At 42.4% G+C, this 60,948-nt stretch overlaps 6 protein-coding genes across 11 annotated transcripts in view; 1 reads left to right on the forward strand and 5 right to left on the reverse strand.

Moving 5' to 3' along the window:
• Positions 1 to 1,507, reverse strand: part of LOC134070121 (butyrophilin subfamily 2 member A2-like) — a 6,646-nt gene extending 5,139 nt beyond the window's left edge. Inside the window, exons 1-4 of one of the 2 annotated variants that reach the window (XR_009936885.1) lie at positions 1,376 to 1,507; positions 1,134 to 1,169; positions 850 to 885; positions 123 to 494 (exon numbers count right to left, since the gene is read on the reverse strand). Coding sequence is in view for 1 of the 2 variants with exons in the window: in XM_062526360.1 (XP_062382344.1) it covers positions 123 to 342 (220 nt within the window). In the remaining variant the exon portion in view is untranslated. The remainder of the gene's footprint in view (positions 1 to 122; positions 495 to 849; positions 886 to 1,133; positions 1,170 to 1,375) is intronic. The other variant, XM_062526360.1, reaches the window with a different exon arrangement.
• Positions 1,508 to 9,161: 7,654 nt separating this feature from the next.
• LOC134070679 (GTPase IMAP family member 4-like) lies at positions 9,162 to 13,847 on the reverse strand. 4 transcript variants are annotated; one of them, XM_062527093.1, is made up of 5 exons: positions 13,451 to 13,847; positions 13,074 to 13,091; positions 12,856 to 12,912; positions 12,445 to 12,501; positions 9,162 to 11,628 (listed from the first exon to the last, which is right to left on the reverse strand). In XM_062527093.1, the coding sequence occupies exons 1-5, from the start codon at positions 13,647 to 13,649 to the stop codon at positions 10,355 to 10,357; spliced, it is 1,605 nt and encodes a 534-aa protein (XP_062383077.1). In that variant the 5' UTR covers positions 13,650 to 13,847; the 3' UTR covers positions 9,162 to 10,354. The 4 variants fall into 4 exon arrangements, with proteins under 4 accessions (XP_062383077.1, XP_062383078.1, XP_062383079.1 ...); XM_062527094.1 differs by lacking the exon at positions 13,074 to 13,091; XM_062527095.1 differs by lacking the exons at positions 12,856 to 12,912; positions 13,074 to 13,091.
• A 5,312-nt stretch (positions 13,848 to 19,159) lies between these two features.
• Positions 19,160 to 22,461, reverse strand: LOC134070073 (GTPase IMAP family member 5-like). Of its 2 annotated transcripts, XM_062526281.1 has the most exons (4): positions 22,042 to 22,461; positions 21,871 to 21,936; positions 21,462 to 21,518; positions 19,160 to 21,085 (listed from the first exon to the last, which is right to left on the reverse strand). In XM_062526281.1, the coding sequence occupies exons 1-4, from the start codon at positions 22,160 to 22,162 to the stop codon at positions 20,436 to 20,438; spliced, it is 894 nt and encodes a 297-aa protein (XP_062382265.1). In that variant the 5' UTR covers positions 22,163 to 22,461; the 3' UTR covers positions 19,160 to 20,435. The 2 variants fall into 2 exon arrangements, with proteins under 2 accessions (XP_062382265.1, XP_062382266.1); XM_062526282.1 differs by lacking the exon at positions 21,871 to 21,936.
• A 6,705-nt stretch (positions 22,462 to 29,166) lies between these two features.
• Positions 29,167 to 33,068, reverse strand: uts2r2 (urotensin-2 receptor 2). Its single transcript, XM_062526083.1, has 9 exons — positions 32,886 to 33,068; positions 32,233 to 32,453; positions 31,867 to 31,942; positions 31,715 to 31,757; positions 31,534 to 31,598; positions 31,334 to 31,393; positions 30,688 to 30,841; positions 30,375 to 30,498; positions 29,167 to 30,141 (listed from the first exon to the last, which is right to left on the reverse strand). The coding sequence occupies exons 1-9, from the start codon at positions 32,951 to 32,953 to the stop codon at positions 30,005 to 30,007; spliced, it is 948 nt and encodes a 315-aa protein (XP_062382067.1). The 5' UTR covers positions 32,954 to 33,068; the 3' UTR covers positions 29,167 to 30,004.
• Positions 33,069 to 34,100: 1,032 nt separating this feature from the next.
• Positions 34,101 to 41,172, forward strand: LOC134070619 (cerebellar degeneration-related protein 2-like). The gene is made up of 5 exons (XM_062527011.1): positions 34,101 to 34,474; positions 35,575 to 35,687; positions 37,143 to 37,291; positions 37,688 to 37,840; positions 39,093 to 41,172. Exons 1-5 carry the CDS (start codon positions 34,393 to 34,395, stop codon positions 39,991 to 39,993), a joined length of 1,398 nt encoding a protein of 465 aa, XP_062382995.1. The 5' UTR covers positions 34,101 to 34,392; the 3' UTR covers positions 39,994 to 41,172.
• Positions 41,173 to 41,749: 577 nt separating this feature from the next.
• polr3e (polymerase (RNA) III (DNA directed) polypeptide E) lies at positions 41,750 to 60,179 on the reverse strand. The gene is made up of 21 exons (XM_062526012.1): positions 59,979 to 60,179; positions 58,831 to 58,918; positions 58,602 to 58,652; positions 58,419 to 58,496; positions 58,188 to 58,303; positions 57,945 to 58,027; positions 57,579 to 57,686; positions 53,727 to 53,779; positions 53,514 to 53,633; positions 52,149 to 52,234; positions 51,890 to 51,934; positions 51,265 to 51,356; positions 50,605 to 50,725; positions 50,187 to 50,268; positions 50,008 to 50,067; positions 49,450 to 49,607; positions 49,266 to 49,327; positions 47,988 to 48,478; positions 44,795 to 44,872; positions 44,175 to 44,300; positions 41,750 to 43,849 (listed from the first exon to the last, which is right to left on the reverse strand). The coding sequence occupies exons 2-21, from the start codon at positions 58,867 to 58,869 to the stop codon at positions 43,793 to 43,795; spliced, it is 2,106 nt and encodes a 701-aa protein (XP_062381996.1). The 5' UTR covers positions 58,870 to 58,918; positions 59,979 to 60,179; the 3' UTR covers positions 41,750 to 43,792.
• Positions 60,180 to 60,948: the final 769 nt, after the last annotated feature.

Consider the following 60,948-nt stretch of genomic DNA (forward strand, 5'->3'; position numbering starts at 1 on the left):
TGACCGCCTCGGTCCCTCACAGTCACATGACCTAGACAAGCACGCACACACACTATGCACATATACATGCACATGGGTCTTAATTCACAAGAAAGTTAACAAAAATTAAAAATTCAGCTCACCTTGGGTCGTTTTGACGTATAGCCACAGTGTCTCCTCCAGTTCCAAGTCTCCATGACTGACTTGGCACCTGTGCAGCCCACTCTCTGAGTGTGTGACATCTCTGAGTCTCAGAGAGACGTCTCCTCTCTGCAGGTCCTCAGTAAGGATGCTCACTCTGCCCTCGTATCCTCTCCCCTCTGTCCCCTGTCCATTCTTATACAGGTAAATACAGTCAGCCATCCTCAGCTACTTCACTTCCATGGCAACCGCGCTGGTCTCCATGGAGAGGTGACATGACAGAGTAACATCATCACCAGGGGCAGCGTGGGTGTCAGCGGGAGAGGGGATCACCAGTTTTAAGACATCTGTGGGGATGTGCAGGGGACTTAGGCCTATGGATAGACAAGAAGATGTTGATGTGCAGATACACAGCCATTTTTCTCTTTTGATATGGCTAAATAATTATGCATGAATAAGGGTCGACCAAAACTTAGTCAAGGAGAAAAACATCACTGATTATTACCAAAAAATCGTATTATTGTCACAATACCAATGTCCAATGCATCTTTTTTTACATAAAATGTGCTAATGAAATCAGAGCCATCAACCACATATCAGAGGATGAGTAAACAATTTGATATGAAAAGTTTCAATGTGATGTCCACAGATTAACACTTACAAATCCTGACTTAAAGTATCTAATATAACAGTTATAATGTAATAATTTAATAATTGCAATACACTCACTGTTATGTCTGGAATCTTCCATCTCTTCCTCATCAACTGTTGAGCAGAACATCTCAATCAGAACATTTCTTTTAGATTTAGTGTGTGGCATAATGTGAATAGGATGTTGAGAATGGCTAAATCTTGACTTAGGTGTAAAACTGTTGTACATTTGTTGTACGTTTGCTAGCAAGTTTTACTATAGTCATTGTTAATCATGAAAAAATCACTGTACACATTGTTGAACGCATGAGTTTGCAACACACTGCATGACCATGATATCACTAAAATACTGAAATACTTACATGTGTGAAGTTCATTCAGCTGAAGGCCATTCAACCCTGAGAAAACATGCATGGCCCAATTATAGGCAATATCCTCTTTTCTTACACTAAAAAGGCTGCACATAGAAAGCATTTATGCCAATCAAACTCAAACAACTAACTGTATTAGAAATCAATGTTCAGAATACAACATATCGAAGACTCCTATTAAATTAAATTCCTATGCATCCAGAAACAGATACAGAGGAAAATGCAATATTTACCTGTTCGAAAAGTCTGTTCTTTAGCCACCTGTCTGAGTTATGACAAGCTACTGTACGTATGTGTCAAGTGAATAGTTTCCATTGCGTCTCCTGCTGAGTAATAACCCATGTCCTGTTCTGTTGGAGTGCAGATGAGGTCTAAGCTTTTCCATCAGATACACACACTCTTATAAACCCTTCCTGGTTACTGGTGAAGGAATGTAGTAGAACCTGTTGCATGACGGAACACACAGTTCACATTCGGTTCACACTCACAGTCACACGCAAAGACCTTTAGAACCTTTTACGTATAATGAAATCTTGGCTACCAGCATCCTCCTTTTATTCCAGGCACATTCTCTGTTTTAACTAAAGAGAAAGTTGTAATTGTCCAGAACATGGATCAATAACTGTCAATGTCAAATTATATATATTGCACTTCTATAAACAATGGTGGAAATTGGGCAAAGTGCTGTACATTGATACAAACAAAAACAAATAACAAGACTATATCATGCTAAAGTAAAAATTAAGCAACTGACAAAAAGACAGTAAATGAAAATAGTTTTATTATTATTATTATTATTGATAATAATAATAATAATAATAATAATAATCAATATTAAAGATAGTTCTGTAGCTAGGCCCAGTTTCCTGATACCTTGACCGCGGCACACACAAGTAGGCCTACTTTGCTCAGTGTAGCCACGGGACAGTTTTTGCACACGCAACAAGTCATTGACGATAATGGGCATCATAGCGTAGCGCTGTCACTTGCACGTAATGTGAACCCCCTGAAGGCAGGGATCACACTGGGGTGATCGTTAAGTGTGTCATTATTTGCATCAATTTAGGTACGTTTCCTAATGGATGCCCCTGCGGTGGGATTATGTGGTAAGTTTCCTTACAATGGGATGAACTTGAGGTTCCAACAGGTGCCCTTATAATGGAAGAAAAAAAAAACAATCATTAAGTGCCCTTTTAGATAGCACTGCAGCACTATGAAGTGCCCTTACAATGGAAAGAAAGAAATCCCAGTATAATTAGATGTAGTGTCCTACAGGCACGCCTGCAGGTGTGCATACTTGCAGGCTACTCAATGAGAGAGAATTTCCCCTGTGTCTGTATTCACACCAAAATCGCCAAATGCTGGCATGACAGTTCTGATAGTTCAATTTAATGCATAACTATACACATGCACACAGCAATTACAGAAGTTGTAGCTAGGCTTGTTGCTTTCTTTTACTGTATATGGCTGCTGGTTATCAGCACACAAAACTAATTCACTAACTCAAGATTTCAAGGCCATCGTACATTTAAAACGTTTTTGTAAACAACAAAAAAAAGAAAGGATGGAGGAAGCAAAGCTAGACGATATCAGATGGATAAGAACAAGGTAGGATTGGTGTGCTTGCCAAAACTTGGGTGGATGGGTTTGCGTACCAAAGTATTCATTCCTGGCTGCAGGCATCCCTGATGACCTACAGCATGCTTTACTGTGTGCCCTCTAGGGGAAGGTTTTCTCAAAGTCAGTGCCGTGACGTGAGTCTAGGGTGCTACAAATACCTTTCCTGTATTTCTGCAAGGGGAAGATCAGTTAGGGAAATATCTAGCTAACATTTTGATGTTATCTCATCTCCACCGTCATTGTTTTCATTTTCAATTGGACCTTCAGGCCAGGGCACTCAATGTTACAATAATAACATCAGCAGTTATGTCACTGCATACCATAACCTCTATCTCACAGCAGAAAAGAAAGTAAGTCCAAATTCCAAAATATGGATCCTGGTCTGTGTGAATAAACATGTAGGACTGGGATGCAGGGTATTTCATACGGGTAATGCGATATGTTTATTTTGGCCTCTCAATCATATACCATGGGCTATGTTATTCATCCCTGATATCTGAATGAGATAACACAGTTCATGTTGTGACTTGATCATCATGTGTGATACTCATGCTTTGTAATTGATTTTTTTTTAAAAAAGCCCTAAATATATTGATGGTTATGTCATATTTGTATACCTCAATCTATCAATTTCTTTCCACAGAACCTAAAAAAGTAAAATATCACCGCTCATCCGTGTGAGGTGCAGTGATCCATGATTCACTCTGCCTGATGAAGGTCTAACGACCAAAAGCTTGCACTCAGTAAAGTTTTTTAAAAATTGAAAAGACTTGAAGTGTGCGAAGTCTGTGCATGCCACTGGACTACTGGATTACTTTTGTGATTGTTGGCTCATGGCCATGTCGGCAACTATCGGCAAGAGTCAAGAGTTACTCGTACGCCTTTCATCAGAGCCACTTGTGCTGTTGCTGCCGTCATGAGGGTTTTGCACACTTTCGGGGACATTAAAAGATGCTCTCCAGCCAGTGCTTAACCCCTAAAACTCATCTTTGTTCCTGAAAGATACATATTTATATGTTTTGGGTTTTTTTTTTAATGAAAATCATCCCCTCAGCTCTGACATTGGAAGATAACTGTATAATAGGTCATCCAGTTTGACACTGCTTGCTTTTGTTGTGAAGCTAAATGTGCAGATTCATCCACTTTTTCCATAAATGATCTGGAAACTTCCAATCCTGCAGGTCAGTCAGGATTAAATCACCATGACCAACCTATTGCAACAGAACTGAGCGCATGAAAGCATAAATGACTCAACAATGGAACCTGTGTGACGGCCTATGTCAGAAGACATGTGGATTGAGAGAGTTCCGCGTGCCACTAACAAACACAAGATCTTCCAAGATGAATGAGATTGACACTGCTGACAAGAGCTGCTGCCAAGAATGCAGTTCTGCAAACTTCAATGGAAACTGTACCCAAGATGAGGCAGTACGGATATCACTGTCTCGCATGCACACACCCTTTGCACCCACAGACAAAACAATTAGGGGAAAGTCTCACTGAGGAATGTCTATGCGCTCTTAACCTTTCTAAAATTGTGCATGTTATCAAAATGTGAGAATAGTCTTCCTGACAAACCGTCACTGACTCCTACTCTCATATGGTGCCCAACTCTCCAGTCCACTCTGATTTGACCAAATCTTCAATCAAACATAAACGCTGAGCTCTTCATCACAGTCACACATTTTTCGTTTTTCCAGGGAAATCTAAACCTCTTTGTTGTTGCCCAGCAGACTAGAATGACGTTGCCACTAATTGTTTATAGTAGTCAAGTCAAGTCAAGTTTATTTATATAGCACATTTCATACACAGAGGTCACTCAATGTGCTTTACATAAACAAAAACCAAACAGTAATTATAGCAGATAAAAGCATAGATGGGCAAAGAGTAATAGTAATAATAATAATAATAATAATAATAATAATAAACAGATCATAATAGAAAATAAAAACAAAGCATAAATCAAGATCAAATCAATAAGGAATAATTAACATAAAAGACTCCAGATGGAATAATTAAGAGACAGTTAGCAGAAAGCATCTGAGAACAATTTGGTCTTAAGTCTAGATTTGAAACAGGCTGCAGTTGGGGCCTTTTTAATGTCATCAGAAAGTTGGTTCCAAAGCTGAGCCGCATAGCAGCTAAAAGCTGCTTCGCCATGTTTAGTTCTAACAGCATGTCTTACTAAGAGGTTTTTCTCCTGAGACCTCAGAGGACGAGAAGGTGTGTACTGCTGAAACATGTCTGATAGGTATTTAGGTCCTGCTCCATTTACTGATTTATAAACAATAGTGCTTTAAAGTCAACTCTGTGACATACTGGAAGCCAGTGCAGAGATTTAAGAATTGGAGTAATGTGCTCAGTTCTTTTTGTTTTTGTTTATTAGTAGGCTAATAGAAATGAGCAATATTTAAAAGCCTAATCAGATGTGAGTGTGAAAACTGTAAAACGTGTGAATAGAGGCTGTTGCACCTTCATAATATTATTTGCATGCATCCACAGACAAAACAATCATATTAGTTGAAAGGCTCACTGATGGACTTTCTAAAATCGTGCAGATGAGGTAAGGTTGCATGTTATAAAAATGTGAGAAGGACCTTCCTGGCAAACCATCTAACCATCTGGCATGTCTCTTTATACAAATATTTACCATTTTTATATTTCACACTGCACAACAAGGACGTTGTTTCTGGTAATGTCTGAATACATTTCATGTGTAATTTGAGCTGTTAATCATGAAAAAAATAGCTGCAAAAGACGTACAATGACTATTAAGTAACTGCTCTTCCGAACAAAACTTTTCAGCTTCACTTTGGGATGTAAAATTTGACATCAGTTTTTTAATCAAAGGCAACACTGAGTTCCTCACATTGTATGTGTAGCTCACACAGTCAGCCATAGAGTAATGAATGCAAATGTGCTGCGAGACACTGCAAATGCAGTTGAACTCACACAGTGTGTTGGCATTACGGGTTTAAACAAACAAAAAGCTATTTGTGTTTCTCCATAGTGGTCCAGTAAATCTAAAATTAGTTCAGTGCTAAACTTTTTTCAGGGAAATGTAAACTTTGTTATTGTTGCCCAGCAGACAAATGTTGGCACCAATTGTTTCTGGTAATCCTTTGTCAAGCCTAATCAGATGTGCATTTAAAAACTCAGTATGAATAGAGGGTGTTGCACCTTCATAAATAATCAGGGAAGATGTTGTGGGCAGTTGAAATTGGCAGCCACAGCCAAGAATGCAGCTCCACAACCCTCAATGGAAGAACTATGAAAGGATGCGTCATGGTCACCTTTTGTGATCTTTCCTTATAGTGTACCTTGCTGGCACCGTTGTGCCCTTGAGCAAACCACTTAACCCCGAGTTGCTGATGTATGTAAGTCGTTTTGGATAAAACGTAAAGTCTCAAATCCTAAAGATTCATGTCAATTCTGCGTTATGGTTATGGTTATGGTTATGGTTATGGTTATGGCTACTTAGCAGACGCCTTTGTCCAAAGCGATTTAATGTGAACTTTAATGTAACCATTCCAGGAATTTAGTATTCCATATGTTTTCCAAATTAGAGCAGTACAAAATATGACCACTGCCCAGTGTGTGTGTGTGTGTGTGTGTGTGTGTGTGTGTGTGTGTGTGTGTGTGTGTGTGTGTGTGTGCCTGTGTGTGTGCATGTGCTTGAGTGTAAATGTGTCTGTGCCTGTGATGGTGTATGTGCATGTGCCTGAGTGTGTGCCTGCCTGCCTGCCTGTGTGTGTGTGTGTGTGTGTGTGTGTGTGTGTGTGTGTGGCCTTCTTCAGATCACAAACAAAGACAAATTCAACTCTTAGTCTTATAGAGAACAGACAGGCCTAATTCATACACCTGACATCAACCTGTCTGTTCTCTATAAGACTAAGAGTTGAATCTGTCTTTGTATGCGATCTGAAGAAGGCCACAACCGACTGCAATTTCTGTTGCTTTATTGCTGAGATGTCGGAAAAGAAAGCAAATAATCAGGCATGGAGCGAGCAAGGCGCATCACAGCTCCTCTGCCTCAGGACAGTTGCAATAGAGGCGCATGACAAACAATTACGGTCGCACAGTTTACAGTGTACAGTTTACATAACAAAATGTTTTCAACAATAATACAATACATGGCATACCTGAGATGTCGGAAAAGAAAGCAAATAATCAGGCATGGAGCGAGCAAGGCGCATCACAGCTCCTGCCAAACAATATAATAAATAATCTACTAGTAACTCGGAGTGTGCGGCATCTCTCTCTCTCCATAAGTTTATAACAGTTGCCTGCACCTCGTTTTTGGTGTGCATTTGCACCTCTCCTTCAAAGGAATTGAGGAGGGTCCCTGCAGTCACTGTTCAGGCAAGAGCCAGATCCCTGTATTACAGTACTGTTCATTCACGCCTTTAATGGAACGTTCCTTAAAATAACAGGAGCTATTCTTTGAAATATTAGAATATTTATCTGAATAAAGCATATTGTTACTGTATAGTATACTCCAAACTGAGAGGGAGAACTTGATGGGAGGAGGAAGGAAGATAACTCTGCACGCACTGACCTGAGAAAGCGGAAAAGATAGACAAGAGACAAGAGATATTGCAAACTCGTCACTCTTCTGACTTCCAAAGGATTTTTAAACTCGTCATTCCTTTCATTTTATGTCGCAAAATAAACCTCTTTGCGATCAACATTACAAATCGCATGATAGGCAAGCCACCAGGTCCAGCAGCAACAGATCAAACATGATACGATAATCTGGAACATGATATGAACATGGTATGACAAATATAGAAACAATAACATGATATTACACATGATATTAAGGTAAAACAGCACATGAAGATGTCAACATTCATATAAAGATGTTGAGTGCTAGAGCAAGAGAGGACAATATAGAAAAAACATGCAGTAGGCTATATTTTACTTGATGTGAGGGCATCACCAACTGGCTACTGGCAAAACAGCATTTACACTGTAGTTTGGGACATTTTTGCCCTTTCTCCTGTACAAATCCTTTGTCTTTCTCCTCACCTCTCATAGCCATACTCCCAAGTAATGTCCTGAGCCAGTGGTTTCATGGTCTACCTGCTCAATAGCCTATGCTCACAGTATGGCTACTAGGCCTTTACAATGTTGAAGTTGGCCACATGTCTCAGCAATAAGGTCTACACACCAGATATTCATCAGGCGTTCAACAGTCCTTCCTCAGACGTGACGAAGAAAGTCCTTCCTCAGACGTGATACATATGACGAAGGGCTGCCCCAGAATGTCACGGAGGGTTCACCCTGAACTGTCACATTATCATTTCCATTTGCATTTCCTCTCTCAGGCACTCTCTTCCTCTTTCTCTTTTCTAACATATTCCTGCAACTCCTCTCTCTCTCTCTCTCTCTCTCTCTCTTTCATCTCTTCCATGTCCTCCATGTGGCATTTCTCCTCTAGAGGTGAAAAGAATAAAGATGTTGTTCCAACAGTTCTCAAACTGCTTCTCTGCATCCTCGGCCATTTCTCTATTCAACTAAGTAACAATTAGACCTTTAATTTGTTTTTACACATTAAACCAGATTTGAATAGACGAGAGTCAACATCTTTTATCAAAAATCATTCTCCAGGGTAACATCATGTGGGTAGAACTATGAGTAAGGGAGAGAGTGCAATATCCATAATGAACAGAGGGAGGAAGCACTGAGGTACAAACATACACAAATATAATGTTCCGTGAAAAAACACAGATGATGATACTTTATCCCCTGTCCATTTTTATAAAAGTAAATAGAGTCTGTTCTCTTCAGCCATTTTACCGCCTTGGTAACCGTGCTGGTCTCCATAGAGGTGACACGGCAGAGTAACATCAACACCAGAATCAGCTGGGATGTCAGCAGAGGAGGGGATCACCAGTTTAACATTATCTGAGTCAACAGACACATGAGGATGCAAGTATACTGTATTCAATCATAGCTCTTGTAATTGCAGGATATGTTCCAGCTTTGAAGGATCTACAGCAAAACCAGTGCACTGTTTGTTCAACACACTGTATACTTAGCAGAGCTTATCATCGGTACAAAACTCTTGATATTGGATAATTATCTCTGTGATTCATTGATCTTAGTATATCTGGGCGAGATTGTGAGAGAAACCTGTTTGTGTTCATCACCAAAAAGATTGTCTGATATGAAAGGCATGAGCTAGACTGGGTAAACCCATGCAGCCTGATCTGCCAGGCTGGAAAACTAGAAGAGTTAACAAATGTGGGCAAGATGGAGAGATTAAAATGGAAAATGCCCTTTCCTGGGGAATATTAAACATTTGGTAGCAAACTATGGTCACATGTTGTTAACACCAGATAGTCTATCAGGAGCAGGAGTCTGAGATGCAGAAATAAGAATTATCATCAGGCATGTTTTAAAACAGATCACTTTTTATTTTATTCAAATTCTCACAGAATATTCAGGGTGGTCCCCTTGCCACTCGAGAGTGAAGACATTCAGACGATTTTTGAGATGCCAGGGATCGATGCATGCAAAGCAGGCGCTCTACTACTGACATCCCTATATCTTTCAATGATACCTTCTCCCACTTCTGACAACCTCACACACCTGATACGCACATAACCTGTCCTCTACCTCCTTCCTCTCATCTTTAAAGAACCATTTAATGAGTGGCATGATACATTGCCACAACAGGCCAATAGCCCTTTATGATCTGAGGCTCTGAAGAATCATTTCCAAAGTGAAGAACCTTTCGCCTGATGTAATGGTTCAACACAGACCTTCAACTCTCCATGGAACCATCCAGAGATTAAAAAAAAAAACATTTAACACCTTTATAGTCTCCTCTGCACTGTAGCTTAATATAATTGCCGTAGCAGTAGCTACATTAAAATGCTAAATGTGAATAGATTGAATGTTATTCTATTGCGGCAAGTCGCTTTGGATCAACACGTCTGCCAAAAGAATAAATGTAAATGTAATAATAATCGTATACAGAATCAACAAACCGTTAGACTAATGCCATTAATGCCACATAGTGGGTCTGTAAATCACCCAAAATATATTCCACCATATTATTTTAAAGCAGTCTCGTTTCTCTCAATTGAGAGTGAGTCTGGAAAAGGTTGCTTTAATAATTGGTGCATTAAACTCTTACCAAATCATTTCAGAAGTGCAGCAATCTTGTAGACAAAGGTTTTTTTGTTGTTTACTCAGTTCCAAAGAAATACATGTCTATGCCGGATTAGCGATTGTATTTGCATGCCCCTTTTAGGGACATTGCAAATGGGCTTCAATAGCCTCTTGGCCAGATAGACCTGAAAAAGCAAATCCCAAATTTGCCGAAAAGTTCATATGGGTATTCCCAGGCTTGTTTTAAAGTCTATCGAATACTAGCATGGTGAAACATAAATGATTAAAATGTTCTAATAATGAGAAAATCCCGTGCGCACGCACACACACACACACACACACACACACACACACCAAAATGCGTACGCATACGCCTGCCTTTCATTATGTGATTAACCTACAGTAGTATTTCTGCAACTATAAACTAAAAAGAGCAGAAAAAGCTGTTATGATAAAACACTTTACTGCTTCTATTCCTCTGTATTGAAATGTATCTTTGCTGAACTGCGAACCTTCTGTAGAAGAGACTGACTTAGATTGGCCATATCCACACACATCTTTTCAATCTCTTTTTCGTGCCCGTCACTCCTTCCCTCTAAAACATCTTTCATTATCGGTATCAATTGCTGTGTGTCAGGAATCAAGTGTTTTTCCATTATGGGTTTTGTTGAGCTAGTCCTCTTGCGAAATCCAGCAAGGACTATCTTCATTAGATTTCTCTCTTTTTCAGCCCTGACCTCCCTTTTATGTGCCTCTCTGAGCTCCTCCATCTCCATTTTGAATTTTGCTTCCATTTCCCTTCTTTCTTTGTCACTGTTCTCTTTCAGCTCACTCATTTGTTTCTCCACTTGTTCCCTCTGATCAGCCTCCCTCCTCAGTTCTCTTTCTAGCGCTCTAATCTTCCTCTCATCTTGCTCTTCTTCTATCTTTCTCTCCAGCACTGACATTCTTTCGCCGAGAGCTTGAATTTCACCCTCACGTTCCTTGATTTCTTTCTCTACCTTCTTTAAGGAGTCCTGCAGAGTTTTATCAAGCTGTTGCGCCTTTTCTTTCTCTACCCTTTTTCTCCTCTCTACCCTCTCCTCTTTCTTCCGTTGTATCTCTCTGAGCACGTTCTCGGCCTCAAGGTACAGTTGACTGTTATAAAACTCCCCACTGTTCCCAGTCACCACTGCTTCAATTGTCTTCAGAAGATATTCATTTGCCCCACATGCATTGGGGTCAAGGAGGTGATACTTTTTCTCACATCTCTCAACCAGGAGCTCCAGGTTCTGTCTCTGGATCAGCTCCTCCACGCTTGTTTCACTCATTCCATCTGTACTAGTAAAGAGGATCACTGTATGTTCCCAGCAAGACTCGCCAAAAATGTCTTCCATTTTATCCGGAATATTTCCTTCCTCTCCTCCAAGCGTGTCCACCGGAATGACGAGGAGGAAAACATGGGGCCCAGGGCTGGACAGCTTCATGCACAGTCGCACATCTTTCCTCAGCCTCTCAGAGAATGCAGGGCTGAACCAGTCAGGAGTGTCCACCATCGTCACCTTCCTCCCCGCGACCTCTCCCTGTCTGCGATCGCTGCACTGGGCCTGGATGGAGGTGCTGACCGCTGTGACAACCCTCTCTCTGCCCAGTATGGCCTCTGCTACGGCCCGTTTGGCCTCTGCTCTGTTCCCCAGCAGCACCAGCCTCAGCTCAGGCAAAACCGGAGACTCAGAACTGACCTCACTGGGGCTGTCTTCCCCCACTGTAATAAAACAGAACAAACACAATAGCACCACGTAAACCTAGGCTAAATATACAGCTCTGGAAAAAAAAAAAAAACACTTCACATTTTTCTGATGTGATGTGATGTGAGTAACAATCCGATGAGTTTATGGTCATTTTCAAATTTGCAGTTGTCTCTTAGGTTGCTTTCATACTAGGTCCGTTTAACTGGACCGGACCCGAGTGCGGTTACTTCTACCGTAGTTGGTCTGTGTTCACATTACATGTTTGTCTGCGCACCCGGGTCCGTTTGCGTCATAAGCACCATGCTTCTAGGCACGAACTTCGAGAATTCTGTTTACAAATATCACTTGGCAACACAGCAGAAGGCAGTGCAATGAAGAAGACAAAGGTAAAGATTCTTTAGATTCTTCAGAACGTTTGCTTAGCAACCTGCTCCAGCGTTCTAGCGAACCGGACCCGAGACCACCTTTTCAGGCGGACCCGGGTCCGGTCCCGGGTCCGCACCCGAGTTCGGTACAGTTGCGTTCACACTATCAAAAACAACCGAACCATCGGACCAAATGACCCGGGTCCGGTCCAGCGGACCTAGTGTGAATGTGCCCTTAAATTTGAATATGGCCGTCAAATTGTTTTAAGTGTCACTCATTAACCATAGGATGACCTCAGAAAATGTGCAGTTGTCTCTTAATTTAAATTTGAAATACTGCTTGCCTTTTATGAGTGTAAAGGCAAGTAAAAAGGACCAAAAAACCAAGAAAAAAGGACCAATTATTTTGCAATATGAGAACACTCACCAACTTTCACACTCCTTTATTAAGTATGAGTGACTTACTTATAGGTGGGATCCCCATACTGCGTATTTTTCTGGCAGGACGGTCAGAATCCCGGTCTGCACAGACAAAGAATTGCTCAGTTGAACTTGAAGTTATTTTGTCAATTAGGGTACTACCACTAGGCTATTTACCTTATTTTACTAAATTGTGCGCACCTTTTACTAAATAGTGCGCTCATTTTATTAAATTGTGTTTTTAATTCAGTAAGTCACTAAATTGCAAACACAATTTACTGAATTGATCTAGTCAAATGAGACCACAATTTAGAAAAACGAGTGCACAATTGACTAATCAGTGTACATTATTTTTGGTAGGCCTAGATCATTATTTTGATAGATCATGATTTTGAAAATATCTTCCAATAAGACCTCCTGGGCTCTGTAGCATTCCTTCATAGTAGGCTGACTTACTCAAAGGTGGGTTCCCCAGACTGTGTGTTTTTCTGATAGTTAGGTCAGGATCCGGGTCTACGCATACAAATAATGCTTAATTGTTATTTTGTCAATAGCTAGGCTACTGATGACACTCAGACTACTGTGCACAAAGTAATATTTTCTTGTCAAAGTTGTTGTGACTGTTATAATAATATATTTCTCAGGCTATGCAGGAGACACAGAAATAATCTCACCAGGGCTGTCTTCGTCCACTGTAATGAAACACAATTGCATCAACTGCACGACTGCTAACACAATTAGGCATCACAAAAAAACTAAAAGTAGCCTAGGATAGCCTACTGATAAAACACATAACTTTGCTTTTAGGCCTATATGGTTATATGAAATATAGCCTTGCTCTAACATATTTGCCTTATCTGCTACCTTTATGACAAGCAAAATGGACCTGCACTTTTTTCCAAGCTTAGAATACGGGTCTACACAGACAGATAATGCTCAATTGAAGTTATTTTGTCAATTCTTAGGATACCATTGTTTCATTACGACAATCAGACTATAGTGTGCACAAAGTAGCTTAGTATTTTCTTGTCGAGGCTCTATTTATTCTCACCAGCAGATGACTGTAGTGCGGCGTCTTCCTTTTTGCTGTTACTTATGATCTTTTGTAGTTCCAGCACCTCATGCGTTTTTGCTTGTAGTGCCTTCTCAGTTTCGGAAAGTGTATGTGCCATGACTTGCAACGCCTTGTCTTTGTCTTGAATGATTTTCTCGTTTTCTTGTAACTCTCTTTTAAAATTCTCCAACTCCATAGCTATATGAACTTTTATCACACGACGCAAAGCAACAATATATCAGATTGGTTTCCTGTTTGTAGACTAAATGAACAGTGGGCTACGCTACTGCCAAAAGGTGAATTATTCGCATACGATTTGTCGACAACGCCTGAAGTCGCTGCTGTGTGTAATTAATAATCAGAAATACATAAATTATCAAACGAGGCTATGAGATCTACACTTTCAATTTCTTTGATCTTCGCTTCGTCCCTCCAGGGCGTGTCTGGCAGTCTTGTGGTGTCTGTTAAATCAGCAGGTAGGGAAGACCTGCTGGACCTGTGCATTCCATTCGGAAATCAACTAGACATACTGTAGCGTATGGTAGGCCTATGCATATGACCGGCGCTGGGTAATGCCACCTGCTTCGCGAAGAGAATAAAACATGGTTCCCAACACTTATGTCCTTTGCCTTCTCCTGCAACTCTCACTCGCCCCCGCTCGTCTAAGATACTCAGGGTTCTGTTTTACTGCACCGGTAATGACCTAGGCAGGCTAAAGCCTTGAACTAACTAAAGGCCTGTTCACACCAAGAACGATAACGATAACTATATAAACTACGTAATTAATTGTAAATCAATGTACCAAACTGAATAGTTGTTTACCACCGTGCCAGCGTGGGTGCCTGTGTGTAGGCTATAACATTCTAGCTACTTGCTGGAATCTAAAATTAAGTGGGCTACCTTCAGGTCTGATCATGTAGCCTACTAACAGAGGGTATACATGCTGTTACACATACAGTAGCCTACACTACAGTATTGGCCAAAGTATTGGGTCACTTGCCTTGAACTCAAGTGACATCCCATTCTTAGTCCACTCCATAGGGTTTAATATGACGTTGGTCCACCCTTTGCAGCTACAACAGCTTCAGCTCCTCTGGGAAAACTTTCCACTAGGTTTAGGAGTGTGTTTATGGGATCTTCGACCATTAAAAGTATTTTTGTCAGGTCACACACTGATGTTGGACGAGCCTTTCAGTCTCCACTTCCATTCATCCCAGAGGTGTTCTAATGGGTATGTGAGGTCAGGACTCTGTGTAGGCCAGTCAAGTTCATCCACACCAAACTCTGTCATCCATGTCTTGCTTTGTGCAATGGTGCATAGTCATGCTGGAACAGGAACACTTCAAGCGCACAGCACAAATATGAAGGATGTGTAGTTTAGATTTACTTTTACATTACATTTTTACTTTTACATGTATTAGACGAGGGTGGGCGAACATTTTGGCTCAAGGGTCACATTGGGTTTTGAAAATGGGCTGTGCCCTCGCACCGTTTATATATGGGATCTATTGTGAACTATTGAGACTTCATGGTTTCCTTTTAAATGTTTCTGATATTAAAAAGGAGATATCAATAAAAAATGACAAGCCAGATGGAACCTGCCGCTCTCTTTCTCCCTCTTGTCCATACTGAGACACATTACAAATTAAATGCAGTAGCTAACGTTCAGGTTATAGATCTGCAATGGAGAAAGAGAAAGGACACAAAAAGTATAATCCTCCTTATATAACATGCTGTTTTGACATTGACATTATGTTCTCTACGAATAGAGAAACACAGTTCGCAGTAAAGCTAATGACAATGGATCAGCCAGCGGGCTGTAGTTTGCCCACCTCTGTATTACACTGATTTTCAGATACTTTATCCAAAATACACTGCTCAAAATAATTAAGGGAATAATGGTTCATAGGAGTCACACTTGTGCGATATTGATCTGGCCCGTTATCTAACAGAGGTGGTTGTGAATCAGGTTCACCTCCTTTGATGTCAACGAAATTTACAACAGGTGTACTAGAGGGCCAACTATGAGCGGTGGCAACTGGTCATTTTTCCATCTTTAGCGTTCTTGACTGATTTTTCACAAGCTTTGCATTTGGTTTGGGTCAGCGTCACTACTGGTAGCATAAGCCAGTATCTGGAGCCTGCAGAGGTTGCACAGGTAGTCCAACTCCCCCAGAATGGCACACCAATATTTTCCATGGGCAGAAAGATTGCTGTGTCTCCCACTGCAGTCTGAAGAGCAAGGAAGAGATTCCAGGAGAAGGGGCAGTTGCTCTAGGAGAACAGGGCAGGGTGGTAGAAGGTCCTTCATCCAGTAGCAGGATTGCTCCTTTGTGCAAGGAGGAACAGGAGCCCTCCTAGAACCGTACAGAATGACCTCCAGCAGGCCGCTGGTGTGAATGTTTCAGACCACACTGTCATAAACAGACTTCATGAGGGTGGCATGAGGGCCCGATGGCCTCTAGAGGGACCTGTGCTCACTGCCTAGCACTGTGGAGCTCAATTGGATTTTGCCAAATAGCATACAAAATTGCCAGGTCCGCCACTAGCGCCCTGTGCTTTTCACAGAGAGCAGGTTCACCCTGAGGCTGAGCACATGTGACAGACATGAAAGGGTCTGGAGATAACATTATGCTGCCTGCAACATCATTCAGCATGACCGGTTTGGTGGTGCGTCAGTAATGGTCTGGGGAGGCATACCCTTGGAGGGATGCACAGAACAGGGCAGTGAGCTTAGGTCCCTCTAGAGGCCATCGGGCCCTCAGTTCACCCTCATGAAGTTTCTGACGGTACAGAGTCAGAGACATTCACACCAGCGGCCTGCTGGATGTCATTCTAGGGCTCTAGCAGGGCTCCTACTATTCCTCCACTGTTTCACATCAGCCTTCAATATGTACAGTAGGCCGTTTTATCTGGAAGAGCTACATCTGAATACACCCATTTTGGGAAAATAATGAAACTCTAACACAGTGTTTCCCAACCTTTTTTCCTTGAAGGCCCCTTTGCCTGTGTCTAAGACAAGGCAGGGCCCCCTATCCAAACTCCTACCCAGGACCTCCTACACAAGACATTGTTTTATTCAACAATCGGGGTCAGGGATGAATTATCAAGGTTGCTTACACAAGTGGTCAGAGGTAATGAATAGCTACATGAATTTAAATGTGGAACAAAAATATGTTTTAATTTGGATTATACAGAGTTGTTATTAGGATTTTATACACTTAATGTGCGCAATTGTAATTTTGGTAATCTCACAACCTCAGCCTAGGCAACATTGTGCGGACTCCCTGCAATCTCTGGCGGCCCATACTGTTACTGCTCTAGCACTTACTTGTAGAGATCAAAATCCTCTTTTGAAAAAATATATTTTATCTCCAGGATACCTAATCACAGGGTACAGGATTCAGGAGACAATCGATGAATGCAATAATTCATGTTTTAATTGTTATGCATGTGATAAAAATGACTTTCACCATGAATACAAAAATGATATGCTTCAGTTTTAGTACAGCTGTCCCTTGCTGTTGATTGGTTACAAGGGCATTTCTCAATCTGAACCGAACTGCTTCCCATTTAGAAACAGGATTGAAGTCAATGGAAATAAGCAAGAATGCATCTATTCTGACTTATTGTACTTACAGTAAATGTTAACAAATTGTTTCCCCATGGAAAAAGCCCCTGAGTGCAAGTCAAGGATAGAGAATAGGAAAGTCTAAAAGGCAATTATGTCATCATGTGAGATCTCGACTTTCCTTCAGGAGGAGCTGGTAGGGGGACAGTTGGTAAGTCTTCTTAACAGTCTTCTGTAACAAACTCCAGGCTTGCTAACTACATTGTTGGTGCTTAATTTAATGTGTAGGGACCCTGAAAGCGGAAGGCAGGTGTAAAGACGTGTCATTTTAAAAGACTGATGCTGACTGGTGATTGGTCGAAAGTAATGAATGAGAATTGAGTCTTCCTGACAGAACTTAATGCTTACGCTTTCATTTCAGTTTAAGGGGTCTTTGTCCATAGACCATAGGGAATATTGCACTACGGTCCGTTATGCTGTTGCACATAATGAAACAGGAAGTTGTTAACAGGTTTGAGATGTAAACATACCGGCACATTCGGCTGCTCATGACATATTTGATTATTGTCATTTCACTGCTATTCAACATTAAAGCATGTGAACAAATGGAATGTTGTTCTTATCTAGTCCAGTCAAATTCAAAGGAGCCTCACATGGACGTCCGGGGCCCTCCAAGTCAAGTTCTTCCACACCAAGATGTCATCCTTGCCTTTATGGACCTTGCTTTGTGCACTGGTACACAGTCATGTTGGAACAGAAAGTGGCCATCCCCAAACTTCCCAAGTTGGGAGCATGGAATTGTCCAAGATCTCTTGGTTAATACTGAAGCGGCCTTTCACGGGGGTGGTCCCTTCCATTCAGAGTTCCTTTCACGGGGGTGGTCCCTTCCTGGTAGAAGTTTTGTTTTTCATACTCTTTAAAAACGTGGTTATCTGGTAGTGATCTGAAAAGGATCACTCTTCACCATTTAGGTTGATCTTGAATCTGCAGGTAGGTAGGACCTGCAGCAACCAGTTGAGCAATGCATATTTTCCTTGCTTGTGTTATTCATATCAAGTAGATCATCTGACAAGCATGACATGACCTCTGTTGGGTGTAATATTTTCAGCTTTGCTAAGAAAAAAACATGCTTCCCTTTCAAAACTTGTGCTGTTACATTTATTCCATTATGTAAATGTTTAGATTTGTTATGTTATCATATTCATAATGTCATAAACAGAGCATAAAAGATGTACCACAAAGCGACACAAAATATGACCACCGCTCAGTCCTGCTTGTCAGTCTTGTCAATTTGTCTCCTGCTCCAGCCCTGAACTTGAGTGTATGTAAATGAGTGTCTGCATAGATAGTGTGTGCTTGTTTGTATGTATACTGTGTGTGTGTGTATGTGTGTGTGTGTGTGTGTGTGCATGCTTGCGAGTGCTTGTCTATGTGTGTGTGTCTGTAGATGATATGGCCCCCATTCAGAGCCTATCATAATGATCATACTCTTCTAATTTGAACCTGTCAGCCAAAGATACCTGCGATTACAATGCATCATTTTTGCCTTTTTATTTTTAACTAAGGCGGTAAGTATCAAAATATCAATATTATTATAAAATGTTTCAACTATTGCCCTGTTATGCTTGTACTATTATTCTATGCTTTTGTTTATGTTAAGCACATTGAATTGCCCCTGTGTATGAAATGCACTATGTAAATAAACTTGCCTGGCCTTGCCTTGCCTTGCCCATGCATCATAAGAGCAATCAGTGCAGTCAGGACAGGAATGGAAATCATGTATTTTATGCACATCAATACATTTTCATGAAGCTGTTTTAAAATCATTTAATCCTATGACTCCCCACATAGAGTAAAAGAGGTTTATTGTTTGTTTTGGGGGTCTTTTGAATACAAGTCCTGTTTTTATCTGCTTGCTACTTAGACAAACCTTTAAAAAAGTTAACAAATGCAGGCAAGATAGTGTGTTTAAAATGGAAACTACTTTTTCCTGCGCAACATTAAACTAGCTTGTGGCAGACTGAATTCTTTGTCTATTTAGTATGATCTGATGTTGACATACACCAACAGTCGATATAGGGATCAATATGAGACAGGAACAAGAATTGTAGGAGGCACATTGGATTCGTTTTTTATTTATTTTTTCTCACAGACTATGTACCATCAACAACGCCACATATCTGTAAATCATCCACAACATTTTTCATTTAAACATAACTGAGGCGTTCTGTTCACAGAGTGTAAATACAATTTTAGAGGACTGGTGTAATATTCCTGATAAACACATCACATCTGTTGTAGACAGTTCCATTGATAACAGTAGGGGCTAATTGCGAATTGAATGCTTCAGTGATGTGCCCCGTGTAGGCTCCCTGTAACACTTGACACTACTAAGGTAGACATGAGTATGCAACTATTGAAATGAATTATATTTCCAAAGGTTGGCACCTTTTAGAAGAAAGTAAGTAAACTTGGACATAGCAAATGTTAATGCCCCTGAGAGGCAATTTGTTGCACAGTACAGGCACATTGACACATAATCCTACAGAAACATTGAACCAGACATCTACAGCGCTATTTATCTAACACATAACATACACACATCAATAAATAAAAGTAAAATGAGCATATTGCACTTCCCTAAAAGGTCTAATGTCATAAATAAATAAAACTAAAAGTACTGCAGTAATTCATACTCCTCCAGTCATACCTGTTATTTAATTGGGTTAATGCCATGGAAATGTATTGTGTTTTGCTCAGTTGGTTCTCACGTTAGGGTATTCATATCTACGACCAGAAGTAGATGGGTTGGTACGTATACCTGTTGCTTGCAATGATTTTTTCCACAGGTTTTAACAATCTTCCCCAATTCTCTCCGTGATGTTTGAATGTCCATACCAGCATACCATACAATAGGAGAGAATACTGTTCAGTTTCATCTCACTCTAGTAAACTAATCACAACACTATTTGCAAATGTAATTATATGACATCCAGGGTAACCACTGTGACAACAGTCAGTGTACAATATATAGGCCTACGTATTAGCAGTGGTGACAAGACACCTTGTGGTGTCCCAATTGAAGTGAAGCGGACCCCAGATAATGTGTTCCACACCCTTACTCTTTTTGACTGTCCACTCAGGAAGTCCTAGTGTTGAGATTAGCTGAACGAATTTTGCTTCCATTTCCTTTCTTTCTTTTTCACTGTTCTCTCTCAGCTCACTCATTATTAGCTCCACTTGTTCCCTCTGATCAGCCTCCCTCTTCAGTTCTCTTTCTAGCTCTCCAATCTTCCTCTCACCCCCCCCCCCCCAAGAATCCGGTAAAGTCTTATCAAGCTGTCATGCCATCTCTCTTTCTATCCTTCTTCTCTTCTCTTCCCTTTGCCTTTTCTCTTGTTGTGTCTTTGTCTACATCTCTCTGAACAGTTTCTCAGCGTCAAGGTACATTTGACTGTTATAAAATCCACCACTGTTCCAAGTCACCTCTGCTTTAATTGTCCTCAGTAGAGAGTCATTTGCCCCACATGCATTGGGGTCAAGGAGGTGATACTTGTTCTCACATCTCTCAGCCAAGAGCTTCAGGTCCCCTCTCCGGGTCAGCTCCTCCACGCTTGTTACTCTCATTTCATCTGTACCAGTAAACAGGATCACTGTATGTTCCCAGCAAGTCTCGCCAAATATGTCTTCCATTTTATCTGGAATATTTCTTTCCTCTCCTTCAAGCGTGTCCACAGGAACGACAAGGAGGAAAACATGGGGCCCAGGGTTGATCAGCTTCATGCACAGTCGCACGTCTTTCCTCAGCCTCTCAGAGAATGCAGGGCTGAACCAGTCAGGAGTGTCCACCACCGTCACCTTCCTCCCCGCGACCTCTCCCTGTCTGCTCACGCTGCACTGGGCCTGGGTGGGGGTGCTGACCGCTGTGGCAACCATCTCTCTGCCCAGTATGGCCTCCAATACGGCCCGCTTGGCTTCTGCTCTGTTCCCCAGCAGCACCAGCCTCAGCGCAGGCACAACAGGAGACTCAGAGCTGACCTTGCTGGGGCTGTCTCCCCTCACTGTAATAAAACAGAACAAACACAATAGCATCGCACACACAAAAAACAGCTAGGCTACTGATAAAATATACAGCTCTGGAAAGAATCAAGAAACCACTGCAAATGTTTCTGATGTCATCCTACGGTTGCTGAGTTACAGTACATTCGAATGAGTTGATGGTCAAATTCAAATTTGCAGTGGTCTTTTGAGTATGACTCAGTATAACTCAAGTCAACTCATTCAAATGTCACTCATTGATGACGTATGACATCAGAAAAATATTCAGTATAGTCTCTTCATTTTTTTCCAGAGCTGTATAACTTTCTCTAGACTACAGTAGGCCATTAAAATTACTAACATGATATTAAAGGCATTCCTTTATTAAGCATGACTTACTCCAAGGTGGGGTCATCATACTGCGTGTTCCTCTGACAGGAAGTTTAGAATCCCGATCTACACAGGCAAAAAAAAAAAATGCTCAACTGAGGTTATTTTGTCAATAGGCTAGGATACCAGTATTTACCTCATTTTACTAAATCATGCACACATCACACTAAATAGTGCACTCATTTTATTAAATGTTGTGTTCAGTTTAGTAAATCGAGTGCACATTTTACTCAATTGCAAGCACAATTTGCTAAATCATGCCGAAGTTTTACTAATTTTGCACACAATCTAGGCCAAAATGAGACCACAATTTAGTAAAATGAGAGCACTAAAATCTGTGCACATTATCTCGATATATGAAAAATATCTTACAATAACACCTCCCAGGTTTCCTTTATTAAGACTAAGTATGACTTACTCAAAAGTGGAATCCCCAGACTGCGTGTTTTTCTGATATGAAGGTCGGAATCCCGGTCTGTATAGCCTACAAGAATGCTCAATTGAAGCTACTTATGACACTCAGACTAGTGTGCATAAAGTAATATTTTCTTGTGGTTCTTTTGACAGTTGTTTTGATGTTTATACTCACCAACTGATGACTGCCTTGATGGGTCTTCCTTCTTGGGGTAACTGATAAACATTCGGAGTTCCTGCATTTCAAGCGTTTTTGGCAGGAGTGTCTTTTTAGTTTTGGAAAGTTCATGTGCCATGACTTGCAGCGCTTCGTCTTTGTCATGTAGGACTTTCTCCTTTTCTTTTAACTCTCTTTTCAAGTTCTCCAGCTCCAGCAACAATAAATCAGTTAGGTTTCCTGTTTGCGGGCTACTATAGCCTGAGCAGTAGGCTAAGCCAACAGGTGATTCACTCGCATAAAATGAACCACAAACACTTACTGTGTGATAATGATCATCAAAAATAAATTCCCAAATGAGGCTATGAGATCCACATTTTCAACTTTGTTGGTTTCAACTTCAGGTCCCTTCAGCACGTGTCTGGTAGTCTTGCATGCCACAGATCATGTATCAGCAGTCTTGCGTAGGTAGCTTCTTGCGTATAGGCAGGACCTGCTGCACGTATACACATGTGCATTCCATTCAAGTCAAGACAACTCAAGTTTAATCCATTCAAGTCAAGACAAGTCATGCACATTTCATACACAGAGGTCATTCAGTGTGCTAAAAGCATAGATGGGCAAAGAGTAATTTAAAAAGATTATAATAAAACATAAAAAGAAAGCACAAAACAAGGTAAAATCATTTAAAAATAAAGAATAATTAAAACATGAAAGACACAAAGTGGAATAATTTAAAGTCAGATACAGAACTCATGCATTTGGCAGAAAGCATCTGAGAACAGTTTGGTCTTAAAGGGATATTCCGCCATTTTTGGAAATACGCTCATTTTCCACCTCCCCTCGAGCAAAACAATCGATATTTACCTTGTTCCCGTTCATCCAGCCATTCTGTGAGTCTGGCGATACAACTTTTAGCTTCAGCCTAGCATAGATAATTGAATCGGATTAGACCATTAGCTTCTCGCCTGCTAGCTTCATGTTTAAAAGTGACTAAGATTTCTGGTAATTTTCCCATTTAAAACGTGTCTCCTCTCAAGTCAGAAAATGCAATAAGACCAACTGAAAATGAAACCTGCCGTTTTTCTAGGCTGATTTGACATGGAACTACACTCTCATGTGGCGTAATAATCAAGGCAAATGAGCGTATTTCCAAAAATGGCGGAATATCCCTTTAAGTCTAGATTTAAAAGATAAAACTGGCTACAGTTGGGGCCTTTTTAATGTCATCCAAATGTTGGTTCCAGAGCTGAGCTGCATAGCAGCTAAAAGCTGCTTCACCGTGTTTAGATCTAGCAGATTTTGCTAACAGGTTTTTCTCCTAAGACCTGAGAGAATGAGAAGGTGTGTACTGCTGAAGCATGTCTGATAGGTATTTAGGTCCTGCTCCATTTACTGATTTATAAACAAGCAGTAGTGCTTTAAAGTCAATTCTGTGACTTAAGCCAGTGCCTGGACTTGGAATTGGAGTAATAGAGACTAAATAATAGTGGCCCCAAGATCGACCCCTGGGTAACACCAAAGTCAAGGACGTTGTGTTGAGGTACAGTTGCTGATGGCAACAAAGAAGCTAATTTCTTGTAGATATGATTTGAGCCAGTTGATAACTCACTGATTCTTGAGAATTTGCCTAAAACAGGTTTTAATTTTGAAAAAAAAATTTTTGTAAAATTACAAAATCTGAAGGTATGTCAGTATAGACCAAGGTCTTAGCTGTTCAGCAATGTACCGGTGCAACCTCCCCCTTTTGTATTTTTTTCATAAAATAGGCATTTTTCCAGTACTTATACAAGGTTTTTTTAGGCCTAAATAGAAAAAGTATGCTTTTTTAATCCAACAACCATATTTTTGAATTAAAACAGACTATTACTTTAATAACTACACCACTGAAGAAACATATTGTAAGCATATTTATTTAAAACCAATGAAAACTGAATCTGACGGTGTGACACTAATCTGACGGTGTTGACAGTGGTTTCATTACAACATAAATTTCCAAAATGAATACCACACAAGTCTTGCTTGACAACTTTATTTAACTATTTGGTTCAAAAAGCCTCCGTTGAGGACCATTTGGAGGCTTTTTTCACCACCGTTAAGCAGAAAACCTGACGGAGGGTGACATCTGACGGTGGTGACAAAAATCTACTCTTTCACATGATATGCATGAATTGTTCACATTATCCACCCTGTTTGCATCCTATTGCTGGCTACTTCAAACCTCTTCTTAAAAAGTATACATTTATTTTATAATCTAATCTAATATTTTGTATACAAAAGAGACGGTGTTGACATGTTATGGTTGTGACAGTAGCAGTGTCCAAAAATATGAACGACTTTAAGAGAAAATAGCAAACTAATGGGAGCTTGAGTGATCTTAAAGCATGCAGTACGGCTGAAGGTTTGAAAATGAGGTCCTCAAGAATGTAGTTGACCTTGTAGTTGCCTGATTTTATTGCCTTTTATAAATATCTGACGGTGGTGACGAAAATGTGGGACACATTTTGAGCAGCCACGAAATAATAGTAAATATTGCTCAAAACGTACTGTTTGGAGTTTCTAATACATAATACAATGTACTCTTTCATGTGGTAAAGATATCATTAAATTAAATGATTGCTTTTAGTGTTTTTAATCAAGTCAAAATGATTATCTCCTATTCGAGGACAACTGATTTTGTAGGGTATGGGCTATGAAGGTATTATTGGGGCAAAAGTCACGAGCACATTTAACTGCAGATTTCGCATTCGCACACTAAAGTCACAAATGTGTAACCGTACATTTGAAGTTGTAGATATTTTTTTCATACCTTGTTAACACAAAATAGGGCTACGGGTTCACGAATCCGTTCTACAAGTTCACAAAACCGTTTTACAGATACACGAATTCTCACCTGTGCATCACAAGTTCCTGGCCTCATCCCCTCGAGACTTTTGCTCCATTTACACTGCAACGATTGGGGCAAAACACATTCGCACATCCGTGTTTCATAGTCTGAGAACATGCACAACATTCGTGCATTTGTAAACCCAAATGTGAACTAATGCAACAGAAGTTGTGCATCTGTGAAATGTTTTCTCATTAATACAAGTCTTACACGACTACAAGTGCATTGATACAAGTGCTTGAGTCTACATCTGCGAGTTTCCGTCGCTGTTTTCCGGGGACGAATACTTTTGCACCAATTATACCACCTGGCGATGTGCAAAACCGATTTGTACTTGTGCACGCAGAGAGCATCGATCGAAAACAAAACAAGGCGGCCGGATCTGGATCTGGATCGCGCCCACACATCCCTGCTCATATAAGTAGCCTAACCTCCGCTTGTTTCCTCATCAATATAAAGACAAGGACGCACGATTTGTAGATTTTCTTTTCACAGAGTGAGAAAACATACTTCGGAGTGATTATTTGCACCCGGGTGTAAATAGTGGAATGGAGGCATTTTCTTATTTGCACCCAAACCTGTAATGCGTGCAGAAACAGATGGGATGGCCTACCTAAATCTAACAAGTTAGGATTTTTAAAAACAATCTTTTTGATGGAAACGTGGTGCTAAATTCCCATAAACGTGTTCAGTTAACGGGTAAAACCGTCCGTTTGTAAGCAAAATCAAGAATTACGAGTTTGTTTACCGTCACTGAGCAACCAGAAGATAGAAATATTACGCTACTAGCCCGTTGCATGTACTAGAAATTGTATAGGGTAGCGGGTAGGCGCATGGGCCATGGTTCGAAGATTGGCAGTTCGTATCCCATTAGTAACCAATGGCTTTTTTTTGCATGCCAATATAGTTGAAAGAGTTGTTTTCTGTAGAGGAGTTGACTATTTAGAAGCGTTCTACTCACAACTGTAGCCTATTTCTATAACTAAAATAAAACTAGACCATTTTTGACAGATTCATTAAGCACAAACTCTTATTTGCCGCGAAGTAACGTCATCAAAGAGTCGTTCGCACATACTTTCAAACTATTTTAGTTTGGCATGCAAAAAAAAAATGCATTAGCCTACATTTGGAGTGATTTGAACCACCAATCTCTGATTCATGGCTCATGCACTTATCCGCTAACCTACATGACTTCTACGTTATACGATTGACTGGGCTAGTAATATTTGTCTATCTTCTGGTTGCTAGGTGACGGTAAACAAGCTCGTAATTCTTGATTTTGGTTACAAACGTACGGTTTTACCCGTTAACTGAACACGTTTATGGGAATTTAGCACCACGTTTCCATCAAAAAGATTGTAAAAATCCTAACTTGTTAGATTTAGGTAGGCCATCCCATCTGTTTCTGCACGCATTACAGGTTTGGGTGCAAATAAGAAAATGCCTCCATTCCACTATTTACACCCGGGTGCAAATAATCACTCCGAAGTATGTTTTCTCACTCTGTGAAAAGAAAATCTACAAATCGTGCGTCCTTGTCTTTATATTGATGAGGAAACAAGCGGAGGTTAGGCTACTTATATGAGCAGGGATGTGTGGGCGCGATCCAGATCCAGATCCGGCCGCCTTGTTTTGTTTTCGATCGATGCTCTCTGCGTGCACAAGTACAAATCGGTTTTGCACATCGCCAGGTGGTATAATTGGTGCAAAAATATTCGTCCCCGGAAAACAGCGACGGAAACTCGCAGATGTAGACTCAAGCACTTGTATCAATGCACTTGTAGTCGTGTAAGACTTGTATTAATGAGAAAACATTTCACAGATGCACAACTTCTGTTGCATTAGTTCACATTTGGGTTTACAAATGCACGAATGTTGTGCATGTTCTCAGACTATGAAACACGGATGTGCGAATGTGTTTTGCCCCAATCGTTGCAGTGTAAATGGAGCAAAAGTCTCGAGGGGATGAGGCCAGGAACTTGTGATGCACAGGTGAGAATTCGTGTATCTGTAAAACGGTTTTGTGAACTTGTAGAACGGATTCGTGAACCCGTAGCCCTATTTTGTGTTAACAAGGTATGAAAAAAATATCTACAACTTCAAATGTACGGTTACACATTTGTGACTTTAGTGTGCGAATGCGAAATCTGCAGTTAAATGTGCTCGTGACTTTTGCCCCAATAATACCTTCATAATGGGCCAGCATATAATCATTAAATTAATACAAAAATAAAATAAACCTTTAAAAGAACCTCATATTTGTGCAAAGGACCCCCTGATTATAACCTTGATTCTTTTTGTTCATGGAAATGGTATTAATTTCCAACAGAATCAGCACTTTTCTTAGTGAGACATGTTTTAGGCAAATTCTCAAGAATCAGTGAACTATGTAAGGGATAATGTATGTGAACGCCGGTCATTATAGGAAAATAAGTACCGACGGGGCGAACAGGACCCCGACGCGAAGTGAAGGTACTTATTTTACATTAAGGTACATGAAGGTACTTATTTTACATTATTGCGCTTATTATACGGTTACTTGCCAAAACGAGAAAAGAAACTTAACTCAGTCTTTAGCAATGACTTGGCTAGGCTACCGTTCCATGGCTTCCGCAAAAGAAATAGTCCGCCACAGTTGACAGTTGTTAGGTGTTGCCTGACAACATACTTAGTAGCTGAGTTTTACTTTCAATGAAATTCCAATGCGGATTTGTTGCGGATTGATATGATTATGAAAGACGTGAATTAATAGCACAAAACCTGTTGCCATTGGCAGCGGTCATTATACCTTCGGAGCGGTGATTATGCAAAAATAACTGGCCTCAGAACGCTGGGGAGGCCCATTCAAAGTGAATGGGAGCTCCCTCAGCATTCCAGAGAGCCGTATAATAAGCCTGTATATCCAACCTAGTGTTCTGTGTAGTAAAATATTGTGATCAACAGTGTGAAATGCTGCACTATGCTCAATGAGCATCAAACAGGCTAATAGGCTAACTGGAAAAAAACACCATGCCAATCTCTAGCTATGATATGGTGAAGGGAATGTGATGATGTGGGGCTATTTTAATTCCAAAGGCCAAGGGAACTTTATCAGGATGCATAGTATCCTGGATCCATGAAATAGCTGGAGTTTTCATAATAAAAACATATAAAAAAAATCCTCCTGCTTCTATGGGAATTTAAGATAGGGGCAGTGTTTCCCACACATAGACAAATTTGTGGCGGTGCGCCACAGATTCAGCACCGGCCGCCACATATTGCGTTTCGTTATTCTTTTATTTATTTATTTATTCTTATTTTGAAACGCTATTGAAAAACACGCAGCATTCGTAAAGCTGAATTTCCTTTCCCTGCGCTCCCTCTCTGTCACTCGCGCGTCTGTCTCTCACACACACACGCACAGCCCCTACCCTCCGTGCACACCGCGGCTGTCTGTCTCCTTGAAAACCAACGAGATCATACCTGGAAGCGTGGTCGGTGGTCGCACTGATGCACCTGACGCTGCTCGGGTAGAAGCATAAAGTTCTCCCGCAACTTTTGTAGTCTATACGTGCAACTTAATTACCAAACAGCAGAAGTAAATTCATTCTCCTTGGCCCGCTCTCGTGCGTGCTCAATGGACAGCCGCCCTCCACATGCACATTTAATCCAAATAAAACATTCACAATCGTGGACGTATTGACGCACAGAAGACGACTAGCTAAATTACTGTTATATTCGATTAGCATCATTAGTAGGCTATGCTGCAGACATTTGCATTCAATTTGATTGACCAACAATGTTTTTCAACTCCAAGACTTAAAAGGGCCTGTCCCAAGGAGAAAAAGTATTAGCTTACCTTGAAACTTAAGTAGGCCTATGATAAGTTTAGTATGATAAGCTTAGCCTGCTATGTTTACAATATTTTGAGGGTTCAACCAGACAGCTGAATTTAAGAAGTGGAGTTGTAATATGAATATTAGGCTATAATCTGCATAAAGTTTGCTGTTATGAATATCAGAAATGTCAGTATAGGCCTATATAATGTAAATAATTGCATAATGTGTGTGTGTTTCAAATCAAGACAAGCTTAACATCTTGGTAAAAAAAAAAAAAAAATACATATGAAAGGAGAACGATAAAAAGGCGATGCAATGAAAAATATGGGTGTACCCCCCACCCCCCGTCAGACATGGGGCGACCACCACACATTGCCTTCTAATCTGTGGGAAACACTGAGGGGTCAATACTTATGCCCCCTGTATTTAAGGAAGAACATTTATTTATTTACGTTACATTCTGCAATCACAAATGAAATAGGTGTCCTTAGCGGTTTGATTTTTACTTATTGTTTGAATTAAGGCATTAAGATCAATTGTCAAAAGATGATTTTATATTCCTCTTTTTAGTCAACTTTAGCATGGGTTCCAATACATTATGCCCCCCACTGTATGTAAAAGTTTGCTGAAATTTGTTGCGGTCATATCCAGGATGTCATCTATAGAGCATAAATAAATGAGTCATGAAATATCTTGATGGATTTGCAACAGTGTGGTATTATTTGTTTTTGTTTATTTTGTTTTCCCCAAATAAAATCCATACAAGCGCACATTCATAATTAGGAATAAACGGTATAGGGTAAGGGGCAGCACAACACAAAAAAAGACCTATCACCACCCTATGGGATAAAAATTGCTGAAATGGTTCTCCACAGGAGAGGAATTCTTTTTCTCAATGGAAGAAAACCACATCTAGGCAACATCACCTTTCAGTGTGAATACCTGCCAATAAAGTGCCAATTCAGTTCTGAGAATTACATGAAATAAATGATCTCATATAGCTATTCTGATGGTGGATCATATCAGGAATGTGAAGTAACTGGAATGTAAAAAATATCTTTTAAAAGGCTTATTCATCCCGGCATTAGAACACAGGCTGAGATTGAGGCAAAGTAGTCAAGCAAACGGCAATGTCTCGCCAAGGCTTAATTAAACTTCAAGCTGCCTGCACCTCATAAGTTCTGTGTCTGCTGTTACCATGTGGTGACCCCTGCTTCGGTGGTGCTGCCAGCCAATGGCGGTCTACAATGACCACCCTGGCCTGAGCAGCGCAGCCCTAAGGGAGGGTGGGGTCGTCTATGGCGTGGTCAGGGTCGCAGGTGAAGGACACGGTGATGGCGTAGCGGGTGCCCCAGGTCACCTTCTCCACGCGGTGCAGGTTCTCCGAGCCAGACGAGAAGAAGGACACTCGCCCTGGTGAGGTGAGGAGGTTGGCCCAGATGGGAGACAAGGGTTGGATGGTTGAGTAAAATAGAAGGCAGTATCTGCTTAGTAGAGTGTCTACTAGTTTCATACTTATTGGTGATATTAATGCTTCCTCATTATTGTGGACGTCATCAAACATGGACTAAAAGCACTTTGCTGAATCAACACTGTTATCTAAAGCTAATCTGATTGGGTGATGGACGACTAAAGACTCCTCTCACCTGCTCTTGGTTCCACCGTTCGGTTCCCACTGGCGTCCATGAAGATGAAGCGACCACCACCAAAGTCTGACCCATAGTCAGATAAGTACAGTAATGATGTGTAATCAAATGAACCATATGTCACCTGTCAGACACATCGAAAAAACACTTCAATCATACAGCACGAATATGAAAGATATGTACAGTTTGGATTTACCTTTACATTTCATTTTTACTTTTACACGTATTAGACAGACTTTTCAGATACTGGTATCTGATGGTATGTAAAGGGGTGCATGTTTTGTGTTTTGCCAGGTGGTAAGTGATACTGTACCTTGTCAATGTGGGGGTGCCAGTACTCGTCATGAGCGGTCTTGGCTTCAGTGCTGTTGATGCGGGAGAAGAAGGTGGGCTTGGTGAGGTACATGTGAGAGGAGTCCACACCAAACGTCTCAGCAATCCTCCTTTGGATGCGGCTCCGCACGTCCCTGTGCATCAGTACAAAAGGGTATTTATTCTCACATTCTGCAGTATTTAGTTGCAAAGATGCAGTGTGGAACACAACATGTTTTTTATTGGCTTTTGTAATGTAATGTTTTTGCATGTAAACACCTCTGACAGTTCTCGAAAAAGATACAGTACATAGTAATGCATGCTTGCCTCCTTCAAAACTTTTACTGGACGTGATCTGGTTGGGATTATAGTAGTAAGGCTGTGTGGATGAGACACACACAACATTTACCTGAAACTAATTGAACTAACTGAACTTGGTGGGAACTTTATGGCAAGCATGTTAACACCTTAGCTATAAAGACTGACCAAAGGTCACTTGAACAATCACTGTTTCACATTGGCAATCAATATGTAAGCAGTTTTATCTGGAAGAGTGAATACACCCATTTTAGTTGGAAAAATAATGAAACTATGACCTCATTCTTTACAGCTGTGTTTAAATGACCCAATATTACTCAAGCACCTACCTGTAGAGATCAAAATCCTCTTTTGAAAAAATGTCTTTGATTTTATCTCCAGAAGAATACCTACAATCACAAGGGACAGGAGACAATCCATAAACAACATAATTTCTGCACCACACTGCTTCCCATTTAAAGCCAGGATTGACATGAATGGAAATAAGCAAGAGTGCATCTATTCTAACTTGTTGATGTACTCCGCTTACTTGTAGATGTTAACAAATTGTTTCCCCATGGACAGAGCCCCTGAGTGCAAGTCAAGGATAGAGGCCTATATGGGAGCAATGAGCAAATAAAAAAAATATTAAATAAATATCCATTTGAACTACAGTTGGAATTTCTATTGTGTTTTGTACACGATTGTGGCGTAAGGCTAAGTCTTCTTACCCCTCCTTCAGATCCACCCAGCGACAGTCCTCTTTCAGCAAGCCTATCAGATGATCGAGAGGAGTTTGAGAATGAAGACAAGCACAGCCTTTTCCCAGCAATATTACTCAAGTCATACTATTAACAAAGGGAGAGGAGAAGAGAATCCTTACTGCCTGAGGGTCAGCGCTTCTTCTTTGGTGACCACAGTGTCGGTGACCGCTCTTCCACATGACTGAGGTGTGCAGCCTGAGCATTGGAGAACACTACGGTCAATGTCACACATGGAGCAAAAAGCACAACTATCCATTCACAACAAACAAGAACAGTATGGAAGCGAAACATTCGATAGAGGACAAATGAGAAGAGAGTTTCCAGCACAGTGGCTACTCCAGTCAAACATGGAGTAGAAAAAAAAAACATTTAAAAATTAAAGAGGACAAATGAAGATGGAAGGGTGGAGATATTGGGAATGAGATGGCGAGAAACAGGTTATGAGACAAGAGCCATGTCAAAGCTGTTCCACTCGGGGGCATCACCTGGGAAGCGCTTGTGATTCTCGTAATCCTCCGAGCACTGCACAGGGAAGACCTTGGGCTGCTGAAGCACCTCTCTGCGTGAGACCAGTGTCTCGGTGACGTCGTTGTCCAGAGTAAAGTACCACCAGCCCAGGGTGAGGAGGACACACACTAGAGCTGCACACCACAACAGGGAGCCAGCGGTCCGTTTCCACCCTGAGGCCTGTCTCTGTGCATTTCCCCTGGTCACCACAGCACAGGTCATACAGGGTCAGCAAACATGAAGCAGGCACACCCACAATGTAAACACACAGTGTTATCGATCAATTTTCACTTTTTGCCCAAAATATATGCAAATAAGTCCTCACAGACTGTAATCTGGACAAAAACCATAACCTTGGTTGTAAGTTTATCGTTCATTTTGGTGCTGGACTTGACACATTAACTGGGCTACATCAAAACTACATGCAAAGAATGAATGCACATTTAATGTGGGCACCTTCGCCTTTGCTTTGCTTGTACATGTCAGTAGAAAAATGTTTATTGTTACAGACACCGCTGCCAAGGCTACTACAAGTAAAACAAGGTTAAATTAGCCTACATTACAAAATGTCGTATGCTATGTTGAACTTCTGTTAAATGAAACAATGAAACAGATGAGCAAAATGAGTTACCTTTTAATTTTTTTCTCTATAGCGGAAGCGCCATTGACTTTTGGGTTCCCTCTCCGCTGAATGACCATTTCAAAACCAATTCAGTGCACACCATATGTATGTCTCATCTCTATAAAGTGTTCAGCATGCTATGAAGTGCAGTGGCCTCACTCTCATTTCAAAATTCTGCCACTACAACCAAAGACACGTCTACTTCCCGTGTTACAGTAAAATGTGTCCGCCAGGGGGAAACGTGTAAATGCTATCGTCTACCACTAGAGGGGACAGTTTCAACCATTTTTGTGTTTCAACTACAGCCTAGAGCCCAAATGTTTATTAATGATTTACTTAAGTAAGTAAATATATGTATATACAATTATTTTAATATTTACATGGGCAATGTAGATACTGCATTAAAGATCAGCCATTTCTTTCTACAACAGTCAAGAACCCTTTTGCAATTATGTAAGCACATAATGTAAGATAATGTAATTATATGACACACACACACACACACACACACACACACACACACACACACACACACACACACACACACACACACACACACACATATATATATATATATATATATATATATATATATATATACTACCAAAAATTTAGAAATGTAAATTCCACTCCATAAAGAATACCGGCTGATATCAGTTGCATTGTTTGTTTGTTTTTTAAATCAGGGTAGCAGTTCTCAGAGTGCATTATGCTTACATAATTGCAAAGGGTTCTCTGCAAAATAGCACATAAACTGCTGCCCCCCTGATTAAAAAAAACAATGCAACTGATCTCAGTTGGTATTCTGTCTATAATGGAAATGTTTAAGAGACCCAAATCTTTTGACTTAGTGTGTGTGTGTGTGTGTGTGTGTGTATATATATATTATATGTGTTTTTCACAAGTTTGTTGTGATGCAGGTCTATAGTTATCCAGCAGGGAGCGCAATAGCCATGGCTGGGAGTCTTATAATTAATTGGGTTAACCAGTAATAATGAGCCTAACTGAATTTAACAAATTAAGTTGGACAGGGCTGTATTTAGGCTGGCTTTGATATCACATTATCTTCTTCTGATCAAGTTTAGGGAGCCTTAAGTTTCTCACTACAGTCCTACAATGAAATTGTAGGCTGTCCAATCAACCTAGCCTATTAGATAGGTGAAAGGCTACAGAAAGCGCAGTGACCACTTTTCGACGCACATCCTTTGCCTTACGTCACGTTATCAGAGGTACGAGGAGCTTGCCACGTTATAGCACGTATCTATGGACGTTGCCGAGGGGAGGGTACCGTAAGCTTGCTCTCTGTCTGCAGTCTTGCACCACAGCGGTGCTCAACCACAGCATGCTCTTCGAGATTCACACAGCGGAAACCGGCTTTTGAACAGCGCCTGAGGATAAAGCCAAACGCAGGCGGATAACCCGAAGAGAGAGCCATAAATGTGCTTGCTGCTTCCAGGGGCAGGTGCAGGAATAGGCTCCGGAGTTTAGGGACAAAGCTTTTGTGTGGAAGAAGAAGATGCTGACAGACATGATTGTGGAGGAGGAATTCGAAATTAAAGAGGAGGAACCTTGGTTCGACCACCAAGACCTCGAGCATGGTAAATGGTTTTGAATGATTAATATATGAGTAAACCCGGCGCGCTCTCAGCCGTTGAGATATAATGTTACGAATTTGTAGCCTAATCTGTAGACTATAACGTTACCAGAACGCTTTCTAGGTTTTACGCGCATGACAAAGATTTGTGGGAGCGCAGCGCACTCACTACTAAAGAACGGATATGTGGGTAACATTTATCATTAATAAATAGGTTTATCAAAGATAGGCGATTTCAGTTAATTGAAATGTAGGCTCAGGCTCTTAGGCTACTGCTGCACCTGCTCGAATACAATGCCGCTCACAGTGAAGTCACCGTTGGAAATTTGATAACGGAAGACGTTGGTTGGTTTTGTCACCTATTCTGTGATGCTGCCGATCTTGCTGAAAAAGACAAAACAGGAACGACCCGATCTTAACCTTTACGAACGGCGTGCATAGGCTGAGATTTGTTTTAAAGAAACATTTTAAACATCCTGCTTCCTCCTGCAAAGTCCTGTATGTTCTCATTCACTGGCATTACTGGTAGCAAAAGTTAAGTAGAGCAAATTGACCCTGGAAAGCCTTGTGGTAAGCAGTAAGCTGAATGTTGCTTGACAGTCACCTTCTGTTTCCGTGGACTAGAGGATGACATTCAGTTAAACTGTTACACTCCATAACAAACATTTTCCATGTTGATGTTGATGATCTCCAGACATGGAAAGCATCACGCGGTGACATTCCACTCACTCCATGGGCCTGACTGTCGGTCGGTTGTTCTGTCTCGTGCTCACATGCTCTTGAGTGCTCATGTCATAACAGGCAAATGTTTGGAGCTGGTTTGGGAATTACACCCAAGTCAGTTTTCTTTCATGTCTCTCAAGACGAACACTTTAAACATGGCAGCAATTTGTCTTTTGCAGAGCATGACAGCTAAGCCTCTGTATTTCAATGCAGGTGTATTTATAAATATGAAGGTTCACCAAAAGATCTTATACACAGGACAACCTTGAAAGGCATGTAGTGTTTGGTTCAAAATAAACCTCAAAATTTGAGGTGTGTAATTCAGAAGTCATTACATACAGATTTCCCTTGGCCTTATTCCTTTTCGCTTGTGTTTTATAGATCTCCATTTGGCTGCTGAGTTGGGCAAGACTCTGCTGGACCGTAATCGGGAGCTGGAGGAGGGCCTCAAGCAGATGTATGGCACCAACCAGGAGCAGCTGCAGGAGATTGAGGTGAACCATTTTTTCATGTTCGAGAACCACTGGCAGTGGCACATAGAACCAAACTCTCATTGCATATACACATAGAATCAATATGCCAATATGTCACATCTTTTCTCAAAAGAGCCGTTTTGAAAGGATGACACTTCCATCACGCACACTGGCTACTACTCTTCTAACTGTCTTTAGAGCTACTTGTATTGAAATACTGGCTAGGCACAGAGCTTTCAAAGATTTGAGACCACACATTTTGTCTACGAGGTGATGCTCAACTCAATATTAGTCTAGCCAATCACGTTGAGAGCTTATCTGTTAATATAACAGACTTACAGAATTACTGAGGATGCTCATTTGAATTGGTAATGTGAACTCAATATCCCTAATAAGGTCAAATCAAAGATAAATCCACAGGGAATGTCCTCTGAAGCACAGCGACTGACAGTGCGTATCTCTCTTGCCATGTTTCATTGCTGGAAGAACTAGAAACAGTAAAAGCTGCCATTCAACTCACACATTTGGGTTTGGTCTTGGTTGCAATGAATTGATTCCAAGCTGGAGTATCACCTTGCTTGCATTAAGTGACATGATATGTTGAGGAAATGATGTTCTACATCCTAATGTTTTTTCATTTGCACACACAAATTAACACTAGAGAGACCGTTTTCAGCCAGCTCCAAGGCTCATAGAAAATGGTCTTGTTCAAAACTGGAAGAATAGAGTTTTCCAGTAAAATTTGCGTGGAATAGTTTGTCTGTTGTTGGCATGTATCTATATTTGACACATATTTGGCTGAAGCAGACCATAATATTTAGAGCAGAGATTGCCTATCTTTGTATCTCTTATCCATGTTGTTATTGGATTGATAACCAGGGTCCTGTCCCTTGATGAGCTGACTAAGCCTTTCAGAAGTGTACAGAACGATCTGATCGCGTTGATTATACTTTCACACACAAAAAAGAGCTGCTTTCCCTTGCCATGTGCGCCTCGACTAGCACCTCCAGCAGACTTCTGAACGAATGAGAATGCCTTGACCTTTGAGTCTGCATTGAAGGAGTTCCACATTCCACAGAGGGCGTAATTGAGTGGGAAATGTCAAGTTAATGCAGCGCTCTGTTGTGGTCCATAGTGACATGCCAGTTTGACCAGTTTCTAGCACGTGTTTCATAGTGTTTCTAGTAGATTATTTTTCAAAATTCAGTTAGTTGAATTGAGGTTACTCAATAGCAATAAGAACAACGGCAAGAGGTTAAGAAGTACTCATACACACAATAACCATGGATCAAAAGGAATTCTCAGCTTTTCTCCTGACGATTGCCTTAGTGCAGGATGCCAAGAGTGACACAGAACCTACACCCGCATGGAGTTAGATCCAAGTCTTAAGGAGCAGACAGCAAATAAATAGTATATGTTCAATTTCATGTGCTCATATGTTCCTTCTCTCTTTCCCCCCTGTTTTTGCATCTCCAGTACCTCTCCAAGCAGGTGGACCTCCTTCGGTCCGTGAATGACCAGCATGCCAAGGTGTACGAGCAGCTGGACAACATGGCGCGAGACCTGGAGCAGAGCAACCACAGGCTAGTGATGGACAACCGAGCCGCCCAGCACAAGATCCAAGGGTGAGACCGAGCAGGCCGAGAATGAGAGTCTGGAGAGGCTTAGTCTATTACAAACTTAAAAGTCAGGGGGTTGTTTGAAAACTGACAGTCAAACTATTTATTAAAACGCCATGCAAAAATCGTACTCATTACCAACACCGAAACAGTTGCAGTCTTGGCGCTGATAATAGACTCGTTAGCATGTTAAACCTTCTTTTGGAGATAAAGCTGGTTAGTCCTATATTTTTTTACCCCAAATGTCTGTCCCCAAATGTCTGTTGCTTTTTTTTTTTTTTAATAAAAAGTATGGGAATCACATTACACCCATCACTAGACCCATTGTGCTGTTAGGCTCATGTGGATGGTTGGTAAACGTGGCCATGCTAACAGGTCCCCGGTGTTGTTTCCCCTCTCCAGGCTCACAGACACCATCGAGGGACTGCAGACGCAGGTGGACGAGCTCCAGAGGCAGGTGGTGGGCCTGAGCGCGTCCACGGCAGAGATGGCCGAGATGCAGCGACCGGGCAGCTCCAGGAGTCTGGGGTCAGGGAAAGGACTTGCAAGTGGCAGGTGAGAGCAAGACTGAGCCAAAGATCGTATAGTTACTAAGATGAATCATAAAGGGGTCTTTCAATGGAATGAAATGGCACCACTTCCGCCTCCTAAAGGGGCGTGATCAGTGACGAGATAATCGGTTTAGAACGGTGTAGAATCAGCAGAAGCAGGTGCCTTTGATAACCTTTAATAAGAAATGCTCCCGTTTGCCTCCTAAATGGGAGTGGCAGTTGCGTCACAATGAAACCAGAATTTACCCTCATATGAATCGTCTCGCTTTATAAACCGTCTCTGACTGAGCTGAAGAAGTGTTTCTTCATTAAAACACCCTTGTGTTTAAACAGATTGACATCTAAACACTGAAACAATGTAGGTCTATTGTTTTAACCATATAACCATTTAAAGATTGTGATAACGTCAATCAGGATAAGATGGCAAAGCAAATGAGTTGTCAAGACGTTCAGCCTGCCTTGTTCCCAAGCCTTGTTTACGTTCCAGCAGCCTTTCATCCGTTGCCCTCTGGATGGGAAATCCATGGCGACTAGCCATGTCTTTAATCCTATATGCTAAATTCAGCAATGGCCAGCGAAGATGCTAAAATAGCTCTGGCCTCAAAGTCAAATTGGTTCAACTCTCTTAGGCTAATGGAAGTGTTGCCCCCTTTAAACAGTTGAAGCTACGCAAACCACACTTTATACGTTCATAAACCACATAAACAAGGCTATGGACGAGTCAAAACAGTGAGGGGCTACATCTATCTGTAGAGATGAACTGTCACTTGGTTAAATGGATTACCTGTGAGAAAGTAAACATTGCAGGGTGTTAGCGTGCAAAGTTGACTTCAGTCAGAATGAACCAAGGCCCCATTCAGGTCAGCTGCCTTAACTGATCTGTCCATTCACTTGACCAACCTGATCTGCTTGACCAGTGGATCTGTCATGTCATGCATGACACAGTTTGTGCCACAGGCTTTGACCTAACCTGAGGTCTATTGTGGTCCAGGCACATCCTGTTCTATCTCTGTGCCTGTGTCTTCGTGTCTCACGCCTTAAGACACGCATAGCAGTACATACTGTATGTGATTGTGATGCCTTAAGGGTGTTTTTGTAGATGTGTGTACAATTCTTAAAGTCAAGATACTTGAGAGCTTAAAATTCTGTACATTCTGTATGTTTAAATGTTAAATGAACGTTTAAATTTCATCACATCACACTAAACCTGTTTCTCAAATGCCAATATCTAACTTTATCCGGTCTGTTGTTTGCAGCCAGCATTCCCACAGCGTCTCTGACGATGACGATGAAGATCTGTGCCGGGCCGAAGACGACGCCGAGGACGAGGCGGAGTACGAGGCGCTCGTGAGCTCCGTGCAGGCGCTGCAGGCCCAGCTGGCGTCGGAGCGGGCGCGGCGCGAGGTGGCCGAGCGCGAGGTGGACGCCCTGGTGCGGGAGTGCGGCGAGCTGGACACGCGGCTGTCGCAGCTGGAGGGCTGCCGGGCGCGCCTGGCCGAGGCCGAGACCGAGGTGGCTGAGCTGCGGGAGCTGTGGCGCAACGACGGGGCCCGCAACTCCGCCGCCGGGCGCTTCCTGCCCGACGCCCTCCTCCTGCTGCCGGCCGAGAGGGGCGCCGGGTGCCGGCGTCGGAGCAGCCTGAAGCGCTGCAGCAGCGAGAGTCAGCTGAGGGTGACCGAGAAAGACGGCAGCAGCGGGGAAGATGACGACGACGACGAAGGCGGCGAGCGGGGGGACAGGCTCGGCGGCGGCCTCTGCAGGCACGAGCGGGCGTGCCTGGGCCGGTCGGAGGTGGTGAAGCAGCGCGGCATCTCGCTGCTCAACGAGGTGGACGCCCAGTACAGCGCCCTGCAGGTCAAGTACGACGCCCTGCTGCGGAAGTGCGAGGGGGGCCCGCAGGTCCAGACCAACAAGGCCGTCCAGACACCGGCCGCCACCGCTGCCTCCTCCTCCTCCACCACGACCACAATCGCGGTCGCCACGACCACGGACCTCGACGCCTCTGTCGCGGCTCGCACCCACTCTGTCGCCGTGGGGCTCGAGGAGGACGCCCAGCTGCCCGAATACAAGGTGCTCTTCCACGAGATCTTCAAGTGCATCCAGAGGTCCAAGGCAGACATCGTGCAGAACAGGGCTAAGCCTCGGCACGTCGAGTGAGGCGGGCGGCAGGCCAGGCGCGAAAGAACGTTTACTGTGTCTTATCGGACTTGAGTACTTGGCTGAAGTCCTAAGGGAATTGAGTTGAACAGCTACGGTGGGAGCGGCAATGACGCCATTGTCAGCCAAAAAAAGAAAAAGAAAAAGAAAAGAAAAGAAAGAAGATTGCTCCTCTGCACTTTTAACACCAGTGCCTATTTATGGACCTAATCAACTCAGTTATCCTGCCTTCTCCAAAGTGTTTGGAACAAACAAACCTCCGCTATACTCTCTTTGTAAAATTGCACTTTTTAAAACTAGATAGAGCTCAGTAGAACACAGGATCTCTGATCCGTGGAGTCATGTACGAGCTAGCACGTTTAAACTTGAATTTGGTCTTTCATTGTCGGGGTTGCCTTCTGGCACTGAAGGGCTTGTTCTTGGACTCATGTTCTGCAACATGTGAATGGATTGGATCAGTCAGTTAGGGATGATTTCTATTTAACCTGAGGATTTGAATCTGTACAGCATGGTGCAATAGCTTTTGGTTCGGAATTGTTTTTTGGCTTTAGGGATAATCGAGGAAGTCCTGCTGCGTGGGACGTTCGGCTTGTGTTTATTGGGAACCTTTGAAACGCTTGTATTTCGCAACTTGAATATTATGGTGCTCAGCAAGTTATAATCAACATAAATGGGATCTGATATCTATGTCGGATGTGTTTGATCAAAGTCTAGTTGTGGGTGGTGGCACACCCTTATTCTTACGCTGCAGTTGACTTTAGGATTTCTGAGGTGAAGAATATAGCCGTAGCCATCAACTCCATAAAAATGAACTGGATCTTGACTCATTCAGGAGATTTATACGTTATTTATGTCGAAACACTGTCATGTACCACAAGTTTGTCCATGTTTTATGTCAGTTCTACTCGTAATTAATGTGATGTAGCTTTACACTGGTTTCACTGCACTTTAGGCTACTGCAGGTTTTATTTTTGTTTTGTTTGTACGCATTTTCTTTGTATAAATGTTCCCATGTCGTTTAATTTCTCCTTTAAAATGTGAATGTCATATTATAATGCTTAAAGCACATGATAGTGCTCTTTCTATTTAACTTGAAATAGGCAACTATTCACATTGACATTGTATGACACACTGTTGTCTGTGTATATGTGTCTGAGAATTAGAAAAAAAAACTTTTCACTGGCGTTTTGGTTTCTATTTTTTGCAACAGCCATCCAACACAACCCTTTGAACCCTTGGAAGATAAAACAGCAGTTGATAAGCAAGACATAAACAGCTATGCACTCACACTACCTTCACACCAACTGTTGGGTGAATGTCTTGCGTCACATGGTCAGGTCTGCTTTCAAAATAGAGCACTGGTCCACATAGCAAGGTGTTCTCCAGTTATTCTATGCTCTGTAGCAACACACCCAGACCCAATGGAGGTGGCAGACGAGACCAAAACAGGTGCAAGGCTCAGGTTTGTTGGGGTGCCTTGGTCTGCTGGTTTGCATAATTCATTGTCTAAAAGGCTAGTGTCTCTGAAGTCCTTCACCTGTGCAAATGGGTTCCCCCTCGTTCACATTCAACAGGCATAGACATTAATGAATGCACCAGGCCCTGGTTGTGCATTCTGTGCCCTCTAGTGTGGAGGTGAACACTGGGCAGCTATGACATGCTCTTCATGTAGTTCATAATGTATGATTGTCAGTTGACTGTTGATGCCTTGACTAGGAAGTGTTCCCTAAATTCCACAGAACCACAAGAGACCATAGATTGCTTAACTTTTGTACAGTGTTTATTGAGCCAGGTGACAAATGAGTGGCAGAAGACAGTCATTTCTATGAAGTCTTTTGTCATGACAATTTTCAGAGGTAATGTGAGGGAAAGCAGAATGGTCTTACCATCCTGTAGAGAGAGGTGTTCTGGAATGATTCTTAAAATGGCTACTTCGGTCTTTGGTGCCTACGTTAATGGTCCTCTCCACCGCAAAACAAAATGGTGAGGAGTGTGTCTGGTGGTGGTGGGCTCTTCATTCTGACAACACTGTCCACTGGTTTGATGAGGGTGATATTTCTCCGTAATACAAAGGAGGCACTTTCTCTTCACTGAGGAGTTGAGGCTAAGCGGCCGCATACAACACCTCACACAGTCTAACAGAAGAGCAGCTCTAAACTCAGTCAGTTAGCCAAACAGTTCCCTTTAAACTCACTCAGGTCATTTGAATTGTTTATACAGGACACTGAAATAACATGTTAACCACAGGCCAAGTAAGACAAGAAAAAAGAAAAATTCCCAAATGCTGTGGCACAGACCGTAAAAAGAAAATTAAGGTCAGTCAACCGGTTATGGAAACATCTCAATGAAGACCTGAGCTTCTGTTATGGCACTTTCCTGGGCACTAGTGACAGGAGAAAAGCGAGAGGTTTTGTTTTTGTTGGCAGAGCGGACAGCAGACTGCTCTTAAATAACTCCCTTAAGCTGAAGAAAGAGGATCAGATCTGGGGGGGGGGGGGACAGACAGAGACATCTTATATGAAAAAGGGTCTCTCGTGAAAAGCAGCATCTAGAAGTCTACCGACACCATACTCTCAATCCTATTGAGATAACAAACGTTACCAAACGATGTGCCAATCATTTCAGTAAAGATTCAACTTTCATCAAGTGTCTTCAGTTTTCATTCGAAGTAAGCATCCTTCCAAGAGTACATTCAACAATGGCACAATCACTCCAATCCCCTTCCTTCTGATTCCCGATCATGGACTTAAGAGTTCCCCTACAACCTGCAGTGTAATGCTGGAGACCCCATCTGTTTTGCCTACAGTATATCCAAGAGCATTAAGGATGACGGCCCCCATCCTTGTCTGAGGGACTTTGGTTTGACAATTTCCAAGAGTACTAGTGGTCTGTGTAAACACCGGTCTGAGATGTGTGCTTGGGGAAACCAGATTATTATTTCCAGTTTCTATCAAGTGCTTTCAATTCGTTCACATCTTGTATTTTTTTTTTTTTTATCATTTATTAGCACAAGCACACGGGCAAAGTTCAGCTAATTGTCCCATGCTTCTCCCACTCTGCATGGTATTACTCTTTGCATAAGTCATCATGGAGAGTTCAACAAAAAAGAATAGAACTGTGAGGTAACCAGCTCCTCAAACTCATGCACACTGCAATCCAAGGATCGATAAAACAAATTTAAGGGACAAAAAAAGAACATAGTTCCTACATAAGGCCCATACAAAAGCAAACAGGAATAATGAAATGTGACTTGTTCACTTGCAGAAGGCCACAAATTCAGATTAACCTTGAATAACTGCACTGTGTTTTTTTTTATTGTTATTAGAACACTATTCTACATTTAACTTAAAATGAAAACAAATGTTGAAACTGAAGTAAAGAATAACGGTATCACTTAAAGTCATTCAAACCAACTGCTCAACTGCCACCAGTTCATTCTCTTCATGTACGTGTGTCTGTCTCCAGCGCTCCAGCCCTTTAATTAGACGTGAAGAAAGCGAAGTGTCGGGGGTTTTAGCTTGGACTCACAGCATCTTGTGTCTGACCCCAGCTACGTGTTCGGCTGCATTAACAAAAGCACATCTCCGGCGGCAAGGGGGAAAAAAATGATGGACCTCTTCGATCACCCAATCACAGACTTGTCCAGAGACTGCAGGAGGGCAGTGATTGGTTCGCGCACGGTCTGCTTTTGCCTCCCCGAGCAGAGGCTGCTCTCACCAGGCTCTGTGGGGGGAGGGCAGTGTGTGTGTGGGGGGGTGTTGACTGACAGAACCCGCCTGTGCACCACCTTCTCCTATCGTCACGACAACATGGTTCCCTTTAGGTACCACATGCCTCCCTGGCTGACGCAGCAGTCCTGTAGAGAAAGGAGCATTGCACTACGATTTAACACACACCTTACAGGACACACACAGCACATCTAAGCTTTCTGCTAACGAACATATGCACAGCCTTCTTCTACGACCTTCACAGATAGTGAGTGTGTGTGTGTGTGTGTGTGGTTGAGGGGTATGCTTACTTAAATATGTGATATCAAGTGTATGTGTGTCTATCTTATATGCCCTGTGTGTGTGTGTGTGTGTGTGTGTGTGTGTGTGTGTGTGTGGCGAGGGGGAGGGGGGGGGGGGGTTGTTGGCCATGTATACGAGGGCTGCGTCACAGTGTGCATTGTGGAGGGTCACCTTGAGTAGCCGGTCCACGTCACTTTTGGTGACGTTGTCGCCCAGTTCCTGAGTGAGACGACTCTGCACCAAGTTTCTCCTGACCCGATAATTCTTCATGAACAGTTCAAAGAGGATCTGCCGGTACTGAAGAAGAAACCACATGCATCTTCAAAAAACACTAAAAACAGCAGTGCAAGTAGTACTACTTTAAAATAAGACTAAATGTCTTAATTTGATAACTCTGATATTTCGGTCAAGATTTAATAAGCAACCCAACCCAAAACTCAGCTGAGCTGTCTTTGAAACAGAGGGGAGAAAACAAGCAAATATCGGCCAAAAATAAAATCGGCAGCATACTGTATGTTGGTCCTCGGCTGATCCTGATTTCTAAATATCGGCATTAGAGTCGGCCATAGAAAAACCCATATGGGTCAACCTCTAGTAGGCATATCCAGAAATGAAGTGGCCTGAAGATAAGAAGCTATAATGAGATCACAATTGCCATTCCGCCATTGATTCTACATTGCGCTGACAAAATGTGCCAATGCTACTTATGCTACTAATATGTCAAATGTGATGTCATTTGTAGAGGGTTTTTTAATTATTATTATTATTATTATTATTTATGTGGGTTTTACCCTGTCGAAGGTTTCTCCGGACTCCCACAAGGCAAACACCTTCTGCTCATCTGAAGCAGCTCTGATCTGAGGAGGGAACTGTAAAAGAAACAGACACAAAAAAATCAATCTCACACACACACTCTCACACTCACAGGGAGATGGTCTTAAATAATTTAAAACCCCTCATCAACCAAAAATGAGTGGAAACTCAGAGAGCGAAAAGATCAAATTAGATGATGCACACTATCTCCTCACTATTTGGAGTTTATTACAAGCAATACAAGCAGGGCTCCTCCCATGGAGTTTCGGGACTTGGACAAAATAGAGAACTAGAAAAATAGAGATCTCTGGACGATAACTTTAGATTGTATTATTGAGTAAGGCACATAAGACACAACACCAAAAGGGCTGGCTTGCTCTCTCAAATCCACCCAGAGTTTGACCAATGCATCGATCAGCTTTGTCACAAGATAATTGATTCATTTAGAATCTTTCAAAAGAACAAAACACAATTCCATTGAGGGCTTTAAACGAGGAACATTTCAGCGCCTGACATGATCAGAAAAGTTCACACAGATGCCGGAGAACTTTAACCAGGGCTGTCAATTGTTGTCTGAGAATGGAACTAAATCATCTTGGCCCTGTTGGCCTTGGCCTGGATAGCATGTTCTAGATGACCCCTACTTAGGTTTGTGCCACATACTGCCACAGCCTCTGGGTTCATCGCTGCTCCTCAAAACCAACACACTAAACAATAATTACAATTAACAAACAGAACAGAAGACTCCGTTCCCTAACAACAACCTTGCAGCTCTAATTATAGCTCCCATCCCAGGAGTAGGGAGCTCAGTCAGCCAAACGGCTGAGGTGTGAAACCACCGATGAGTGCTCCTTCAAAAACAAAAACGACTCCTCTTCTCTGTAGGAGACCTGCTCTCCTTACAGGCTAATGCGCTTTGTCTCTGCTCAACCATTAATAGCGATTACATAAGCCTGGGCTAACTGGCCAGCTCGCACCCCCACACCAATCCCACGGACAAGCAAGGATTAGTCCAGGTCTTACACCACAAGAAGACTGGATTAAGAGCCACCGTGCCATTCAATGGGTCATCAGTGTCTTACTGGTTCACAGCTAAGGAAATGGACATTGGAGCTGCCCAGTGGCATTCTTGTTTCATTTCCTTCGGAGCTAAATGCACTTTCTAGAAGCTTCCTTCCTTCCTGACTCACTCAGCAACAACCTGCCACCAGCACGGGCCCAAACTCTTGAAATATGATGCACGGTGGAGAATGCTGGAATTCAAACATACAATAAGAGAAGGAGGGGCCTTTCCGTGTCAACGGTTAAACGGCTCGTATGAACGCGCCGGGGATGTAACCGAGAAGTCCCGACGACCTCAAGGCACAACAATCACGCAGCACTGACCGGATTAGGACAAACGGGCACTGTACCCAGACCACCACTCTTCAAATAATGCTGCGTGTTAATACGTCACAGCTTTGGATGCCAGGCCCTAGACTGTTTATCTAAAGAGAGGAAGAGCGTGTACTGTGAGAGGGCCTGTAGTGTAGACGCACGTCTGACTCTCTTCCTCGTTACGTGTACTGCACGGTGACTGAGGAGATGGGAATTCAAACGACGTCAGCCTCTTCAAATGAGACTCCATTGTAAGGCAAATTCAAATACATACACAGAATGTTTCCGTAGAATCTCTCTACCATCTATCAAACAGCAAATTCCTTGGTGTCCAACAACCTATTCTGGATGAGTCTAGTGTATAAAATTGGCAATCAAACTAACGGAGTAAGGATAACGGATATATTCCTTGATATGCGGTCTCGTTTGACAGCGTGGAACACGACTCCTCCTAGGCCTGCCTGCTGGCTTCACCTTCCCGAGAGAGATGCTGTGCGAGATCAACATACATGTCTCTGCGGTTGAGTCTAAACAGGAATGTACCCTCATGGCAAGGACAAAAAAACACGCTCGACTGCGTGAGCTTGTCTCTGCTTGCTGCTCGTGTTGTGGCAGGCGCCGATGAACAAGAGGGAGGTCTACTACGCTTCTCCATAATATCCACGTGGAAGTCAGAATGGCTGATGTCATTCATTCATCTCTCCACCCCTCACATACATTAACTCTTTCACTCACACACACACACACACACACACACACTATAGTGAAATATGACCTCATAGCTGGATGGTGACCTTTGTACTGGCCTGGTGATCCCTATTGTCTAGGACTTCCTGTGATACCATCTGTTACTTAAAATAAACTCAATGACAAGCATTCCAGACTGCAATTTAGCTGGACACCCTTAAAATATTAAGAAGTTAACATCTACACAAGTGATAAGTGGGACCTGAGAAGAAGAGCCATTCTCTCATTAGTACCCCCGCGCCCCTGCCAAACTATTTGGAACATAAAAATTCAGGGCAAGAAATGCCATCATAATTAATACCCTTGCAATTCCAACTGTGACTGCTGTCTCCAGTCTTCAAAAGCCTTTGAGAAAATAGCTTTGATGACCGTTTTCAACAGGTCACTGGCCAGTGGTATTTGTGATCACAAGATATTAGCCCTCACTTTGTCTTTGTCTCCACAGTTACCCTTCGTCAGTTTTGCCTCATTTAAATCCCAAGTCAGACAGGCCTCTACTGCCTGCCCCAACACAACCCTTCAGTTTTTGCACTAGCTGAATAGGTTACACTACAAACCAACATCCAGTGGAGAATATAGGACAGTTCATCAGTTTCTTTGAGGGTCACAGTGTGCAGCTTTCTGGACAAACTGAGCCAGTTGGCTTATTCGACACGAAGGAAACGGACAGCAGTGTTCTCCACAGTATGTTGAAGGCATTAAGGCCTCCAGGATCTCACAGCTTGAAACTCAGCTTACACCTCTAATTTTGATCCTAAACATAATTCCCTTCTTAAGTACCTCATCCATGTACACATGAAGTCATTCCATTAACCTTTTATAACAACATCAGCTCCTGTCCAGGGACTAGAGATGTAAATTAGCCTTGTGGCTATAATCTGGCTCAATTATATATTGTGCATTGTCCCGGTCAAATAAACATAAATAAATAAAAAATAAATAAATACATTAGCCAGTTACACCCTTCAGAAGCATGTAGTGTCCACATCACCCCTCACCCTCACCCCCCCCCCCCCCCCCCCCCTAGAAGCGGTGCTTCCTACTCACAGGCACCAGGATCTGTTTGCACTGGTTGACCAGGATGGCGTCCTGCAGTGCGCGGTCCGAGACGGTCCCCAGCGAGCAGCGTCCGGGCGGCAGGGCGGCCAGGTGCAGGTTGAGGAGCCGCTTCACCTCGCTGAGCGTCAGCACGAAGTGCCGGCGGAAGGTGGTGCGCACAAAGTCCTGCAGCTCCGGCCCGGGCGCCGCGTGGCCGTTCTGGGGGTCGGGCGAGCCGGGGTAACCGTTGACGGAGCCGTTGGGGATGGCGGAGGCGTCCGACGTCGTGTCCATGGGCTCCTCCGAGTCGCTGAGCGGCTCCTGCTTGACTCGGATGGCCGGCGCGGAGCCGGAGGAGGCGGCGGCGGCTGCGGCGGCTTTGCTGCCCGAGGCGGGGCCTTTACGCCGCGTGTCCAGGTCCTTCTGCAGCGAGGCCTGCTGGTCCCGGGCACCCTCTCGCGCAGCCTTCAGGCGCTGCTCGCCACTCACATGGACCGGTTCTGAAACACGCCAACTAGGTTATTGGATATGACTTAACATTCTTTTGAGGCAGGTTACTAGCATTTAAGATTCACATAGAAATGACAGAGGAACTGTCAACACATTACTCATTACTGCGTTGACATCTATTCAATCCATGAAATGTATTCATTGTGCGAATTTATTTCTAAAACGGATAGTTCCGATTCTTGAATATGATCGCGTTCGATGCCGTTTGTATGAAACATCACAACCCCACAGGATGACTGTTAGAGTTGTTGCATCTCGACACTGCTTTGCAACCATTCTGAAAGAGGAAATACATTTATTGGCGGAATGATGATTATCTATGAATAAATCCTTACATTACTCGTTACTGTGCATTTTATTTTACGAAATATCGCCAGATTTATGTAGTAATCATTTTAGAAGAGCAATAAGCCACTCTGTAGGTCTGTAAGTTACACTGATTATAGAACTGCTAATGGAGGGTTTTAGGCACGGCCTCTCGAGGCTTACTGCTTAATTAAGTCACATCCAATAAATATATAAAGACTCCAGATCGACTCAAGAATCCCCTATTGTGACATGAGACAAATCACAGAGTTTATCAAAGTGGTATCAAAGTCCGGCTGTATCAGCAGGGCAAAAGTGCACCATTGATAATTACATAAGAGTCAAAAGGACCTTCTGTTCTCCATCAACAAAGACTTCCGCTCAGATGTTAATGGCAGCCTTATCGTGATAAGCATGGAGGAGGCACAACAGACAGAGAACAACTTGCCCCATCCTGGGATAAACACAGACCTGCTTGAGAATCTTTCTTCGGTGCAAAGTCCTCCTTGGAGAAATTGAACACCTTCTCCAACCTAAGGGAAACATAAACAGTTCAGCGACTGACCCCGAAGAAACTTGATGCAAAACATAACCTTTACCCACTCTGGTTAAGTGAGGGTGGGTGGGTCTCTATTCTGACTGTCTGTTGTCTTACTTGGCCTGGATGCCCAACCACAGCATGCTCTGCCTCTGTGCCACGTCGGGGTGCTTCTTGACGAACTCGCGGTCGCTGGGTAACGCAAACTCCCAGCCGCGGTTGACCCGGGGGACGGCCATTTGCTCCAGGAAGTCCTTCACGTCCTCTGGGGGCAGCTGGCAGAGGGTGGCATCATTTTAGAAACACAAAGTCACACAAATAGCCCTCCTCCCATATGCCCATAGCACCAGTACAGGTGATACAATGCTGCATGGTCTGGCCTGCCTATATCCACTGGTCTGTCTCATTACTGTGATCATGAGCTCATGAGAGTCCATGTAAAATGTGTCTACAGCAGAATCATACAGAACATACAAAATGAATGAATTACTGCCTCTTAGATCAGAAACGTATTCGTAGTTGTGCTCGTGTATCACTCTAAGTATCTTTCCTGTAACCTCCTGCTGAAACAATTCCTGGCTCCACAGCGCCCTCTGGTGTTATACTGTAAATGCAGCGCAGAGAACAGTACAACAGTGCGTTCCTCAGACCGTTCATCAGTGCGGTCATCAGTACCTTAATGACAGCGGCCACCTCCTTCCTCATAATGGAGCGCTCCTGAGTGAACCTCCACATCTGCAAGAGACGACAGCGCGGGGGTGAGCAAGTGACAAGTGGCACAGATCAGAGACATGTTTCAGCGCAGGGTGACGAGGTAAGATCCCCAGCGTCGGGAGACGAGGACGAGAACTCACCACGAAGTCCCTACCCCGGCAGAGCACCTCGGCAGGCACGCCACTGTGGGGACTGCAGCTGCTCTTTGGGTACAGCACGTCACTGCACACACAAGCCACACACACACACACACACACCACCGTAAGGCTCTGATATACGGTAATCAACATTCTAATAATATTGCAGCTTGCTGACCATCTGAGAACAGCATTCCAGCAAAATGAATATTTTCAGGTTTACAATAATTTTGTATGCTTTATTTTGAGTCATAGATCCCTTTAATATGTAATGATGAGATGCTGTAGGGAACAGGTCATCAACCATTGACCATTTCAATAAAACATGGAAAGAGCCACACACACCACAGCCACATACCGAGTCATTTGTAACCTAATTGTGCAAGTTACTGAGTGCAATGGCACTGGAGTGGTTTCTCACCTCTTGACGACCCAGTTGCCCTGGACCAGCATCGCCACCTGCTGGATACAGCGCAGTACTGCCGTGGAGTCTGTGCCGGGAGCGAGCAGGCCCATGAGGTTGGCAAATGGCATCACCTTCACTGTGGCACCACAGAGGAAAGACAGAAATAACAAGAATGAAGGAAAATGCAATTATTTACCCTACAGTATTATTTACCCTACAGTAAAGCACACAAAAAAAACGTATGAGGACAATCAAAGATAAAGTGTTGGGCAGGGCTGAACACATTCATACTGTACACGTCTCATGTAGTGTGTCAAAAGTTGTTCCCAGTACTAATTTTTCTTGACAATTGTGGGTTTGTATGAGACCTTTATCGGTCATCAAAAGTATAATTTTGGCTAGATGTCACAACAGTACCACATAACAAACACAGTGACATTCCATCAAAATGATACTTTGTGTCCTTGCCAAACACCTGATATTGTTTCAAAACCCCATAATTTCATCACTTTCAAAACAGTGCTGACAAAAAAACAACAACCTCTAAACAGGAAATCGAACAATCTGATATGCTACTACTGCTGACAAACTGGTTATTTCCTTGTGCGATTGCTCTATTAACACCAGCAGAAACACTTGAGGGGCTTGCATGTGAGGACACAGCGGCTTGCTCACCATTCTTCATGAGGGTCTTGACCTGGTCACCGAGGGGCAGCGTGCGCAGCTGGGCCATGGAGAGCACGTTGCTCGGACCGCTGGGCCTCACACTGGAGCATCACACAACACAACACACACACAGGACAGAGGCTCACGTTACAGCCACGGCAGTCTACAACTGCACTTGGCCTGCCTCGGAAACCTGAAGCACTCCGCATATAGCCACCGACACGGTCACTTGCCCACACACACTAGCGTCCACGTTTTTAACTGACAGAGAGTCGATTAACCAGTGGATTCTATTGAGAGGCACTGACAAAAACAGAACGGACTTGAAATCTACATGGCAGAGAGAACAGAGTTTGATATTGGTGTGCAGGGTTGCATCAAAAACAACAGAATTGAATGTAATCGAATGTCGTAAGTGGAGTGTACCACGCAGTGACTATGTGCAGAGGCCTTTAGTGATGCTCAACTGTCTCGAGCTCTCACAGGCACAAAAAAGCCGCCTCAGTTGAGCAGTCTCATTACTATACTGTTAGATCTTCCTTTGTTAACAAACACGACAGATCGCGCTAATGTAAAAAATGGGAAAAATATGAAGGACAAAGAGGAGGTCAAGGAGTCAAGGACTCATACTCACATCTTCTCTTCTGTTACTGGAGGCATGAGCATGGCCAGGTACTCGCTGCAGGGTAATGGACAGTCGTTTAAAACAAACAAGGCCATTGAATTTAGAAATTATTTTAACACTTAACACAGCAGTGGATATGTTAAATATTTCACCCACATAAGCTTTGCTTAAACATACCTACTCATTATGACCGTTGGTTCATGTTAACATGGATAATCTGCTAATAATTATGTACACGTTGGGTAGTTAGTCCACAAACTGAACTCACCTGGGAGTCTTGACCAGCTCGGTGCTCTCCGTAGCTCCCATGTTCTGGCAGAACAGGTACTGCCGCTCATGCTCAGAGCGTCCATCCTACACAACAGGGCAAGAGGTAGTAGAGATCTTTACACTACAAACAAACACACTCAAAAATACAAAAGCAGCATTCGCCTCTGAGAAGTGAGACTATGTATGCCAGAAATAATGAGAAAAATGGACCCATGGTCTCTGGAAAATGGTTGTCTGGTGGCACAAAACCTGAAGCCCAAGTCACAAAAACACCAGTGTCACTCACTGACCAAGTCAATGGCAGAAACACTGTTGGCCTAAAAAATACCACATTGTTAAAACTAGTATAATCTAGGTCAACAAAAACAGTATAATCTGATAAACATCAGATTCACCTAGGGCTGCTCAAACATTATACTCACACTCATTTTAGTCAAAATTGTAATCACAATTATCAACTAACGACTATTCCACAACCCGAGAAAAAAACATCACTAAAAGCCTATAATAAGGAAAATAACTTTAATAAGTGTTCAATTCTATGTATTCTCTCCTCCCCTACATTTCTTGGGTCTCTGCTTCACCTGCCAAAGCACTGGTTGAAACCACTGGTTGATAGCCAATGTATAAGTAAATCACGCTGATCAGTCTTTCAGTTTCCCAACGTATCTTCTAAGTTTGCAACTTCAAATGTAACCGAGAGACTTCTCCCATGAGTCTTTAAAAATATGTTTCATAATCATTGGGACTGAGAAAGCAAACAATCAGTGTTACCTAATGGTAGCATTCACGTTTTCCTAATGTCATCCTCATGCACTAGTAGAAGCTTAGCTAATAGACAAGCTGTAACATGCCGATCTCAAAAACAGGCTTTCTAACATTAGATTAGCCACCTTGCCGTAAGTTCTCAGAGTAATTTGGTCGCCTCAAATGACAGTGATGATAAAGTTAGCAGAGAATGCGTTAGTTAATATTTCAGCGTGGTTCATGATGCTACCGACTGTTACGAGCACAGCCTTAAAATCAGTGCGCTGCAGGAGTTGAAATGATATGCTTTTCAAGAAAACCTATTTAGTCATGGAATGTGGCAAAATAATATTTTTTTTCTCAATTATACTCTTTCTGTGATCGCTTGAAGCCAAAATCGAGATTGAAATTGATATTTGATTAATTGCACAGCCCTCAATGCAGCATCAAACAGATCACCAAACGCTATGTGAAGATGTTCCGTTAGCCCTAGTCTACACCAACCAGCTGAGTTTAGAAAACCAAAATGCCATTTCCAGAAAACTACCTGGGGGTCAATCACCATCTGCAGCAAGACCTGGCGCAACTGATTTAAGGCTAGTCCTGGGCGAGGTACCTTAATCCCATGGTAGTGTAGATGCGCCCAGGGTTCCTCCGCTTGCTTCTTCTGTAAGAACTCGTAGGACTGGACACGGCGCTGGCGCGCCTGCTCAGACTCCGGCCGTGAAAACCTCACCTGCAGGGCGGACAGGGAAGTCACAGGTTATTCTCGGAACGACATTTGCATGACAAACTAAACAAATGACTTGAAAGGTCAAGCGCAACTTACAGTGACTTGCTTGGTATCCTCCTCGGCCTCATCCTGAGAGGAGTCACCCCCGGCTATGTTGGAACAGCAGCAGATTTAGCGCACGCAACAACCACCACACACATCTAAATGCTCACTGACTGGAGAGTCTAAGCCACTGTGTAAGTTTAAGTTCACGTAAAGCCTGTTTACATTTATTTAGAATGTGTCTTGAGTGCTCTGATCACAAGCAGTCAGCCGAGAGACATTGATGTTTACAGATGTATTCCCACTCTAAATCAAATGTAAATCTCCATTACTTTTCCAGACAAAAAACTAAATTTCCATGACTTACTATATAATGAATGGTACAATATACCGACCAATGATTTCAGAGCAGCCGTGTAACGCTCAAGAATCTTTTACATTTCCAGATTGAGGGATGAATAAAAGTAGCCTAGAAATCTAGACACCCCTAGCGGCAGCAAAACTAATTTGCTGCCCGGGTCAGTCTAGCAACTCTCCGTAGAGCTTGGGAGCTGGGCTTTGGCAGAATCACCGGACCAATCACATCGTGTATAGTCGGTGGGCGGGCTTAACATTATGGTGACTGACATGCGACCAGTGGGGTATACTACAAATCTCGCTGAACATAACCAAGCTTTCTTAGGATAACCTGGATTGCTAAAAACGAAAGTCGCAATCAGAGTTGAGTGGTACTACGAAACTCACTCACGGATGAATTTATCAAACTAGGCTTTCAGCTCAGATCTGTGCGCGTTCTCGTGGTTGGGGTGACTTTGACCAATCGGGAAACGTGGAGATGCACAAGACCGCCTCGGTTTAAAAACGATTACTTCCGCATTTATGAGCGGTAGCAAAATCTAGGGTGGTCTTTTTTTGTGTCTAACCTATAACATCAAAAAATCGATGGTCATCGGATATTGTATGCTATACATGTCCATAAAAGTGATATATCTGCATGCGCAACATAGTTAAAGCGCCTTCGAGTTTCAAAATGTTTGAAGAGGCGGAGCTGCTCAGTAGATGCGATGACAGAGTGTCTCACACGTGAGATGACTTCGTTTTTCAAGATAATTGATTGGTCACAAGTAGGGATGTAACGATACACTCAACTCACGACTCGATATGGATCACGATTTTTTGTTCACGATACGATTTTATCACGATTTTTTTTTTTGTTGATATTGATTTTAAAGTTATGCTGTTACTTAGCCTTATGGTCGTAGTTAATGTAGCAGTTATTGGAGGTTTATTTTATTTTTTTTACTTTACATTAGCTTATTTTTGGTACTTATCAATCTTCATAACAACTTTAATGTCATGAAAATTATAATAACTAATTTTCGACCAAAAATGCAGTTACTGCTTTTCTGCTTTGTAGGGCAGTACTGTTATATGCTACATCATTATAGTTGTTCAAGTGCACACACTAAATGGAGAGCTAGGATTAAAATTCAGACTGTGCCTTTAAATAGGCAACTTTTTCCATCTATCAGCACAATGCTACAGTAAGCCATTTCCACTAAAAAAATCAGCTCAATATTATGTGCAAGACTGATGTTTACCAAGCATGCAAACGTGTTCATCTCTTAGCACTATTGTCATACGTTTTCTCATAGTGAGATGGCTATCCCGACATATGTTCTGATGTACATGGGGCGCACGGAGGTGAACGGCGGGACAAACGCGAAATGACAAGGTGTTAACTAAACAATTGAGTAGACCTAAGGTCGACAGGCTTTGTGGTTAAAACGATGAAACCAGTAGGTTAGTCTGTCACAGCTAACTTCGTTCAAGCACAGTAGCTAGTTTACACGCGCAGAAATTAAAAGTCAATATCAGCATCACAAGATTGCTGTCATTATCGGAAAATCCAGACACGTCAAACTGGACGCGAACGCGTGGCAAAAACAAAACAACTTCATAAATGATGTCTTTTTCAAACCTTGAAAACACCACATTAAAATCCAAGCATTTTCAAGGACTTCAAGCACCCATACGAACCCTGACACACACACACACTCTAGTTCAAAGTTGTTGCCTACCGTCATCTTTCCTCGTTCTGTGCCCCGTACCTAGTGACATAAGTCACGTGACTCATCGCGATTCATTTTTTCTATCAACCGGTGCGAATCGTCACGCATTTGTATCGATTTTTATTCGTGTCACGATGCATCGTTACATCCCTAGTCACAAGTCAGTAGGATGAGTCAGAGGGCGGTGATTTTCCACGATTTGAGCTATAACTAAGCACATAACCTGCTCCCGACCAGGTTTGGTTGCGAGCATAAGATACCATGGTGATACAGCGACGCTAAAACAAATCCACTTTCGTATGACAGCATACCCTGGCTTTGAGCGCAACATACCTCGCTACCCCACTAATCGAGATTCGTAGTATACCCCACAGAAGTTGCGACGTTTACGCATCCTGCTACTTGAAAACAAGAAGATGATTCGTTTAGCGTTATCGTAAGAGGGAATTTGAAAGACAACCGTTTACCCCCCCCCCCCCCCCCTCCCCCGATTGAGCCCTGCCTACGGTGAGTTCCCAGACCCTACATCTTGATGTGGGTCTGGCTGGTCATGCTAGAATAAATGGGCACTGAATAAACAGTTGAGCTACTCAAGCAAGCAGTAAAGCGAACAACCAGATACGCCAATATTGCGTGGAAACATATTTTGTTAAGCAAGTATACTTTTGGCAAAATAATATATTTTGACAAGTCCGTTTTCAACTGCTGCAACAAAATTCAAAATTCCCTTATATTCCATGAATTTGCATCAAAAATGATAAAATTCCCTGACTTTCCATGAAAATTCCATGACATTCAAGAAATTCCATGACCCGTGGGAACCCTGACTTCAGATTCCGTTACTATCAACATCACATTCATTAGAACTCGCTAAGCCCGGCCTCCCATTGTTATCATGAGGAACTCGGTCAAACAAACCAGACTTGATTAGAAATACATTATGGAAAACGGCAGCTGACACTATATCAAAGCAGGCTTTGAAGACGTTTTGGGCAATGAAGGATTCATTTCCTGCCGAAGCAATCAAAAGGGACTTAATTATGTTATGGAGGGGTATATTCAAAACTTTAAAATACATACAAAAGCTGACTTAAAGTAGCCTACTGGAGGCGAGCAGATCAGAGTGAAAAAAGTGCTGACGTTAATGCTAGCTAACTTGTGGACGATTGAGACTGAGAGATGCTAGCCTACGTTAACATTCAATGTAGTAAGAATATAGTTGTTGACTAATGAACATTTTCATCTTGGGATTTAACAAGGAACCTGGTTACTGTGCCCACGTTGTTGGCTTAGAAGCCCATCACACCGACTTGCTGCAAACGTGAGAGACGTCTTAGGCTACTGTTGATGAAATATAACCCCGTTTTCTAGCCTCTCTGTGTACTGGCTATCGGTATTACAAGTTCCCTAAGCACATCGTTTGACCATGGTTATCCGTCTGGGTTTTTGATTAGCAAAATTACATAAATCCACCATTCATTTGTAATCGTATGCCTCCTCCCTGCAGTTTCCTATGGAGTTGTCCGAGCTGATGTCCGAGTCCAGCTGAGGCCGGACTGTCATTGGCTTATCTGCGTTCTAAAGGCAGCGCTTAGCGACAGTTGAAATTCAGAGACGCATCAGAACCCATTAGTGCTTACACAACAAAAGATTATGGTCAAATGGGTTTCCTCAACTCAGCAAACACTTCAGCAAGTGGTTTGGGTGATCAGATCACAATGTGTCTTGGTGATTGTTTACACTTGCATTTAGAACATACTTGTGGTTGGATCACTCAAGTAGACTCACCCAAATCTGGATTCAGATTCTGTGTAATGAATGAAGTTGGTCCTACCTTCGTTGGCCGCCTCCCTTTCACGATGTTTCGTGTCGGCTTTGTCCAAGTAGGAGAAGCTGGGCCTCATCTGGAGAATGCCCTGCAGAGGCGTGAGGTGGAACTCTCCTGGCAACACGTAACAAAAACAAACAAACAGTCAGGAAGTGTTTGCCTTACCACTTACGTATGTGTGTTAAACACAAAAATAATGCATAAAGTGCCCACAGTCTCAACACATAATGACATAGGATCTAAGTGATGTCAAATTGTCATAACTTTCAGTTATTAAAATGCTCAACATGTTAACAAATTGCATCTAACCAGACAATATAAAGAATATAAAATTGGGTTTAAGTATACAGCAGTTATGACAACATAATTTACCTTTGCGGAAAATGGCAGCTGCATAGCGTGATGTGTCAGTGGTTGCTTGAATAGAAGTTAAGGTCTGTTTATCCATCATTTTTCTATTTGAAAAACAGGAAAGTGAAGAGTCACTTGGATAATACCAAATAAAAACAAATCACATCTGAAGCTTGTGTGTAAAATACCAATCACGTATCCGTGCTGTACATAACACGAAGGCAGCAATACTGGAATGCAGTTATGGTGCCATCCAATACTCACACAGAATACAGGTTAGACTCTTCACAAGTAGTGCCATCAACATTGAGAGCGATCTGCTCCCCTTTACTGCGGCAGTAGTTTGGGCTCATAGTGTTCATGGCGACCTCCAGCTCTACCTGTGGATACAAATGTGAGAGGTCACAACTAGGGTTTGGTTGCCATATTACATACAGCTGAATGCATGTACATTCTGGGCCAACCACACATTAGATCTTTTTATGGTCATCTCACCTTCTGTTGCTTAGGCTTAATTTTGGCAGATAAATGAGTTGCATCATCATATGTCATAGTTGAGGGGCGCACAGGATACTAAACGATGAGGGGAAAAAAGATCATATGCACAAGCTCAACATTAAATAGATCCAAGTGACAAAGGGTACATTGGGTGCTATTTGTGAATCATTCAGTGTTTACCTGAAACAGATAAAGCTTATCCGCAAGACTTTTGGCCAAGTACACGTCAAACTGGAGCACAAAAAACAAAAGAGATTATTTGACCTTTCCATCACACATATTTATGACACATCAATATACCTCTGCTGGCAGCTTTTAAACAACACACATTGGCAGACACAGTAGGCTACAGTACTGATAGATAAGTGTGTATCTTTTCTGCTGTAAAGTTGGGAGGAAACCTGCAAACCTCTTGTATGATGGGATCATCGTCATCCCCGCTGGCCATGATGAGAGGACAGGGAGGAACCTCTGCAACAGACCTCTGAAGTCCAAACCTAGGATTAGCGAAATGCTGAGGCATTCACTTTGTGATGGATACTAGTGAATACAACATTTGACCGAATAACAAGGGACAACAGTGGTCTCAAATAATCTCGATTTCCCCCTTTTTTGACATGTAACGTTGACGTTAAAAATCCCATTGAGCTTTTGAATTCATGGGTAAATGACAACAGCATCCTACAGTACTGCACCAAGACAACTGCCATTTGTTCCGACACATTATATTTTAAAGTCAGACCTCTCATTATAAGCATGGTATAAACCGCTGGTCTGCCTTACTGACATTGCTCTCTGTTTCTTAAAATATCCAGCTAAATAAGCAACGACAGTACGTTACACAGCAAGCCATGAAAGTGCTGTCTGCTAACGTTGAGCTGAATATAAGTGTACAAAACATAGGTTAAAACAATAGTTCTTCATTCGTGGCTAGTGTCAACTGTTTACAGACAAAGTCCGTTCATATAATTACAAACCCCGCAACGAGCAGGAGATAACGCGAATATGATGTGACTTCAGACATACCAAGCTAGCTGTGCTGGCTATTGCTAACATATGCGAGCTAACCAGCGTTAGCATTTAGTATTGATCTCCGGTGAAATGATGCAAGAACGTGTCATTTTCTTACGACAGTCAACACATTATTTAACCACACATGTTAGGTCCTTCACATCATTACATGATTTCAATGTGTGACCACATATAAGAAAAACTAAAAAAAAACCTAGTTGATTTCACCAGCACAGCATGTTTCACTTGCCAGATGATTGACAAGCTAACGTAACAGTTAGAGTTGGTTGAAAATGCCATGCACAGGTAACGTTAATGTTACGTTAACATGTTATGGTTTCCTTTAGCTAATCTCATGTAGTCTTACTGACCCAACATCAATATAGCCATCCATCAAAATCAGTGATCATTGTCATTCTTCCACAAAGATGACCTAACACTATGTAACTTTTCAAATGCTAAGTTATCTAGTTAGCTCGCTAGCTGCCAAATAAGTCCCAAGGCCCATTTAATTGTGATACATGAAATAAATGTATTCCGTCTCACCTGCAACACAAAGATCACGCCCGCCTCTTCGTCCACTACGCTGGTTGTTCTTAACAGCTTCAACAAAGCACAAGCCTGTCTGTGTTGAATATGTCAATGCAAGAAATCTGGGTCTGGTGCTGCCATGTTGCTGATTCCAGTTCTACACAGACACGTGGGGAGGAGCTGCTGCTGTTCCTTTCCCATAATCCAGTGGTAAAAACAGACACAAGTCTTTTAAACTCAGGGTGGCGCCAAAGAGCTGCGGAGACTAGCGCTAGTTGAGACCTTTTACAGTCTTAAGGTATGACTTCAGCGGTACAGTAGTCTAAAAACTCTTCTTTCGTGTTTTATCTGCACTCCAATTAATTAAGAAAAAACTAGCCATGAAAGTGTCTGTGTCCAAACTACTGTTAATATGATTAACAATAGTCCAAACTATTGTTTTTTCTTTTTGATATTGTTCCACAAAACTTAGGCCTATATATTTTCCAATTCCCCATTCTAGTGTCTTGTGTAGCCTACTTAGTGCTATTATGTCCTGGCATAGCTAGGCTACAACTTGACTTCACCTGCTTCGATCCTCATCAAAACACTCACTACACTCAGTCTTCTTCCACCTCCATCACATTGCCCACCTCCAACCCTTCCTCTCTGTTAGTGATGCACAGACTAAACTTCATTACTAGGCAATGGCCCGTCTAGATGCAACTCATTTTGCCTTCGTCTTCCCACTAAATCCCTTCAAAGATTGTAATACATGCAGAACTCTCTAGGCTCCTTACCCATACCAAACAATCTGCACAAATCACCCCTATTCTCCATCAACTCCACTGTCTACCAGTTCTGTCCTGGATTAAAGTACTACTACCTTCCACTCCCTTGCTCCCCCTTACATCTGTGACCTCTTGACCCCTTACACTCCATCACACTCACTAAAATCCTACGATCAAAATCTTCTAGCTATCCCCAGAATCTTCTCTCTGCCCCT

Source organism: Sardina pilchardus, chromosome 22 (assembly GCF_963854185.1).
Source record: "Sardina pilchardus chromosome 22, fSarPil1.1, whole genome shotgun sequence".
Taxonomy (NCBI): Eukaryota; Metazoa; Chordata; class Actinopteri; order Clupeiformes; family Clupeidae; genus Sardina; species Sardina pilchardus.

What these genes read in the sequence shown, in the direction of transcription:
- LOC134070073 (XM_062526281.1), bottom strand. Translation starts at nt 22,162, where the DNA reads ATGGCACATGAACTTTCCAAAACTAAAAAGACACTCCTGCCAAAAACG. An exon ending in ATCAAGGCAGTCATCAGTTG is followed by an intron (nt 21,937 to 22,041) that starts GTGAGTATAAAC and finishes GCATTCTTGTAG; the next exon opens with GCTATACAGACCGGGATTCC. An exon ending in TATGATGACCCCACCTTGGA is followed by an intron (nt 21,086 to 21,461) that starts GTAAGTCATGCT and finishes GTTTTATTACAG; the next exon opens with TGAGGGGAGACAGCCCCAGC.
- polr3e (XM_062526012.1), bottom strand. Translation starts at nt 58,869, where the DNA reads ATGGCCAGCGGGGATGACGATGATCCCATCATACAAGAG. An exon ending in AGCTGCCATTTTCCGCAAAG is followed by an intron (nt 57,687 to 57,944) that starts GTAAATTATGTT and finishes ACGTGTTGCCAG; the next exon opens with GAGAGTTCCACCTCACGCCT. An exon ending in AGGATACCAAGCAAGTCACT is followed by an intron (nt 53,634 to 53,726) that starts GTAAGTTGCGCT and finishes TCCGCCCTGCAG; the next exon opens with GTGAGGTTTTCACGGCCGGA.
- LOC134070619 (XM_062527011.1), top strand. Translation starts at nt 34,393, where the DNA reads ATGCTGACAGACATGATTGTGGAGGAGGAATTCGAAATTAAAGAGGAG. An exon ending in CCACCAAGACCTCGAGCATG is followed by an intron (nt 34,475 to 35,574) that starts GTAAATGGTTTT and finishes TGTGTTTTATAG; the next exon opens with ATCTCCATTTGGCTGCTGAG. An exon ending in AGCAGCTGCAGGAGATTGAG is followed by an intron (nt 35,688 to 37,142) that starts GTGAACCATTTT and finishes TTGCATCTCCAG; the next exon opens with TACCTCTCCAAGCAGGTGGA.
- LOC134070679 (XM_062527093.1), bottom strand. Translation starts at nt 13,649, where the DNA reads ATGGAGTTGGAGAATTTTAAAAGAGAGTTACAAGAAAACGAGAAAATC. An exon ending in TCTGGGGAACCCACCTTTGA is followed by an intron (nt 12,502 to 12,855) that starts GTAAGTCAGCCT and finishes TTGTCTGTGCAG; the next exon opens with ACCGGGATTCTGACCGTCCT. An exon ending in TATGGGGATCCCACCTATAA is followed by an intron (nt 11,629 to 12,444) that starts GTAAGTCACTCA and finishes GTTTTATTACAG; the next exon opens with TGGGGGAAGACAGCCCCAGT.
- uts2r2 (XM_062526083.1), bottom strand. Translation starts at nt 32,953, where the DNA reads ATGGTCATTCAGCGGAGAGGGAACCCAAAAGTCAATGGCGCTTCCGCT. An exon ending in GAATCACAAGCGCTTCCCAG is followed by an intron (nt 31,943 to 32,232) that starts GTGATGCCCCCG and finishes TCCAATGCTCAG; the next exon opens with GCTGCACACCTCAGTCATGT. An exon ending in TGGGTGGATCTGAAGGAGGG is followed by an intron (nt 31,599 to 31,714) that starts GTAAGAAGACTT and finishes GCTCCCATATAG; the next exon opens with GCCTCTATCCTTGACTTGCA.